We start from the raw sequence: 72,089 nt of genomic DNA, 5'->3' as shown, positions 1-72,089 counted from the left end.
GGGGGTAATTGTCCGGGGGGTAGTTGTCCAGGGGGTAGTTGTCCTAAGGGGGTTGTTGTCCTAAGGGGGTAGTTGTCTGGGGGGTATTTGTCCGGGGGGTAGTTGTCCTAAAGGGGTAGTTGTCCTAAGGGGGTAGTGGTCCAGGTGGTGGTTGTCCGGGGGTAGTTGTCCGGGGGGTAAATGTCCAGGGGGTGAATATCCGGATACGGCTTTCAACATGTGCTGTTTACTCTCCTAACGAAAGTTATGATAACTTGGCCACGTGGGAGAAATAAAACAAGTTTAAAGTTATCGCGACGACCTAAATACTGCGCCTGACGCTATCTCAAGTCTCGTCGGTATTCAGCTGTTTGAGTTGGCCTTTAGTCGTTGATAAAAATTATAAAAAGGATTTGGCCTAACTAAGATCTTGACAGTTGCCACCATTTGAGGAGAGGCATGATGAAAAGTGGGTACCAATTTTGGTCTGATGCAATCTGTTTGTCAGAAATGCTTAAATCATCATTGACTTCATCAACGTTCAGTTTCTAAGCTTCTCTTTGATATTGGTGTAAGTTCATAGGAATTTCTAATAGTCAATCAAGAGCATCATGAGATTCTAAATCTTATAAGAATTTAGAATTTAAAGAAACCAGTCATTACATTTAGACAATTCATAATTAAAAGTATTAAATAAAATGTCAACAAGAAGATGAATAAAATAGTAGGGATAGAAGGATATCACTTAAACTTCTCACTGACATTAGTCAGGTCATTAACGTAAAAATAAAATTGGGGGGAGGAGACACCCACAAGTGATATCCTCGGTCGATGATTTAAATGATTGGATAGAGACAAATTGTTTCTGCCATCCAACTAACTCAAGAAGCAAATGCTTAAAGGAGTGCCTTTAATACCATAATTTTCGCATTTTCTTATTTAAAATAGAATGGTTAATTACATCAAACAAATTTCTCAATCAAATAATTATTTGATATATACACCAATATATATGAGCTTTCACGCTAATATTGCTCTATGTTCAATAAAAGTATTATTAAGAAGACAGCATGAGCAGTTGAGTGACCTTTGCAAATCATATTGATGATATTAATTCAGAATATTTAACTTAGCTGTCAAATAATCATAAAGTTGGGAATGCATAATTTAGTAAAGGAAGGAAATTTGTCTATAATTTTTAAAGGATTTGGTATATCTTTTGCCATTTTTAAATAAGCAAACACCATTCATTCAAATTTTCCAGAAGGGACTACGTAATAGGTAAAGAGTTTCTGGGAACAACTTCACCAAGAGTGGGTCGAAAAATTATTTGAATCTTCAATCGGGCCGGCATTAATGAGAGCAAGAAATAATACCGGCCCAAGTACCACATTTAGTAAGAGAACTGGATGCCGGCAAAAATGGTTTTCATAATACTGATAAAGCTGCAGATGTAATGATATGAATAGAGACCTCACCCGAGCTCAATTAGAGTAATATTTTTAGTAATATAATAATCAACACAAATGAACGGCATCATAAAATTAATAGCACTTAGATAATAACATAATTATCTTTTTCCACATCCTAAATAACAATAGAGATCATTATACTTCATTGTATACAGTAATTGTACATTTAAATTAAAGAAAAGACAAACATTCAGACAGAACTTGAAAGAACTCTACTAAAACCAGTAAGTAATAATAATGATAATATTTGAAATTAAATTTTTTTTATATTATATAATATAAATTTTTAAAACTAGGTGGTACGCTCGCTAAGCTCGCGTACCATCTAGGTCGTGCCCACAGATGGTTCTCGAGTACACAGTAATTTCAGCGTAAAAAAATGCTTTTTTTAATGTACGTACTGCAGGACGATAATAGTTATTATTGTTTACAGAAACGAATAAATAGACACGATGATTTATGTATTAAACTGAAATTAGCACACTGTGAATTACTTCCGAAAGAGAAACTTGTCACAAAATGAGTCCAAATTTGTTATTTGGACTCATTTAAACAAACCCAATTTGTGTTTTGTGTGTAACATTAGTTTTGAGGGATGGGGAAGAGGATATGGGTACAAAGAAGAACAATGTTTTAATATATTATTTATCTACTCAGTAACGAAATATGTTTTTCACTTTGATAGGCCTATAAATAATATACCACTTGATACAGTAACACATTTGCGATTTAATACTTTATTAAAACTGTCACTCTTATAGTCCATTGAAATAGCATGTACATGTAACGATACACGTACCACTACAACGTTTATATTCTTTGTAATTATTAATTAATACAAACGTTGAGAAGCAACTGTCAGTAGTACAGTTTATTTGTATATTGTACGTTTTATATAACAGTAGGGCCTACTCACAGGCCTATAAATAATATACCACTTGATACAGTAACACATTTGCAACTTAATACTTTGTTAAAACTGTCACTGTCATAGTCGATTGAAATAGCATAGTACATGTAACGATACACGTACCACTACAACGTTTATATTCTTTGTAATTATTAATTAATACAAACGTTGAGAAGCAACTGTCAGTACTACAGTTTATTTGTATATTGTACGTTCTATATATTAACAGTAGGGCCTACACTCACAGTAATACGTTTATTTGTACATGATTGTGTTATACATCTAACAGTACCCACACTCACAGTAAATTCAATGGCGACCACAAATGTTAATACGTATTTACAGTAATGTCCAAGTATTGCAATACTTATCTATATATAGGTTTTAGGTTAATTCCCCAAGGGCCAATACATTTACCTACAGCTGGTGGTACTTGTGTTAAAGCAAAGATTTATTATTGGAATGTTCCATTCATCGGAAATCAATACATTTGTATAAATGTATATTAAATCTATCAAAATAGTATGTTTTTAAGAAAATAGGTCTGTCTTCAACATTATGATGCTGTACTCGAGCTGTTCAACCGGTTTTCATCCATTAAAAACAATTATCGTAGGAGGAGATAGGAAAATGCGAAGCATCCTCGTATTATTGTATGCGGGTATTTTTCAAGATAGACATGCATTGGACAGTGTATACCACGATCGGAAAACACCCCTATTTGGGGCAAATCGTTGAACCTAAATTCGTTTTAATCGTCAATAACTAATTATCGAACTCCATTTAATTAGTAAACAGGGTTACATCAGGTGGTTAAAATCAGTATCGAAAGTACGAACCAACTTTATATACCATCGAGTAAACATTCTAGAAGTAAGGCGCGATTTACCGAATTTTTCCCTTACGTAAATTTATATATAGATACCTCATAACATTCGTAATGATCTTCTTATTGTATGATGCTTGGAACCCTAAGTTTTACCTAAATGTAAATCGGATTAAATGCTATTCAACATTTTAATTACTTGAATACTGCCATATAGCCAATAAGGTTATGCTCGAGGTAGAAAACCACATGGTTAAAGCCAGCTAAACGCTCTAGAACGTTATTAAGTGTATTGAGACAATTGTAGCGCATATAACGCATGCGTATGCGTGCTTAAAATTTATTTTTGATGTAATTACAATAAGTTTCAGGCAATTTTAAGCGGTTAAAGAATTGCTATGAGTGCTCAGATTTTTGCACGCGCACTGCGCGTTAAGCGTTCATACGCACTCTTTTTGCCCGATTTCTGTTTTACAACCTTTCTTTAATAATTTCATCATATTTTATTTTCAACTTAAAACTACGTTATACAAGCACGTCAAAAGTGACAGGCTACGCAAGTGTAAGTTAAGAAAATGGTGAAAAGATGCTAAATTTTAAAATTAACATAGGTCGTCCGAATGTTCGAGAACTCCTATTTTGCATTTTCATAAACTGTATTTATCATATTTGTGATTTATTATGAAATTAAGAAAAAAAATGTTGATTAAATCATTAATTAATTGCATATTAAATTTTAAAACATTAATTTCGACAATCAAGACCGAAATAACAAAATTAACATTAACCTTCTTTAAAATGTTCATATATTAAAGATATATATATATATATATATATATATATATATATAAATCCAAAGGCAAATTACTGAGAAAAATGACAATGCTGTGGGTATCAGTGGCTGGATCTCAATGGAGATACAAAAATAAAAAGCGAAAAGCTAAATCAAAACGATAAAGTAAACAGCCAGAAAAGTTAGCAGAGCTTTCGGGCAACACTAGCCCTTCATCAGTGCAAGTGAAGGAATTTGGATAACGTCATAGTATAAAGCTGGCAAGTGCTGCCTGGGTGGACATGAATAAAAGAAATATAACAAAGGGAGCCAAGGTGGAGTCTGAATAAGAGTGGAAAACAAAGAAGGTAGCTTGGTAGAGATATAAACAATTTTGGAATATATATATATATATCTTTAATATATGAACATTTTAAAGAATAATATATATATATATATATATATATATATTATTTAAAGATGTCATCATAGTAAAAAAATTATGATTCATTGCGGTATGTAACATTACTATCTGCGCAGTGGTTACTGTATAGTAAATACAATGAGGAATCTTTCTTCAACTTTCATTCAGGTGTGGTTTGAGGGATCTTTGACCGGGTTCTTTCTATTTTTTTAAGTGGCTCAATGTGCAATTACACCGGCTATTGTATTTGCTCTACCAAGATCGTATCTTTCAATGGATTCCATTTGTGTTGGCTAGCTGTCTTCCACGAGAAGACTATTTAAGTCATGGATGTCCTTTTAAAAATAAGTGGACAAACTTTTGTAGAATGTTTGTTTACCGCATTTAGAAAAAAATAAATTTACATGAAAAACTGTAATTGAAAGCAAAAATAATTATTTTTCTGTCCCTGTGGAAGTGGACATTAGTAAGTAGTATTTGTATTTATTACGCTATCGCTCTCTGTAGAGTGATAGCCTATTGTTATTGTCAAAAATTTCATTTTTTCTGCTCATTTTTTGTTGGTCGCAGATCTCAAAAACGGCGATAGCAGTAATGTTGTAACTTGGACAGCAGATGCATGTACATATGTAATTGTGCAACAAACTTTGGTTTAATGAAAATGTTCACGTAGTGTAATATAGTGTTATGAGGTTTTTGACTTGTAATGAAGACTCTTACTCGCTTGACTGCAGTAACACATATATTGTTTATTCAATAATACTTGATACAATATAATATACAACTATAAGTATAAGGATAAGGAACAGAGGATTAGGTGATGCTGTTGGTGAGATGTGAGGTGTGTAGGTCTGCTTCTGAGGAAGTGGCTGTGAGGTGTGTGCTCCGTGAAGTGGCTGTAAGGTGTGTCTGGGCTCTTGGGGGTATATTGGCTTCGGTTCATTTGCATACAGTATGTCAATTACATCATTTATGGAGCTAATGATTGGTCCTAAGTTGATCCAGGGGTGTTTAGGTGGGAGTGATTGATCTTATCTGGGGGGTTACAATGATGAATTGGCCCTGTCGAATCTTTGCTTAAAACTGTCAAATCTAATGGGAACAGTTAGAGAGGTCAAATAAACTGTTTACTTTTGGGATTTAATTATGAGCTAAATGGACTTTTAAAACATCTGGACAAACTCTCCTCTTGACTTTCTGGGCCAAGTTTGTGAACTTATTTGAATTCTGATACAAAGGTTGATTTCTCAATTATAAATGTATATCATTACATTACATCCTTCTGTTTCCCTTTTTTTTTAAAAATCTATTTAAAATATAAAAATGGTTATAATAGTGGCATGCAAAATTAAAGTTATATAAAAGAAAAAAAACATTATTATACATATAAGCAAAAATTGAGTTAGCCAAAACCATTGACTCTGAAGTGTAACCTTATCACTTTCACTCTCTCTCTTCTCTCTCTTAAAAAAAATTGAAATTAAAATTGAATTTGGTATAAAAATTCACGGATTCGCGTAAATCAAACAAAAATCGGTTAAAATAATAATACAAAACTTATTGTCCCTTTGACGTCAATATAACAAGGTAAAATTGGAATATGAAACGCTTTACGAGCACGTAGTTAGAGGCATTCAAATAAGATCTCGTGAAAAGTGGTGCGAAGAAGGTGAAAGGTCATCAAAATATTTTTAATCTAGAAAAAATAAAAGGTATAAAAAAACTCAAACAAATTCAACAGAGAAATCACAAACAACTCTGACATTTTAAACATGCAGGTCAGTTTCTTTTCTGAACTATATAGATCTGAAAATGACACTCTTACAGAAAATATAGAATCATTTCTAGATGGAATTACTTTTCCGAAACTAGATATAGGTATAGCTATGAGGAATGTCTAAATGCACTAAAAATGATTGAAAATAATAAAAGCCCTGGGTATGATGGGCTCTCACCTGAATTTATAAAAGATTCTGGGTTAAAGTAGGATAACAAGTAGTGAATGCATTTAATGATCATAAAAATTTGGCGAATTAACAAAATCTCAATCTCTTAAATGCTATACACAAAGGGAAAGATTTACCCCGCCACTCACGAGATAATTGGCGTCCTATTAGCAGTCATTTAAAGATAGACTATAAAATTCTAACCAAATGCTTAGTAACGAGAAGTTATTCTATTATTAGTTATGATCAAAGCGGTTTTGTTAAAGGAAGAAATATACACTAAAATATAAGACTAATTGAAGATATCTCAAGAAACTCGAGAATGCTATGCGTTGATTTTAAAAAGGCATTTGACTCGATTAATAGGCGATATTAATAGATGTTCTCAAAAGACTAAACTTTGGAAAAATCCTTCATTTTAATCAATAACGGACATGTGTCTAAATTCTTTAATGTCGAAAGAGGAGTAAGACAAGGCTGTCCAATCTCTACTTTCTTTTTGTACTAGGTGTAGAACCACTTGCTTGCAAAATTAGACAGTCTGACTAAATTAAGTGTATTAAACTACCTCAAAATTTACACGACAGGAACGAGCTAAAAATTACTTGTTTTGCAGATGACACAACAGACACAACTCAATTTTATTATCCACGATAAACTAATAGATTCTAAATAGTTGCCAAGGTGGAACACTTTTAATCCACCTAATTCATATTCGCTCCAATCTAATTCCAAATAAATTTTTTAAATATTGTGTTTAACTTTTTCACAACCTCATCAGGTAGGATGATGTTTGAAGCAATGTAAGTTATTCCTCGGCTTTCTAGGTGTAAAGTTCCTCACACGAACTCTGTCTGGCCACGATTCAGGTGATGAGATGATCAGAGTATCAGATTCATTGTCCAACACAACACAGAATGAGGCAAGGATTTTTCAGCGAAATTATATCAGTGACGCTGCGGATACCGATGTCATGTATATGTTTTCTTAACGCTGCATTCGAAGTAGATTGATGAAGTCCTCCACTAAACGTATGAAAAAGCGATGGAGGCTTTTCGTAGGTCTATAAGCGTGGTGTTTTAACTTCCTCCTTTGGTTTATTTGGAGTTGAAAATTTGGGAAGTTCAGAGCCTGTGGCCGTATTCACCAAAATCACATTAAGTGAGATATTTCCCTTAAATCCTAAGAATTTCCCTTAAATCAAGAAAATATTAAGGGTTTCACTTAAGTGGTATTCACAAAGGGTTTAAAGTTAAGGGAAACCCTTAACTTGGTCTATTTTCCCCTTAACTTTTAAGGGACCTCAGAGGTCCCTTAAAAGTTCCCTTAACTATTCAGTACCTTGGTTGTGCTGACGATTCTGTATGTGCGAGTACTATGCCTACTTGTAGACAGCCCCAGTCATAGGTAGAGATGCTAGGCCCCCTGTTGGTGTGCCCAGTAACCAGCCTAGCCTAGGGATTCAGGGTGTCACGAAACCTAAGACCACGAAAGCTAAGACCCCCTAAGACCTAAGATCACGAAAGCTAAGACCCAAGACCTAAGATTACCAATTCTAAGATATACTACAGCTTAAAAACAATACTTGTTTATCCATACATAATTTTAAACACAGTAGGTTTTATTTATTACCATAAATATAATTTAATACCACCGCAAAACATAGATAAACTCACATTATTTTCGCCCGTTGAGTAAATGTATATTTTTTCTTTACAACAAACAAACTTGATGGGTTGTTTGTTTGTATATATTTACTCCATTGTGTTGGTTCAGAAGATGTTTTTCTTACGCACCTGCCTTTCTTGTATTTTAACTCCAAATTTGTTGACTAACTTTATCCTGAACACCACACTTTAAAATTAGGACTTATAAGTACTTTCAAAAAGAGAAACACATAATAACAAATAAATAAATCCTTTAAATTTATGATTTTACAGATGTGTTTCTTTGTATACTGTAATGTAACTCTTTGAGCTCCGCATGCTCAATGTTTTTGTTTCTATGGAGCGCCAAAAGAGCAACAATAATAGTACAAGTATAAAAACAGAAAAACTTATCATGATTTTTTAATTAAAATTTATTTGCCAGTATTTATTTCCTCGTACTTGCATGATTATACTATTATCATTACAATTTTAATTTTACATTGTTCCATCCACACTGTAGATGGACTCCACAGAGTTTTCAGCCCTCTATATAATTTTTGCTCTTTTGACGTTCCATATAAACAAAAACATTGAACATGGGGTAGGCCTACTGTACTGTAGGCTAGTCAACATTTTGTGTGCGAGAAAAACGTCTGTAAAATCATCAATTTAAAAATGTATTTGTTACTTTTTATGTGATTCTTTTTCATGAAAGTGCCAATTCTAAGGTGTGTATTCAGAATAAATGTTGGGAGTTAAAATACAAGGCAGGTGCGAAAGATAAATATTTGTAATCTTAGGTCTTGGGTCTTAGCTTTCGTGATCTTAGGTCTTAGGGGGTCTTAGCTTTCGTGGTCTTAGGTTTCGTGACACCCTAGGGATTCATGTTTGGTTTGATTTGAGTAGCATCTAGACCTTTTTTGCTGATCCTTACCATACAAACTAGTCTAGGCCTATATTCATTTATTTGTTTTTATTTTGACTGCCATTATTTTCGTGGAAGATGGCTTCTCATTTCGTTGTAATATAAATCATCCCCCAGTCTAGTAGGCTAGGTAGAGATGCTAGGCCCCCTGTTGGTCTTCCAAGTAACCAGCCTAGGATGCATATTCCTCAATACAGACAGGTTTAAGCCTGCACAGAATGTTGGTTTGTTAGTAGCATCTAGGCTAGACCTATTGCGAGTCCAATTAAATCCTCTGTGATTGGACAATGGGACAACTCATGAATATTTATGATTATTTTTACCCTTAAGTTTTACCCTTAAATTAAGTGTTTTCCTTAGGTAAGTGAATCCCTTAACTCATTTGTGAATACCCCTTAAGTGTTTCCCTTTGTTAAGGGAATTCTAAAATTTTAAGGGTAAGTATTTCCCTTAGCCTAAGTGAGATTGGTGAATACGACCACAGGTATTGCTTGGGATATCAAATCGTCTGTTGCCTGGTTGCCAAACTCACCAGACAACAATTTAGGAGAAAGTTCTGCGGGTGTAGATATAATGGAAGTTTCAATTGTTAAATCCATAATGACTGATGGACTTTTTGGGCTGATGAAGTTATTAGACGTATCAGCTTGAAAAATGGATTGAATGTTGTCGATAGCAACTAATGAGGGTAGACACTCATTGGTCTTTATTCTAAGATCGCTCTGGTTAAGAGTTAAACTTGGTTCTTTAACACAGCGCAAACCCTCGATTAAGTCCTCGGTATTGTTGTTTGCCAATTGTACATCAGTTTGCAGCCGAGTCGTTCAACATACATGCGCTGGGTTTAAAAACGTTATTAAGTCGGGAGTCGGGAATCTTGTTGATAATTGAATAACCGATGGTATGTCCTCTGCGAGAAGGGCTAACTTCCTTCTTATGTAAAGCTCCTTCCTTCATATTCAGGAAAACATAGCACAAGATCTCATTGTACTACGTCTCTCGTAGTCGAATCAGGTGGTCTGGAATTCTGCCACTACTTGGACTAGAAAAATAAACACCAGTATTTCTGTTTTGTCATACTGGTATATGTCAAGCAGGTTACTCACAAACTTCTTAATGTATTCCTGTTCGTTGTTTTTCTGCTGCGTGAGAATCTAAAAAATGCTAGACCCGGCCATTGCTGTAGCTGTATATGCAAATTCTGTAGCCTAACGTTGGCTCTATTTGTGCTTTGATGCCCGTGGGTAATGCACATTTAAACAGAGATTAGAGTTTCTTCGCAAAGCAAGTCTTAATATTCAACACATGTATAAAAGATGATTTCAAAGTAAAATACAACGAAAAAGGAGGAATTACAATACGTTTAAAAAGCTGTTTTTGCTGAGCTGTATAGATCACGTCTTACCATGATCGCGTCTTCACACTTTGTTTGTGTACAGTGATGCCAGGTGTAGGAGAGTTCAGGAATGACGGACAATATCTCAAAAGAGAATGTCACAATCTTGTATTTTATTTTAATAAATAATAATAATAAAATAAAAGCCAATTTTTCAAAGCTTCACCCAATTTTAGACCTCCCACATTTTAAAATCAAAATAGTAAGGTTGTGGGATGCAATGTTGTAACTTTCTATTGTTTTCATACTTTTTTTTTATCGTTACAATCTATATAATAAAGCAGGTCTTCTATTAACCGAATGTTTTCATACTTTATGATATTTTTTTATCATTTACAAAGGGTGCAGGTCAAATCGGCCCCAAACTGTCTCGGCCTAAGTCAAGTCGGCCCCACGTCAAGTCGGCCTCAAGGCAACTCGGCCTCACGTCAACTCGGCCAAAAACTAATCGGTCAACTCGGTCACAATAAAGTATGGAACGCAAAAAGTGCTTAATATTATTATGATTATTAATTACTATCCACGCTTTAAAAAAAATGAAGAAATAAAAAAAATACTCATATAAAAAAATGATCTCATTGCCGATATGAATAGAAGTACCCGCGTGTTACAAAAACACGAGCAGGTACCGCATTTTAGTAAATCGAAGACGTAGGTCTACGTTCCACCATTTGGCCATAGAAAAAATGATCGTACATATCGTTTTTTTTCATGATTTGCATTTTTAAAAAAGGTGAATCCCCCGGTCAGCGAAAACAGGTAGCAGTTTTAGATATTGAAATAGCTGCCAAAGGCGCAGAGGGAGGCTACGAATTGGTTTCAGATGTTGTCGCCTAATCAAATGCATACACTGAAAATATCTACGCGTGATTCAACCATGGAGTTACCATTATTTTATACCTCAATGATTCAACCAAGCAATCTTATTACACCTAATAAATGTCCTCGCATATCGGACATGTTTATTGAATTTTGACGCACGAAAATGTGAAGAAATATCAATCCCCTTCCTTTGCACTTTTTGCGTTCCATACTTTAACGGGGCCGAGTTGACCGATTATTTTTTGGCCGAGTTGATGTGAGGCCGAGTTGACCTGGGGCGAGTTGACTTGGGGCCGACTTGACTTGGGGCCGACTTGACTTTGGCCGAGACGGTTTAGGGTCGACTTGGATCGAAATCTTTACAAATTGTAATGTTAGAGTGTTTTATGAGGGACTGTGGTGACATTTTACGAAATGATCCTTCTGCTCTGAGTGGTCAATATGTGATACAGCCAGGAGATGGAGGACGAGAGATTACTGTCTACTGTGACATGAAGGATGATGGCAGTTGGACGGTAAGTATAAAAACAATAATTTAGATATTAGAGAGGGTACAGTAATGTAATACAGCTAGGCTGCAGCTTACTATTCGCAGTTAAACACTACGAGCTAGTCTGGGCTCCAGACGGAGTTTTTTTCTTAATATTAGTAAAAATATAAACATTTTTGCACATATGGCGTTTCATACGTGTATTACTTGAGTTTGGATACTCCGTCTGGGGGGAAACACGCAAAAGTCACATGGTTTGACACCAAGAATTCTTGGTGCATAGATTATCCGGTTGACTAGTTTCAGCTGCATGCGATTGGCTACTCATTCGTACACTGTTTTAATATTCATATTTCAGAATTTCAAAGACTCAACAACTAAGATGGTACGCATGCGCTATGTTACGTTTAGAAAATGTACTTGGGTATGTTATGCGCGATTTGAACGATTTGCGCAATTTGAAATTGCACAAAAAAATCCTTGCGCAATTTGAAATTGCGCAAAGAATTCTTGCGCAATTTAAAATTGCGCAAGGATTTTTTTGCGCAATTTCAAATTGCGCAATCAACTTGCGCAATTTCAAATTGCGCAAAAAAATCTTTGCGCAATTTTAAATTGCGCTGCACAATTTGTAAATTGCACAAGATAGTTCTTGCGCAATATGACACCTTTGCGCAATTTGAAAACGAACTGTAAATTTTCAAATTGCGCAACAAAATTCTACCAGACAACGGTATTATAATAATTTATTGGAAACTAAATAACTCAAAATAAAACATAATAAATGCGAAGATAACATGTGTATAATAAATACATAACATTTATTATTACAATTAAATAATATTATCACTGTAACTTGAAATAAATCAAAATAAATGTAAAAATTAAGTTTTTAATATTAGTTTAAGCTAGGCCATGTAACCTAGTCAGTATCAGTAGTCCAGACCCTAGCTAGGCTAGAGTAGTATAGCCGGCCGCCCACGCCGCGCCCGCCTGGTGGAACACCACCGCTTCGTTTTCCTTCGTCGGTTCTTCGACGGTATGCTAACTTATAACAATATTTGCACTACTAAAATAAGGAAATGCGATATTTATCTTTAATTTTGAATCATTCTTAGAAATTACTATATAAATATGGGTGTGCATGATTTCACAATCTGTCGAAAAACCTTGCGCAGTTTGCAGATTACTTGCGCAATTTAATACGTTGCTTGCGCAATTTGAAACACATGTTTCAATTCAAATTGCGCAAGGATTTTTTTTGCGCAATTTCAAATTGCGCAAATCGTTCAAATCGCGCATAACAGGTACATTGATCGGGACATTGATGAAAGTTTCTGAAGGCTAGAAATGATTTTATATGCCTAGTAGTAGTCTGGTAAACGGTAATTACGGGGGTTTCCCTCTGGTGGTGAGCTAGCACGTTAGTGCGACCGCGCGCGGAGTGATTAGTTGGGGGCTTCCTCTCATGATGATGGGGGATGATCGTGTGACCTGAGACTACATGGCGGGGCTTCCCCTTTTATGCCTACACGTTCCGTGTTATTTTGTGTATCATTGCGACATTTTACGCACTTTTAAACTATTTTTTTAACGTTTTGGGGCGACTTTGCGATGGGGCGACTTTGTGTTAGGGCAACTTTGCGATGGGGCGACTTTGCGTTGGGGCGACTTTGCGATGGGGCGACTGTGTCGGGGCGACTTTGTTTTGGGGCGACTTTGCGATGGGGCGACTGTGTAAGGGGCGACTTTGTATGGGGCGACTTTGCGATGGGGCGACTTGACTAGCATCCTGGTAAATATTTGATGGGATTTTCCCCAAGAACATGAAAACTCGTCTTGCTTCTGCGCAAATCAAACATTGAATGAATCATTTAATATTACGCGGAGATAATTTGATTTAAATTTGTGTGCCGGTGGTGGTATGTAGGCCTACCTCTTATTGGCGTTTTATTTGGCAGATCATACGTGCGAGGCCTAGGCTAAGGACTAAACAATTAATAAACAAAACAACTTGGCAACACGATTTCATTATTTCAACAGTCTTGATCGTACATTCAGCACTGTACGTACTCGATCTTTTTCATTTTGAAACAAAATGATCATTGGTTGATTTGAAATCCATATTTACATACCGCCTGCCCCATATAGCCAAATACGGTATGATAACCTACATCATTCTTATCAGTTGTTTGCGGTCTGCAAATCGATTTCTATACGTGTTTCACAAGTCTGTATTCAGACAAAAATCGCGGTCGAAATAAAAACAAATAAATTATTTAAAAAAACAATACAGACTTGGAGCAAGTCTAACTACGAGCTAACACCTAACTACTGTATAATAATAATAATAATAATAATAATAAATAATAATAAATAATATATTTATACAGGATAAAACAATCAGATAACAGTGTATCTGTTTTACATTGTGGTCCTGTCTTAATCAAAATATACAAAAGAGAAACTTAATTAAATATAATACATGTCAGTTTTTTTATGAAAAGAAATGAGATTTGTATCTAGCCTTAAAGGACGTAATTGTTGGTGCCGATTTAATATTAATTGGTAAATTGTTCCATACTTTTGCGCCTGCAACTTTAAAGGACGAATTCATTTTACTAAGGGTGTATTTAGGTATTGTTACATTCAAATTTTCTACTCCACGTGTTAAGTGGGTGTGAATATCGCGAATCAATTCAATTTCATTTACTAATCTAATTGGTGCAAGGCCGTAAACACATTTATACATTAGACATGCTAGGGAGAAATCTCGTTTCTCTTCAAGAGTTTGCCACGATAGGTTCTGGATGATGTTGTCACCCCTTACATTAATATAATCGAAGTTGTTAGTTACAATTCGAGCAGCTCTTTTTTGATGTCGCTTTAAAATATTTTTGTTTAACTCTGTCGTATTTCCCCAGACTGTTATAGCATAATCACTACAAGGCTGAATTGTACTTATATATAGAGTTTCAAGTAACGGTTTACTTAAACTACTAGCCATTTTACCTAGCATTGTTATTTTATATCCAATATTTTTACTAATACATTGAGTATTTTGTTTCCAAGTTAACATTTCATCGATTACGACTCCCAGATACCTTATACTATCAACTTGTTCTAATTTACTGGTTCCAATTTGTATATTTAAATCATTACTGTCAGCTGTATGATTGTTTCTTAGTAACATAACCTTTGTTTTTTCAGTATTTATAGAGAGGTGGTTGTCATCATACCATTTACCAATGTTATCAATAATTATTTGTAATGAATCATTTACTATCTTAGCAGTATCACCTGAGGTGTAAACCACAACATCATCAGCAAAAACGCTGCAAGTTCCATTTACTATAGACTGCGAAATATCATTTATGAAAATGAGAAACAAGATGGGTCCCAGGACACTTCCTTGTGGAACACCAATATTGATTTCTTTAAGTGTAGATTTGTTATTGTTACAGTATACAAACTGTTTTCTGTTTTTTAAGTAATTACTAAACCAGTAAACAACATTTTCATGGAAACCATATTTGTAAAGCTTAAATAACAAAATTGAGTGATCTATCGTGTCAAAGCACTTGGATATATCTAAGAAACAAGCGCCGACGACCTCTGATTCATTAAAACTTTCTAACCAATCATCAACTACTCTGTGCAAGCATGTTACAGTAGAATGGTTTTTCAAAAAGGCAAATTGATCAATGTTAATCAAATCAAACAAACTAAGAAAAGAAATGATTTGTTCCTGAACCACTCTCTCTATAATCTTTGCGATATGAGCAACGACAGATATTGGTCTGTAGTTGCTCATACTGTCTTTACTACCCTTTCCTTTATATATAGGAGTTGTCCTTGCTACTTTCCAATCAGCTGGGACAAGACCAGACATGAGAGAGAGATTCACAATATGACACAATGGATAAGCAATGTACGGAGCTGCTAACCTTAACAATTTACTATCAAAATCAAGAACATCTAAATTTTTTTCTGGCAAATTATAAAGCTTCCTTTTAATGGTATTTACATCAACATTTATAAAATTAAATTAAAGGAATATTCACTAGGTGGATTATTCCAACTTGGCAGCGTATCGTCAAATGACTGCGCCATCTTAACTCCTATGTTGATAAAGTATTCATTAAAACGTTCGCAATCAATAGTTTTACTAATGTTAGATTTCGTTTTACCAGTTAGTTTATTTAGCTCGTTCCACATTTTTTTGGGATCATTTTTATATTTTATATTTACATTATTAAAATAGTTATACTTTGCTTTCTTAATGTTAGTGTTAACCAGATTTCTAAGTCTTCTATACTCAGTTTTTAATCCTGGATTATTAACATTTACTTTGCTTTTAGTATAATCTCTTTTGTACATTAACTTTATAATTTCAGGAGTTATCCAGGGAGAGAATCTATTTTTTATTCTTGAATTTTTTATAGGCCCATGTTTATTACTTAAATTTAGAAAGCAATTTTTAAACGTACCCCATGCATTGTCAACGTTATTAATATTGTGAATATTTTGTAATTTCTGAGAATGGGAAATATCATGCAAGAATGCCCCTTCATCAAAGTTCTTATAATCTCTATAATATATTGTTTTATGTTTAGCTTCTTTTTCCTTAAATTTTAAACAGCTGTAAACCATAAAATGGTGGCTTAAAGCTATTTTAGCAACACCACTTAAATAGTGCTGATCTGGAATTGTTGTTAGTATCAAATCAATACAACTTGATGAGTGTGACGTAACTCTTGTTTTATCATGAATCAACTGGGTCATAACAAACATGTTTTCGATCATATTGATAGGATTTTTCGAGAGGTTCTCATTTAAGACATAATCAATATTAAAATCGCCGAGTAGTACAATTTCAGTGTTTTCCATACTAACTTTTTCAAGTAAATCAATAATTAAGTTAAAATATTCATAATTTGCATTTGGAGGGCGGTATAAACAGCATATTAAAATATTTTGACTTTTTTGTCCTAATAGCTCCAGCCATACAGCCTCCAGATCATTTACATATAAATCAGATCTTTCTTTATAAGATATGGTATTCTTAATATAGATGCTAACACCACCACCTTTTTTTCCAGAACGATCTTTACGGAAAAAAAAATAAGTATATCAAATTTTAAATTACAATACACTAAATTAATCTTCTTATTATTGGTCAAGTTCTTACAATAAGATACTTTTTTCGTATTTTCATCATTTCACGTTTTGTCATTATTGTTTTATCTTTATTCATTTATTCCATCGTAAACAACCTTCTCGCATTGTGCGCGATGGTCCTGCATTTCAAAGTGATCTTAGAAACATGCATTGTGCACAAACACATGCATAATTACAAATTTGTCATGCATCATGATCATATCTTTTATTTTTTAATTTAAAAATTGTTTGTAACTACTGTGGAGCCTTGCGTCAGGGTGTTAAGTAATTGGTCATATGTTTTGCCCTACTATGACATAATTTGTACTTTACTTTTACATTGAGAATACTTTGACAAGTAATTCTTGGGTTGGACTCGAACCTACAACCGACCAGATCACTAACCTGCCGTTTATACCTCTACATCTTATTAAGTGAAGTACAATACTATCTTATTCATTAAGTACTATCTATGGTCATTACCAGGTATTACAAAGAAGAGAAGATGGATTGGTCGATTTCTACCGTAGTTGGGCAGAATACAAGGATGGTTTTGGAAATTTGAACTCAGAGTTCTGGCTTGGTAATGAACAGATCAACCGTATAACATTTCTAATAGAGATGACTGACCACTTGGATGACATGAAGATCGCAAAATATTCTCACTTTCGTGTTGATACTGAGGACTCTAACTATACTTTAAAAATCAGTGGATGCAATGGAACTGCAGGTTAGTATATTCAATCTATATTTACATTTAAAAACACATTAAGTATACAAAGAATTAACCTTTTTTAAGGCCTTATACACACTTAGTACTTTGAGGTGAAAATAATCTATGGACACATATAGGGTTTCTTTTGCATTTATCACATTTAAAGGATAATAAAAATAATGTTAGAATTATTATTATTAAAACACAGCTAAATGATAAGGAAATTGACTGCTGGGAAAGAACTTGAGACATGTACTGTACCTAAGCAGCGGTGGCGTCAGGGTCTAAAGTCAGGGCTAAAGTCACAAGACACAGCAGCGTTCTAGCATAATTTGAGGCTGTCTTTCCATCAAATTTAGCTTAAAGAAATTAGACAAACATTAAAAGAAAAGCTTCTAAACATCTGAAAAGTAGAACAAAACAATTCTAATAATGATATTGACGTGAACCTCATGAAAATATAATTCTACGCCTTTGTGAAATAGCCCCATAATTTCACTAGTTATGTCATAATTAGGCCTAGACCACAACATTTAAAAGTTTAAACAACAAATAATAATCATTCGATAATTTTTGATTATCAATTGATGTCGCGTCTAAAATATAATGTAAAGCCCAAAGGTGATCACCTTGAATGCAAAGTACTCTGTAAACTGTCTATGAAGTACATTTTTTGTATGGCCCTCCCACTTCGCAATTCCTTCTTACAGGCCTGAAACGAATCTAACTATATTTAAATGTGCAAATGCACTCACAGTACAACAACTTATCTTATCAATAGATCATGTTAAAATTATTAAACTGCATTTACTGCAGTTACTACATTTACTGATTTTTTTTTCACTATTATCTCTTCAATAACGGCTAACTAGTCAAAAATATATCACTGTGTGGTACATTATATTATATTTTTTGTTATTTAAAAAAAACCTATGGATAAAAATAACGATTAAATTCCTTACTAAATGTTGCAACGTTGAACGCATTCATTACCTGTTCTAATTCAATAGGATTAGTCAGTGGTCCCTAAACAAGGAGCCAGTGATATTCAAAATCCGGCTCTATGGCTTTGTATATTCATGCCAAATCCCAGCTCAATACTACAACGAATAAGGGAAGAGTAGTACTTTATTAATCGCACTTTTTAGTCGCGTGGAAGCGACTCTATAGTTCACTATGTCGGTCGGTTGGTCGGTCTGTCTGTCTGTCCGTCTGTCTGTCGGTCTGTCTGTCGGTCCGGTATCACTATGCGTTTTATCGCTTTCTGACCTTATCTTGATATCAGTTTAATCTAGCTAAGTCAATTTTTCACAGAATATTCCTTATAGTGGGGAACCTAATGTTCCAAAAATCAGTTCCGTGAGATTTTAATGCTCAAGTTGAGTTCTTGGCAGTTTTGGAATCCTTGGGACCAGCAGAATTCATTGCAACTAGGGGCCAATTTTTCCCGACCCTATTTTGGCCGCCATCTTGGATTTCAAAATGGCCCCCATTTTTTACTCAAAACTGATAATAGCTCCTATTTTAAACCTTGTACGAACGTAATTTGTGTGATAAATCTTACAATATTATGATAAATCAGTCCAATGGTACAATTTATAATAATAGCATATGGCAGCCATATTGAATTCCAAGATGGCCGCCATTAAAAACGTATATAATGTATGCATTTTATAGTCAGGGTCATCGTGTATTTCCGTAGGATTTTAACGCCCAAAGTGAGATTTCACTACTTTAATATGGTGGTAGGATACAAAAAATGCTAGGTAACCAATTTTCACGATCCCGTAACCATGGTAACAGCCCCAAGATCAAAATGGCGCCCAAATGGCCCTATCTCCGTATCCCTTTGGTCTATCAACAAGATATTGGTATCAAAATACTCGGAGCGAATATATTTATATTCATTGTAATGGAACATTTTGACGAAATGTAATAGGAAATGGTATTTTTCTGAACTATTGACCTTTGACCTTGACTTGCATTGTATCTAAAAAACGGCTGGTCATTGAAATTTTAAAATGGTCTCAAATTGCTGAGACCATACATATTCATATTTATTGTAATGCAACATTTTGTTAGAAAATGACCGGAAGTAAAGTTATTGACCTTTGACCTTATAAACATGAACTTGATGTATACAATAAGCATTTATCTATTTCAGAATGTATCGGTAATTATTTGTGGTAGGTATTAAACAATGGGTTTATACATATTATTATCATTTGAATATCTAATTTCTAATTCACTTACTTAGTTTTTATATATTTTATAAATATTAATCAATACCATGCATTTATTGTGTCAGCATCCTCGTCCCATTCTTTCCATTAAGACAGTCAAAGGAGTGAGTGTGGTTGATTCTTAAACTTTGTAACGACGTTCCATTTTATTTCCTAATGCTTGTTTTTTTTTTTCAATTTCATATATATAGGTTTCTCATACATTGAACTGCTATACAATTATTACGTGGTCGTTATAGATCATAATTTGATTGCTTGGTTCAGTTGCTTGATTAGACGTTCCTTGGGGTTGCTTCTTTGATGTTTCGATATAAGAAGTAATCTTCCAATGCTAACATTGACTGTCATTTTGTAGTTATATCGCCAAGCCAAGGAATCATTTTAGATTAGATAGAGTGAGATTGTTAGAAGTGACCAAGAGGTTTTGGATGTTTACAGCATTTTATGTTCCCTTCAAGCTACTAAATGTGTTTAGTTTTATTTTTTTCAATGAGTCCACAACCAGACTTTGCTCACAAACTTCAAAAACCTTTAACTCTTTTTTTATCATCTGTTTAAGATTATTTCTTGACTTCATTTGAAATTATTACTAAGACAATGTTTAAAAAAAGTGTTGATTTTGTTATGAATGTATTTTGATAAAATCTTGAAGGATTTGTGTGTTTTGTGTTAAAGAGTGAGTTCGATGGGAAATCCAGTTCGATTTCCTCATCTTGAGTAATGCCGCCAACAAGACCACCAACCCATTTTAACTATGTTCCTTCTGTTCTTCTAGAGCCTGATCCGGGAAAAGAGAACTATTTAAATACAGATTTTTTTAGTCGTGTGGAAGCGACTCTATAGTTCACTATGTCGGTCGGTCGGTCTGTCTGTCGGTCTGTCTGTCGGTCTGTCTGTCTGTCTGTCGGTCCGGTATCACTATGCATTTTATCGCTTTCTGACCTTATCTTGATATCAGTTTAATCTAGCTAGGTCAATTTTTCACAGTATATTCCTTATGGCCAGGAATCAATGTGGTTATGTTTTCACGGTGCGCAATAAAAAATTACGCGGTCTACGCACGATTTAACGAAATCACGTTTGTAATCATATCTTCACAACCATGAATCACAATTAAATAAAATTTGGTACTCATAAATTTCAGGGCATAAATCATCATATGGCAATACAATTACGTGCGTAGCGCATGTAACGCATGCGTACGCGCGCTTAAAATTTTCAAAATTTATTTTCGATGAAATAAGAGTACATTTCAGGCAATTTTAAGCGTTTACAAAATTGCCATGAGTGCGCATATTTTTGCGCGCGCACTGCGCGTTAAATGTTGTTACGCACTCTTTTTGCCCGATTTCTGTTTTCTTGACTTACTTTTCAACTCGAAATTACGTTATACGAGCACGTCGAAAGTGACAGGCTACGCACGTGTAAATTAAAAAAATATAAATGTTTTTAAACATTTCAACATTTTTAAACATGTTCAGTAATTTCGGTCAGTATAGTTCACTATGTCGGTCGGTCTGTCTGTCTGTCGGTCTGTCTGTCGGTCTGTCTGTCGGTCTATCGGTCTGTATGTCGGTCCGGTATCACTATGCATTGTAGCACGCGACTTAATGGCTGTTGGCCTTGTTTCTTTACATTCAAATTAATTACATTCTTTTATTCTCTGTTACTTAGTCATCTACATCAAGCCAAGCTGGTTCATTATGTGAATTAGAAATTAGCTATTCAAATGATAATAATATGTATAAATCCATTGTTTAATACCTACCACAAATAATTGCCGATTATTGTATACATCAAGTTCATGTTGATTAGGTCAAAGGTCAATAACTTTACTTCCGGTCATTTTCTAACAAAATGTTGCATTACAATAAATATAAATATGTATGGTCTCAGCAATTTGAGACCATTTTTAAATTTCAATGACCAGCCGTTTTTTAGATACAATGCAAGTCAAGGTCAAAGGTCAATAGTGCAGAAAAATACCATTTCGTATTACATTTCGTCAAAATATTCCATTACAATGAATATAAATATATTCGCTCCGAGTATTTTGATACCAATATCTTGTTGATAGACCAAAGGGATACGGAGATAGGGCCAATTGGCCGCCATTTTGATCTTGGGGCTGTTACCATGGTTACGGGATCGTGAAAATTGGTTACCTAGCATTTTTTGTATCCTACCACCATATTAAAGAAGTGAAATCTCACTTTGGGCGTTAAAATGCTACGGAAATACACGATGACCCTGACTATAAAATGCATACATTATATACGTTTTTAATGGCGGCCATCTTGGAATTCAATATGGCTGCCATATGCTATTATTATAAATTGTACCATTGGACTGATTTATCATAATATTGTAAGATTTATCACACAAATTACGTTCGTACGTGGTTTAAAATAGGAGCTACTATCAGTTTTGAGTAAAAAATGGGGGCCATTTTTAAATCCAAGATGGCGGCCAAAATAGCGTCGGGAAAAATTTTCCCCCTGTTGCAATGAATTCTGCTGGTCCCAAGGATTCCAAAACTGCCAAGAACTCAACTTGAGCATTAAAATCTCACGGAATTACATTAGGTTCCCCACTATTATGGCCAGGAATCGATGTGGTTATGTTTTCACGGTGCGCAATAAAAAATTACGCGGTCTACGCACGATTTAACGAAATCACGTTTGTAATCATATCTTAACAACCATGAATCACAATTAAATAAAATTTGGTACTAATAAATTTCAGGGCATAAATCATCATATGGCATTACAATTACGTGCGTAGCGCATGTAACGCATGCGTACGCGCGCTTAAAATTTTCAAAATTTATTTTCGATGAAATAAGAGTACATTTCAGGCAATTTTAAGCGTTTACAAAATTGCCATGAGTGCGCATATTTTTGCGCGCGCACTGCGCGTTAAATGTTGTTGCGCATTCTTTTTGCCCGATTTCTGTTTTCTTGACTTACTTTTCAACTCGAAATTACGTTATACGAGCACGTCGAAAGTGACAGGCTACGCACGTGTAAATTTAAAAAATATAAATGTTCAGTAATTTCGGTCAGTATAGTTCACTATGTCGGTCGGTCGGTCTGTCTGTGTCGGTCTGTCTGTCGGTCTGTCTGTCCGGTATCACTATGCATTGTAGCACGCGACTTAATGGCTGTTGGCCTTGTTACTTATCATATAACTTTGGCTTTCTTCATTATTAAAATGCATTGCTTTTGAAGTATAATAACTCTGACAAAACAAAAATAAAATAAAGAATATATGATATATAAGAATAGTTAATAACAAAAAATTAAAAACAAATTAATACTATTTATAAATTTGTGTTTTATTTTCCCTTTTATATCAAATATCTTTTATTTTATTTGTAACAGAAAGAAAAACAAATATTTAAAAATGAATTTAAAATTTTGTTTGTTTAGGTGATTCTTTGACATCACGCCACAATGGTCAACAATTTTCAACGTATGATAGAGACAATGATAAGAGAAGCGGTAGCGGGATCGGTACTAACTGTGCTGAGTATAACAAAGGTGCTTGGTGGTACAATAACTGTCATCATTCAAACCTGAATGGGCTTTACCTTACACCAGGTACAGAGGGTTTGACAGGCACCAGCTGGTGGAATTTCCATAGAAGGTACCACAGTCTCAAGAAGACAGTGATGATGGTTAAAAGAGCCCCATAAGAGAATGTTCATGATTCAGACCTGAATGGGCTTTGTCTCACACCAGGTACAGCTGATTACAATGACATCAACTGGGATCGCTATTTTGATCTTTTAAGACAACAGTGATGATGGTTAAAAGAGCCCCATAAGAGAATGTTCATGATTCATACCTGAATGGGCTTGTCTGACACCAGGTACAGCTCATTACAATGGCATCAACTGAGATCACTATTTTGATCTTTTAAGACAACAGTGATGATGGTTGAAAGAGCCCCATAAGAGAATGTTCATGATTCATACCTGAATGGGCTTGTCTGACACCAGGTACAGCTCATTACAATGGCATCAACTGAGATCACTATTTTGATCTTTTAAGACAACAGTGATGATGGTTGAAAGAGCACCATAACAAATCAGAATCTGTAATTATTTAATAATTTAGATTCTTCTTTGTTTCTTTTAAATTATCATTTTGCTTTATCATTGAATAATTATGTTATTATAATAATCCAAATGTTATAACATATTAATCAAATATATTGGCATATCAACTGTGATTTGTTTAAAATTTATTAAACGGAATTTTTCATTTTGTATTTTAAATTATATAATAGTAACAATTAATGTTTTATTATTAATCATTTTTAAATATTATACCAAATAATCATAATAAATCATTCTGTAAAAACAATATTAATTGTATTATTTAAAACTATGCTAATACAATAGTAACATTATTATTATTGTTTTTAATTAATAAAATCAAATTGATATCTAATCATAAATCAGTATTTCCTATATTTTAATTAATAATAATTAGTAATTTTTAATCTAATTTTAGGAGTATTTTTAATGGATATTTGCTGAAGTTTTTAAATTGAATCTTATTTTGAAATGATTAAAAATTAAATAAAAACTTACAATGAATGTATATTATATATCTTATTATATTGGTTATGATCAAGGAAATTAGTGACATAAAGAAACACAAGATGAATGCTAATGTATTTTCCAAGGTAAAGTGAAAGTATTAAACATTAAAAAGCAAATAAACTACTAGAAAATTCAACTTTGAATTTATTAACGTCAAAAAATCACTTTCAGCAAAAAAACAAAACTTTGATCAATTCTTTTTGTATGAATTTAACTTATGAATCTGCTTGTACTTTGTTTTGTTACTGTACACATATGGGGTATCAAAATGACCATAATGGTACAGGAAAGGTTCTAAACTATATTTGAACATCATCCGCCATCTTGAATACAAGTTATGGGTCAAAATTCCCAACCTTTTTTCCACTTTTTGTGTTTTTCTGTTCGTTATACAAATTTCTGTTTTATGCACGTAACCATACATATGGGTATCAAAATGACTGCAATTATACTGTGAAGGTTTTAAACTACATTTAAAAAATTCCCAAAGTCAGAAGGGGGAGGGGGGAGTTGCGGTAAAAGGAATGGTGGCGATTTTTGCTTGGGCTAAGGGTAGTAGGATTGAATTGAATTTTAAGTATTTCTGGAAAGGAGTTGGGAGTTTGGGGTGGGTCGTAGGCCTATCAACATGGCTGAAACTCTACTGGAAATGTTTTAAACTATATTTTTTAAAAACTGCCACTGAGGGGTTATGGGTTGGGAGTGATATACTGTATGGCTCAATATAATTTATACTAGAAACGTCTCAAACCTAGTGGGGCGGAGATACTGGCGTTTTGGGGCTAATGAAGGACAACATGATTGGGATTGAACTGTTCTAGGAGTTAGGGTTTGTTGATTGTGGCTGGGATAGGGAGAGGAGAAAGAAGCCTTGGGCAGAGGTATTTCAGCTGTATCATATGTAGCTGTATTGATATTTTAATCATTAGCCAATACGACACCTACAGTATTCATTTACACAGTTTGCAAAGTATCTAAACCATAGGCCTATCATAGTTGTGCATCATCCTCTTGGCCTCTCATTATGAAGCTTAAGTTGTTTTTTTCCCAAATTAAAAATTGTACTGGGAAGGATTTATTTTTTTTTTTAACCCTAAGTGAGGGATGTGATTGAAGAGGGTTGGAGGTTGGTGAATACAGGGAGATACTGGCCTCCGGGTTATGAGACATATCAAATTAGTTGGAATTGTACTGAGACAGGTATAATTGCTAGGATAATAAAAGTGCATACCAATTGAAAAGTAGTATATAAGTTAATAATTTACCATTCACGGCAATTATGCATCTTGAAAATTGTGATACACCATTATGATTCTTGACTTGAAAGCAGTGTTAGATATTGTTGCTTGAGAGATGTCCAGCTACATTTTGTAGTGATTTCATTCAGTGTACTTCTGTCATAGTTACGTACAATATTTGGTGTTCTGCAGAATCGTCGTAGATGTTTAAATAACTGTTGTTCTGTATTGTATAAACAGTCCTCTAGAAGAGATTGTAAGAGTAATTCGGTATAGGACAATACTCCTTTATAATGTAACGGAAATTGGTACAGCCCAAATCATTTATTTTCTACCTATTGTTATAATGTAACAAGCCAAATAAAGCCAGAAACCTCTACCACTCTTCGTTTTGATTTTGAGTGAGCGAGACCATCCATCCCGTTGTTCTTGTATCTTTGTTAATCAATACTGTAGTTGGCAAGTTTATGAATAAAAGAGTCATAAAGGCTCATGAGAATATAATCTACTAACTTTCCTCATTTATCTATCTATTTACATTGTATGTGAAGCCGACGGAATATCACTGTCGTCGAACCTAACGCTACCTGTCATAATCACATAGTCCTTATTTATCTAGCAATAATTACTTAGTGAGTGTTAGAACTAGACGGAATGAGAGAACCTGGGAACCTGATAGGCTAGCCAAGCGAGATAAAACTTCCTATCTGTCCATAAAATAAACTAGGGTGTGGGACTCCTCCGGTGGTCCATTTATTAGAAGGAGCATACGCCTTCCAATAAGCCGAGTATATAACCTTTTAATTCTATAATGAATAACTAGGCTAGCCAGGCTCTAGACCTAACGAATGAGATTGCTACCAGGCTAGAAAGGGACCCGAGAAATGTACGTAGTACACAGTAGAGACAGGCGGAGGAAAAACGTTAAAATATGTTTAAATTCATGTTATTTAATAGCGTCACCATATAATACTATATAATGTAATAAAGATTGAAAGAGGTAATTCGATAAAGAACAATACTCCTTTAATGTTTACATTTGATGTCATATAATAGCATCACCATAAAATATAATAAAATAGATTCCAAGAGTCAAGGTAATTCAATATTGGAATATTTAATTACTTATTTCAGTGCTGCCATGTAATTTTTGTATGAAAATGGAGATAAATACTATGGCAATACATACTAGCCAAAATTATGATTTGGCTTAAAATTATGAGAAACCCAAAATAAAACACAAAATTATGATGGACTAATCATCGACCCACAATCCACGAAAAGCCCTGGTTCTGGATTTCCATTTTATTTCTTGATTACAATTTGTCAAAACACAATCACAGTGTGATGGTCATTCTGAATATCATTCTGTACATGCTCTGAAACAAACATGACAACTATTTTGTAATTACTACAGAATTTTTTTATCCAAACTACTGAAATCAATTATAGCAAGTTGAGAACTCTAAACTTACTAGGAAATATTTCAGGATAAACCAGCTGGTTAGGACACAAAGGAAGACACCCACAATGAACAGCTTCAAGCCTAAAAGAACAATAAAGAACAAAATTAAATTTAATTTCTTTATTTAATAATTGCACCAGTAAACTCACTAGATAGGGTACATTAAATGTTCCCTTACCAAAGCTGAATGCCTTCGCTTACCATTCACAAAGCATTCGAATGCTACTCCTGGAATGCTATTATTGGCATTCGAAGGGCTAATACTTAGCATTCGAATACTAGTGGTATATAAGCATTCAATGACTGAATTTAGCATTCGAATGCTTCTTAGCATTCACTAAGCCTTCGCTAAGCCTTCACTAAGCCTTCGCTAAGCCTTCCTTCGAATGCTTCTTAGCATTCACTAAGCCTTCGCTAAGCCTTCCAGGGAGCCGAATTATGTAAATGAGCTAAGCATGTGAATGGTAGCACTAGCATTCGAATGCTAAAAGTAGCATTCGAATGCTACTAGTTGAATGCTATACTAGCATTCGAATGCTAAATCTGGAAGGCTTAGCCTAGCATTCGAATGCTAGTAGATGAATGTGCTAGTGAGCTTTTTTAGTGGGCGTGGTCTAGCATTCAAATTCTACAGTTGGAAATGTTGTGATCCAGATTTCTCACTTTTTTTATGAAGAATCTAAAATGAAAAGCGAAAAAATTCTTCAAATATACAATAAGAGACATTAAAATAAAAGATGTCTTTACTTTAATTTTTTTTAAATCAAATTTAATTAATATATTTTTGTCGATACTCAATATTTAACATTCCCAAACAGAAATAAAGTATCAAAAAGCTATCAAACGTATAAACAGCAAGAGAGTGTAATACTTATACTGTATGACAAAAAGGCCATATACAAATGAACAATTATCAAAATTAACTACTTTAAAATATTTAATTTAAAACTTCAATTGACACCATGAATTTCCTTATGGAGGCATCTTCAAAGAAATATATATACAGTATACACTATATATATAAAAGGCAAATTACTGAAAAAAATTACAATGCTGTGGATCTCAATGGAGATACAAACTAAAGTAAGCAAAAAGCTAAAAAATTATCAATTAGCAGAGCTATTGGCAACACTAGCACTTTATCTGTGCAAGTGAGAATACTTGGACAAAATTGAGAATATAAAGATATGATAAATGAAAATAAAAATTATATATAAAATATTTATCTATTTATGTAGACTCCTGCGCGTGCATTGGTGCATTTAGACACAAACTTCTTGTTAAATTCTACCGGGCAAACAGGAGTCCAATCATTTTTTACTGCCACGACCTTGATATACTCTGCAAAAAAAAATATTGAAATATGTTAATGAAATAAAAAACCGACACCCTGTGAAAAGAAATTAAAGATAAAAAGAATGATTAAGTAATTAAAACAAAGAGAAATGGTGGGATTCAATTTTCCCTCATATTTAATTGATCATTGAAGGCATGTTTATAAGACATGAACATGTTAAAATAGATTTAAAATTTATAGTTAAATACCTCTAATGGCATCAACAGATGATTTGTCCAATGCACTCCTGTTGGACTCTTTATTTTGTTTTCTATGTTCCTTTATGTACAGTCAGTATATAGCAGATAAAACTGAATTATGCACTATATTCTCTAGTCTGTAGAAGGACTATTATATTAGTATCATTCAGGTTTAATAAAAAGGATTTTATTTAATATTTACCCTTTTTAAAATAAATACATGTTGTGTTACTGTTTTTATTCATTTCAAATGTTGGAATTAAGGAAATAATCTGCCATGGCATAAAAATGCCTTCACCATCCCATTTTCTTATAATAAAATAAACGATGGAGTGAAAACTGCTTTTATTTAAAATTGCTTTTATAGTTTATTTAGCCCTTCTTTTTGATCAGTGATACAATGTGGTTCTAGAGGGATAGTATACTATAACTAGCCTAGGCCAGCTACACAATATAACCAGGGAGTGACTTAGGGGATTCGACTTTTGATAGGACTTTTTGATAGTACCACCACCACTGAATCCCAAACCACTCACTATCTACTGTAGCCTAGCCCTGGTCCCTCTCTGCTGAACTCAACTTAGTAGGCTGTGTGTGGCTATACTGATCCTCCTATTATTATTAGGCCTAGCTAGTTAGTAGCCAAATACAGAATGATAAAAGAACAAGTATAGCTACTAGCTACAATACCTTTTATATCAGCAAAATCTGTGTCAGGGTTGCCAGCAGGTAAGCTGTAAAAAGAAGGAAGGCTGCAGTCTACTGTAGGCATCCTCACTCACTCAACTCAGCCTTTCTCTAGCCATTTGGTCTCTTGAATTTGAATTGGTGGTTGTTTTTTTGGCAGTTGGTGAGGATTGATCTGATTGGTTGAGCATTCAATTATTTCACTGTTTACCATTCAAAATCTCTTCCTGAATGCTACCAATGATCTTAGCATTCACACTACCATTCAACATATCTCCCTGAATGCTACCAATGTTCTTAGCATTCACACTACCATTCAAAATATCTCCCTGAATGCTACCAATGTTCTTAGCATTCACAATACCATTCAGAATATCTCCCTGAATGCTACCAATGATCTTGGCATTCACACTACCATTCAAAATCTCTTCCTGAATGTTACCAATGATCTTAGCATTCACACTACCATTCAAAATATCTCCCTGAATGCTACCAATGAACTTAGCATTCACACTACCATTCGGGATAGCTTCTGAATGCTTATTGACTCTTGTAAGCATTCCTAAAGAATGCTTGGAAACTTTTCTTAGCATTCCGATTAAGTGGTTTTAACCATGAATGCCTAAATTCTAAAAATTACCTGTAAATTAGCATTCGAATGCCTAGTGAATGGTTAGCGAAGGCTATTTAAGCATTCTCCTTTGGTAAGGGAATTGTCTTATAATAGACAAATTTAACGCTAGTTTTATTATTACATCAGATTTCTTTATTGGTCACTTTTTTTTAAAGCTATTCAAATATATACTATAGTTCAACACAGGGGTACGGAAATGATTTTTGGTGGGTGTTGAAAGTGATATGAAGGTAAGGGATGGTTCCAAGTTCTGGAAAGGTTGGATATGTAATCTTGAGCAAAGGGGCTGTTTAAGATGTTTTGTTCATTGATCATCATATTATAATAGCACTAAGCCAAAGTTTGTTCCTGTATCTCCTCCTAAACTGCAAGTCCGATAATCTGTTTGAGCTTGGGCACCTTTTCTTTCTCCTTTATTCATTTAAGCCATGTTAGAATGGCACATTTTTATGAAAAATTTGTGTTTAAACCAATTTCTTTGCAAATACTGAATGCTGCGTTTAGTAATTCACGAACCATTTTACTACGTCACAATCAGGTCATTTAGATGTGAAGACAGCAAGTGGTCAGCAGCATGTGCACTCACATGCACCATTTCAAAAATGATTATCAAACGGGTGGCAAGTATTCTTGCTCATGTTTCTACCTCATGCACGCCGCAAAACATAAGCTTATATAATATAAAAATTTAATCTGTAACTAGTGTTCTAGATGGCATATATAATATATAAATGCCGATTCAAAATAAGCATATAACATTAAGAGCATTGCTACTGACCCTGTCAGAATTACTAAGTCTGGCAGGCAGATTCATCTCCCTAAAGCCCCTTTCTCACAGAGTTGTGTGTCAGGAATATTGCGGGAATATACCATTACCATGCTGGTATGGTTTTCTGTGAGAACGGGTCGTCTTGGCATCATGCCGGCATCGACATGACCTGCTTTAGACCTAGTAATATTCTAGGGATATTCCCCGCAATGCCAGACGGGCATTCTGTGAGAACGTATCGCCGTTATATTCCGGGGTTCCCCGTCGAGGCTTTGACACCTTGCGCGGTCAAGTGTATCACTTTGGCGCCTATTCAATTCAATTAACAATAATAATGTCGAACTGGAGGGATAATGAGATAAGAGAGCTGCTTAAAATAAGGGGACAAGAAGAAATTTGTAGCATAATCTATAGGCCTGACCTTTCGTCGCCTTGTAAATTGTAGGCCTACAGCCTTCTAAGGTGTTTTACAGATTGCCGATGACGGAAAATTAATTGCTGTACCTGTATAATATATGCACAATATACTGTACATAGCATGTATTGCATAAATATGCTATAAAGGAAGATAATAATCTGTAACTTAACACTCCCCGCCATATCATCGCTAGACAAAAATAATAACAATAAAGGACGCCCTCAATAATTATTTTGTCAGAGACTTTTTATTGGCCGAATATGCCCGACTCCTTTCTCACAGAAAGCCGGTATATACCGGTTATATTTCCGGCACGATAGTCCGATGAGAATGGGTATATGCCGGTAACGATACCGGCACAACGCCAGCACTGTACCGGTATATTGCAGGCACATCTGTGAGAAAGGGGCTTAAGAGATATGTACAGTTTGTTCCTTAACTTAATTTGTTGTTCTTTTTCATTAGATAGTTACCAACTTTTCTTAGTAAAGCAATAAATATTAATTAACCACAGTCCACTAGTCTACATGAAAGAATGTGGTCACTCCTTATGCATAAGGCAAGCACACCAATGACATTCTTAATTCTTATTGGTCATAATAGAATGTGACTAGTGAAACTATTAAATCACATGCTTCTAAATCTTAAACACATTCATCCTAATATCTGCTACGCATCATTACTAGCTTGTTGCAATCTTATCTATTGTTCATCGATTTGAATCTTAATATATTATTCACTTGGAAATAAATTATACAGCTATTTTACATTATATTAGTAGTTGTTTATTATATATCGTTGCATCAACAACAATTACTAAAAAGTAATGTCCTAGTAGCAATGTGAAAATTAATTTATGTCAACTGTCAACAAACACGATACTAAATTTACGATAATGCAGCTTCTATTATTCTACATGTAGAGAAGGTGTTTTAGAGAAGGTGTTTTAAATAATGAAAATAAATTCAATTAGACTTCGAGGCATAATAAGATTTAAAAATAGAGATACTTGAACCAAAACACTGAATTTGGTAAAAAAAACAACAGAACATTGATCATAGACTGTTATAATCCAGCTACATAGTAATTTCAATTTATATTAATATATAATTAAAAAACTCCATGAATTTGATGGTTCGATTTTATAGGCTATTAGAAATTTGTTCATACATAGTTACAGTATTATTACTAACACGTTTTTGATTGGTGCAGACAAAGTTCTATTGTATTATACTTGGATGGAACATCTATAATACGCACATCAGAAGATGAAAACGTACAGTAGTTCCTTGTTACCACAAATAAGGTGTACGACAAGTTGCATTTGAAGGCACATCATACAGTTTATTTTGTCAATACGTATTTCCAAAACGTCGCAATGCATACGTTTGCAACTTTGGTTGTCGTTCTTAATCTTCTGCCTATTGTCGTTCTTTCGACCAATTCATTCTATACAGTTATCCAGGGACAGGCTCTTGAGGGTTGGAGTTACGAGTTGAAGAATATAAGCCGTGTAAATTGTTTGCTGGAATGTTCCCACAAATCCGATTGCTTGTCGGTCAACTATAACCAGAAAGATCGTGTTTGTCAAATCAGTAAGCAAATACTGGAAGAAGCATCAGTTGAAAACAACGTAATTCAAAAGCCAGAGTTTTGTTACATCGAAAGGGTGAGTTAAATTTTCTGATTTAGTGTACTGATGGAATGAACAACTTATGTAGTGTATTCAACAAAACTTGGTTTCGGGGAAACGCCTATTAGTAGGAATTGTTTTGGCTCCTGAAGGTGTTTTCTTACTTTGGTGATCTATTGTATCTCGGATTCTGTTTTAAATTGATAGCTAGAATTTAAAACAAATTGTATACAGATTAAGCAACGCCATAGCAATTAAATTTACAGAGTGAAGTAATGTAAACATGGTTGGACCTCCCCAAAATTTATTTAGTATATAAAAGTAATAAACAAAAATATTATGAAGAATCACTTAAATCCAAATATAAATTAAATCCATATATAAAATAAAAAAATATCTCTATCAATATAAAAAAGAGAGTCAAGTATAAATTTATTTTACCATTTAAATATCATGAGGGATAAAAAACAAATGCTAGTATGGATGACCATAAGAGCAAAGCTTGTTTACCTGTAACCCATATTGTAGTTCATTAAAAACAACAAGGACAGGAAAAAGGTGCAGGTGGGGATTTTTTAAATGTTATAGTTTAAAAAAAGGTTCAATTGCAGTCACTTTGATACCTCATATGTATGGTTACGTGTATAGATATGATATTTCTTTTTAATTGTATATAAATCATTTGAAGTAAATTTAACATAAAGATTACATTTATTACTGGTACTGTATACATAGTAAATACAATCTATGTGTCTTCTTTTAGTTAAGAAAAAATTTAAATGTTATTAATATATTTCTATTTTTAATATTTTAACATACTAATATTTATAAACTAGACAAATTTTCCTAGGACTTTGTAGTAAGAAAAGTACAATTTGCCTGCTGGCTATACAGAATAGCCAAGAAATTGTCATATCGGCTATGCCTAGTCTAGTTTGAAAGGGCACTTCAAGAAAAGGGGGGTTTGTTCATAATCAAATATTTTATTACAATTGTTTGTTTATTAATTTCATATTCATACATAATTTTCATTTAAAAAATTATAATTGTCACTTCTGAGAAATTTTGGTTGGGTTTTTTCCTCATTTAGTGTTTATTGAAGTAATGATTGCAAAATCTGTATTTTCAAAACATAATTTTCAACTGTTCTTAATGATATTAAATTGCAATAGATTTAAACTTGTATTTTTTTTCACTTTGTAGATTTCATTCTTTGTGAATTTGCAACCATAAACCTTTATAAATCAGATACTAAATAGAAATAATATTAAATTCAAGCAAGGATAGAAGAAAATTTCAGGTGCAACTTGGATCCACTAAGAAATTCAGACGTCAAATGCCAACGTCAATTTTTAAAGAATCGCCTTAAATGTGTTAATAGCTTGAAGATTTGTTTATACGAAACCTAACTTTTAAATTAATGATGTTTTTTAAAATAAATGAATTAAACAAATGAATTTAACAATTATTGCTTCTCTTTATAACTCTTTGAATAATTAATTTTATAAATAATATTTTATATTATTTTATGAATTTTAATATTTTCACTTGACCTAAACTTTCAACAGTGTTTCAAAGGTTGAATAATATTTTGATTTGTAATAAAAGAATAAACTGATGTAATTTTATTTTTGTTAATATCAAAATTATACAATTTTTTTAACCTGGACAAAAGTGTTCTGTCCACGACGTTGGAAAAATCCCGTCTGTAACAACATATAAATCATATTTATTAATAAATTTGGAGTTGATTAACATTCAGTTATCTAAAACAACTATCTGGCAACATCATAATACAAAACAAATTTTAAGATTTCTTTTAAATGAGGAGAAATATTACAATACCTAAACCTTCTTAAAAGTCATGTACATTGCCTGTCTGTGACACATACAATTTTAATAATTTTTTTGTACAGTCTTATAAATTTGTTTGACTTTCATAATTAAATTTCCTGACAGAGTTTATTATCGTCGGGTCTAAATGTAACATCTCCAAAATCAACATCACACATATCAGAATCGGAAACTCTAACATCGCTCCCTCATCGGTGGTCCGGAATCTGGGAATCATGCTGGATAGTAATCTCACTATGGAAGCACAAATAACAACTGTATCCAAAGCAGCATGCATATCGATTAGGAACCTTGGTCGTATTCGCGGTAATCTTAACAAGAAAACAGCTGAATTGATTGTACACTCATTTGTCACTTCTAAAATTGACATTGGTAATGCCTTGTTGTTTGGCATACCAAAATCTCAAATACAACGTTTGCAGCGCTTGCAAAATATGGCAGCTAGAATGGGTGTGTAGAAAGCGACGACCTCGAATTGGACGACCCCAACGACCCAGGCGACCTCGAATTGAACGACCTCGAATTGAACGACCCATAACACGAAACCGACGACCCCTATAGCCTAGCCTAGCCTAGGCCTAAGTGTGGTATAACATCCCGAAGCCGAACATAGCCAAAGATCTTTAAACTATACCTTATTATATAATACTCGCAAGCAAGCAATTGATTGAAAAAATACAGAAATATCGCCATTTGATACTGATTGTGTCGACACGAACAAACGAAAAGATATGGAACGCCAAGAGTGCATCATTAAAACTGCATTCGACATATTAAAAATAAATTAAAAAGAAATAAATATTATACAATACATGGTTAAACCATGGACGTATAATTACATCTCGTCTTCTTATAACGAACACTATAGGCCTACCAAGCAGCGTAACATCCGCATGGGGATATGACCGGTTGGGCCGACGACAAGTTGAGCCGCCGGTAATTTCTATGAAACGGCCTGTGCGTCTTTTACGACATTTCGCGTAGTGATAGAGTGGTGTCCTAGTAGGCCCTACATAAGTTCATGGTCTTTAGGTTTATTGTGTCATGAAAATAAATAATAATTACATACTACAATTTTGTTGGTTTGAAACAGCAAAGGAAAGTAGTCATATTTAATAATTTATTTGTTTTTAATCTTTCAAGGTAAAAATGCAGTGCACTCCATAATATTTTTCTCGCGTGTATGCCTACCACGTAAAATCACGTTGTCTCTCAGGACTAATAGAGTATTGATATTCTTCGAATGAGGTTAAATAATTATTATTTTTTATTTACTATCTTTTAATATCATATTTTATTGAATTTTACAATGTTAATACACAAAATATTTTACTAAAAAACGGTGATTTTATGCAATTATTTTACTTCAACTGCCGCCTGAGGGGGCAACATGTTTACGTCATTTTTGGCTAAAAACGATCATTTTCGGTCATGTTTTAGGCCTTATATTTTGGAATCTACAAGTCAGATATTCATAATTATTTCTCTTTAATTATAATATTTAATAATATATACTAAAAACCGTGATATATAAACTTTGGAATATACATCGTTATATCTAATAATTAATATAAATAGAACTTCTATTAAATAGAAACGAGCACCGGCGAAAGTAAGCATTTGGCGTTTCATAGAAAATAACGTTTTTCTGGCGGCGCCTCAACTTGTCGGCGGCTCAACTTGGCCTAATCCTGCATGGGGAGGGCCATAAGAAAGCTTTACATTTCACACATGCATTGTATACGGTCAAACCATGGAGGTATAAAAATATTTTTACCAAACCATGGAGCTGGTCAAACCATGGAGTACCTCCATGGTCAAACCTTACCTGCCGCTGAAAAAAGGGGCCTGGTTTGCCATGTTTATGATATTTCGTGTGCTAATCGAGTCGAATGCAGTTTTAATGATGCACTCTTGGCGTTCCATATCTGTTCGTTTGTTCGTGTCGACACATTCAGTATCAAATGGCGATATTTCTGTATTTTTTCAATCCATTGATTGCTTGCGAGTATTATATAAGGTATGGTTTAAAGATCTTTGGTTATGTTCGGCTTCGGGATGTTATACCATACTTAGGCCTAGCCTAGGCTATTATAGGGGTCGTCGGTTTCGTGTTATGGGTCGTCCAATTCTAGGTCGCCCGGGTCGTTGGGGTCGTCCAATTCGAGGTCGTCGCTTTCTACACACCCCAGCTAGAATTGTAACTTATACAAAATCAAACGCTCACATAACTCCTGTCCTGATGGATTTGCATTGGTTGCCTGTTCAACAACGTATTAAGTACAAACTTGCGTTGTTTGTATTCAAGATCCTAAATGACAGTGCTCCTGCTTATTTATCTGACCTTGTGGATCGTTACGAATCATCCCGCAGAGGCCTACGATCATTGTCACAAAACCTTCTTCAAGAGCGTAGAGCGAAAAATCAGTGGGGTCAGAGATCTTTTTACGTTGCGGCCGCAAGTGTATGGAACAGCTTACCAGCAACAGTTAAATGCTCAACTTATAGTCTAAACAGTTTCAAGACCAACCTAAAGACGTCGCTATTCGCTGATGTTCTCACACGTTGTTAATGCACAAAGCGCCATGAGCGCCACATGGGTGGAGGATACCGGCGCTATATAAGTTTTCGTTTATTATTATTATTAATTAACATTCATGGCCATATATGTTATGTATTCTTTTTTATTTCTAAAATATGGCTAGTTATATTCTCAAAAATGTCACGTCCATTTTACAAAAATACTTTGGAATGCCCCCATGTTAGTGTTTCATCTATAATTACGCCCAAATAATTTTGAATGGGAAACCTGTGAAAAAGCAATATTGTCAATCATAATTTGAATATTATGTGTTGTCTACTACACATGGTATAAGTATATTGAGTGATAAGTAATATTAGATTTGAGCAAAGAAGAAACTTTAGTAAAAAGGTTCATCTGGATCTCTGGATACTGTAGTATTCAAATATTTTATTCTTTTGGATCATCCAAAAGAAAAAATTATTTGAAAGAAGAAACTTTATTTAGTTCTTGATTTACTGTCATGGTGAGATGTTTAATATCTTTTTATTTTTTTTATATTTTTTTTATTTTATTTCCAAACCCAACCAACCAACAATTCTCGATCAGAATACATTTCTACGCATGCATGATGCGTGACTGTGTAGTGGACGTATGATCAAAAATAATGTTTTTGGTTGTGACTTCAAACTAGCATATCTACACTAATTGGCCAATGTGATGCACCTACATTATCATGTGGTCACTCTCCATGGGAAGTTCACTATTTCAACTACTGTAAAATGCTGTTCCTCTCTCTCTCTCTCTCTCTCTCTCTCTCTCTCTCTCTCTCACCAAGAAAACTAGTTTGTAATGATTAAATTACAGTAATAGCGGCATTCTATATCTATATACTGTCATTATGTTAATTATTTTATATTTCCTTTTTCTTCAGGTCCTGGCCACTGATTCCAAAATGAGTAAGTATACAATTTATTATTAAATAAATTTATTTCTTATATGGAGGTTCACATATATTATTAGTGATTGGCTGCTGGTCGTGACTGTTGCTGTTGAATTTGCCTATAGGAAATGTTCTCTTTAATATTCTTAAAGTATTTTCACTTGTATTTACCTACTATAAAATTAATCTTATAACCAAATGGACGTTTCACTCAATGTATAGGCTTATTTCAATGTTATATCTAATATGTGATCTTCAAACTTTGTAATTTTAGAGTGTTTTATGAGGGAGTGTAGTACGATTTTACAAAATAATCCTTCTGCTGTGAGTGGTCAATATGTGATACAGCTATGTGATGGAGGACCACAAATCACTGTGTACTGTGACATGAGGCATGATGCAGGATGGACAGTAAGTATAGGCAACAATTTATGTAAAGATATCAGAAGGAGCAAATCCAACATTATAACACACTAGCTTATTACTTGAAAAAATTGAATTTTGCTTGTATCCTTGAAAGACACTTACAATTTATTTAAAGATATCAGAGGTAAATCTAACATCATTGCCACAGCTTACTAATTCATTACTAAAACACACATCACAATACGTTACTGTAAGAACTGCCAGCCATAGAGACACCAGCAAAACAATTAATAGAGAACAATGGTATGATTTCAGATAGAATCCGTTCCAGAAGTACAAGGACTTTCAAATTTACGATATTCAAGCCATTGTACAAGCATCTCTCATAATTAATAAACGGAAAGGGGATTCCATTCACATATGACGTCGCACTCTGCACTCCTTACATCTTGAAAATAGATAGAGGGCGATGTTGACTTACAGATGATGGCATGAATGAAATAAGGAGCTTTCGCACGAGCATGTAGACTTTAACGAATGACATCAACATTCTACTGATTTACACAACATAGTTAAGCGAACAGTTGTTTAGGAATGTTTAAAACTTGCATATGGATAAATAGCTTATTGCAATGAACAATTCCTAATAATACAGTATTTGGCTTTATTAAAAACATAAGTTTAGATTTATCATTTTGTTCAACAGAAATTAATGATTCTTCCACATTTTTTACTAACGTTACTTTTCAGAAATAGGGTTCTCGACCCACACATAACTATACCTGCGCACACGCAGAGCGATTTGTTGAAGTGTTGTCTGGAGGTCACAACAAAACTATGTTCTAAACATAATTCAAGAACAATCACACTAAATGTTCAAAACTTGCATAATTATTGTAAAATGAGTGTAATCAAATTGTAGAAAATGAGGAACATCAAAATTAAATTGTAAAATATTGACGTACCTTAATCGTAATATTACTGGTCAGATTCTTAATTCATTTACTTCTATTTACTCAAGTTGATGGGCTTGACATCACTGTTTTAGTAAGACTGTAGAGTATAGATTACTATCCTTTCATTATCAGGTGATACAGAGAAGACAAGATGGATCAGTTGATTTCTACCATAATTGGGCAGAATACAAAGAGGGTTTTGGAAATGTGAACACAGAGTTCTGGCTTGGTAATGAACAAATCAACCGTTTAACAGCTGATGGCAGTTTTGAGCTTCTAATAGAGATGACTGACCACTTGGATGACATGAAGTTTGCAAGATATTCTCATTTTCGTATTGATACTGAGGACTCTAACTATGCTTTGAAAATCAGTGGATACACAGGAACGGCAGGTTAGTACATTCAATCAATTTTTACACTAAAAAACACATTTCAAGTAAACAAAGAATTAAAAGTATTATTTTTCTTTATAGGCCTCACCTTTGTACCTTGCATTAAAAATACACACTGTGCACTTTTGTTGTTGTTGCATTTATCACTTTAAGAGTATTAAAAACTGAATTTTCAAACCAATTATGACTACCTATAATTGAGTTTAAACTAGATGGTACGCTCGTTCGAAAACCACCTCTATTCGGGGCAAATCATAAATTTGATTTAATCGTCAATAATAGTAAATTATCTAACTCAACTTAATTAGTAGGCCTAATGGTTTTCAATTGTTTCTTAGAGCCAAATTCATACTTTAAGTCGGTTCCTACCCTACCCACCAAAGTTGTTCTGCGTTTAGGGCATGTGATGCACCGTAGGCCTATCCTCTACTGGCTTTACGACGCTCATGCCAGTGAGGAAAGGGTGATGATGTGGGTGGTTTTTTAACTGCAATAATAAAGATTTGTACATAAAATACAGCGACTGAAAACGCTAGCTCATTCCATTTAAAAACAATCTATATCCAACCTCTGCAGCACATATTGAAAAAAAAATGGATCAAGTTTCTGTTATGAGTATACAGTACTTGCCTTTACGACGCCTGAGGGAATAGACACTTGTGGAACAGAGATTGGAATGTTCCATTCATCACAAATCAATACACATGTATAAACATATTAAATCTATCAAAATAGTAGGTCTATTTTTTCTTCAACATTATGATGCTGTACTCGAACTGTTCAACCGGTTTTCAGTCATCTATATATAAATTTACGTAAGGGCAAAATTCGGTAAATCGCAGTTTATTTCTAGAATTTTTACTCGATGGTATATAAAGTTGGTTCGTACTTTCGGTACTGATTTTAACCATTTGATGTAACCATGTTTACTAATTAAATTGAGTTAGATAATTAGTTATTGACAATTAAAACGAATTTAGGTTCAACGATTTGCCCTAAATAGGGGTGTTTCGTGGTCGTGGTATACACTGTCTAATGGATGTCCAACTTGAAAAATACCCGCAGACAATAATGCGAGGATGCTTCGCATTTTCCTATCTCCTCCTACGATAATTGTTTTTAATAGCTGAAAACCGGTTGAACAGCTCGAGTACAGCATCATAATGTTGAAGACAGGCCGATTTTCTTTAAAAAATACTATTTTTATAGATTTAATATACGTTTATACAAATCTTTTGATCTGCGATAAATGGAACATTCCAATCTCTGTTCCACAAGTGTCTATTCCCTCAGGCGTCATAAAGACAAGTACTGTACAGCCATAACAGAAATTCGATACACTTTTTTCCAATCTGTGGAATCTTTTTTTTAACGCATAATGAGCTAGCCTTTCCAGTCGCCGTCTATTATGTACAATCAAATTTATTATTGCAGCTAAACCACCACCAACACCACCACCCTCCCCTCACTGGCATGAGTAGCGTTGTAAAGCCAGTAGAGGGCAGGCCTACAGTACGAATGATCAGTACATGCCCTAAACGCAGAACAACTTTTCAATACAAGTTGGGTAGTGGGTAGCATAATTGGCTCTATGAAACAATTAACCATTAGGCCTACTAATTAAGTTGAGTTAGATAATTATTTATTGACGATTAAAGCGAATTTACGATTTGCCCCGAATAGAGGTGTTTAATATATTACTGACAGTTCCTTCTGAACGTTTGTAATCATGTAACTTCAAAAAAATATAAACGTCGTATTAGTGATGTATCGTTACATGTACTGTACTATTTCAATCGACTATGACGGTGACAGTTTCAACAAAGTATTAAATCGCAATGTTTTACTGTGTTTACTGGTATATTATTTGTAAAACATGAAAACAATTCATATTTCGTTACTAAATCGATAAAGAATATATTTAAAAATTGTTCGTCTTTGCATCCATCCTCTTCCCCATCCCTCAACCCAAATGTTACATACAAAACACAAATTCAGTTTGTTTCTTATTTTGTGACAAGTTTCTTTTTCGGAAGTAATTCCCGGGGTGCTAATTTTAGTTGAGTACATAAATCACTGTGTCTATTTATTCGTTCCTGTAAACAACATGTATTATTGTCCTGCATGTGCATTTGAAGTCGCCAGTTTTTTAAACGCTGAAATTAGTATGTATTCGAGAACCATCTGTGGGCACGACCTAGATGGTACGCGAGCGAAGCGAGCGTACCATCTAGTTAAAAACAATTATCGTAGGAGGAGATAGGAAAATGCCAAGCATTCTCGTAATATTGTCTGCGGGTATTTTTCAAGATGGACATCCATTAGACAGTGTATACCACGATCGAAAAACACCCCTATTTGGGGCAAATCGTTGAACCTAAATTTGTTTTAATTGTCAATAACTAATTATCGAACTCAATTTAATTAGTAAACAGGGTTACATCAGGTGGTTAAAATCAGTACCGAAAGTACGAACCAACTTTATATACCATCGAGAAAACATTCTAGAAATAACGCGTGATTTACCGAATTTTGCCCTTACATAAATTTATATATAGATGATAAGAAAATTGATTGGGATTAAACGGTTTAAACAAGCTTACAGAACAGTAAATTTAGCATACCTTAATGTTCACACATTTATATGTCTTCATCACAAGAATCCCATGTTGTATCTAGTTATGTACCAGCATTTATAAATAGTCACTGGAATATTGACTGGGACATAATGACTCATACATGGCCAATGTTCCAATTTAATTTTAAAGTACTACACCATATTTTAGATAGATTTGAGATACAAAAGATGTTAGCTTGCCAACGAAATGATTAAAAATGGAACACTTACCACAAATGAAATAGAAAATGAGGAAAAAATGTTCTAATAGTATTAAATCAAGTTCGGAAATGTTCACTGCACTGACTACGGTAGGTCAGGTATAATGAAGTTTTCCTTTTTGGTACTGTTTAATATAAGCTATAAAAACAGTTGTGTTTAATAATTAATTAATTTTTAGTCATGTGCAAACGCGACTCTACAGCTCACTCGGTTGGTCGGTAAACACTAACTCAAATTTGAGCACGTGACCGCAGCCATGTATGGCCTTGTTTTATTTACAAATCATGTATTATGTGAAAAATATAGAAAAAGAAAAACAGAAATTTGAAATTGATTTAGGTTAAACTTAACAATATGCTACCCAAAGATAAAAAGGCAACATGATATCAAATCTGAAAGAAATTGGACCAATATTAAAGAAAAGCTACTAGGCCTATATACACAACCAACTAAAATTAATTAATCAAACTAACAATTCTAAAAATGATATCAAAATGTTCAATGGATTAGCTCCAACATTTAACAACAACATTTCAATTTAACATTTAAAAATGTTATTATTTTAAATGTTGTAGTTACTAAACACTTTGGAAATTAGTTTTCGCTTCCATTGTTTTTTTTAAATCAGTACATTTGTATTGAAAGTATATTTCAGTTAAAATATAAAAATAATATTAATGTTTTATTAATGTCAATTTTATCATATTTTCATAATTTCATGTTGTATGTAATATAGTATAGTTTATTTGTATTTTTCTTGTATATGGTTTTATCTTAACTGTTTATGTTGTATGGAGTGAGTGCAGAATCTGTTTGGGCTTTAGCCTATTCTCATTCCTGGTTATTTTTACATTGATGATCGAATAAATATTATTATATGAATTAATATGGTTCATATACATTAAAAGGAAAACAAGTAAAATAATAAGCAAACATTGAATGAGCAACAAATTATAATTATAATATAGTAAAATAAATCAACCATATTGTATAATTTATAGAATAAAAAAAGACAAGAACACTATTTTTGAAAAAAAAAAAAGTTTTTTGATTTTAAACAAATAAAAAATCCCCTAAAACAGGATGTGAATCTCAAAAAAACATAAATTAATCAAAACACTCATTAGGTATGCATCATTTTACATAGCATATATTAATTTTTTACATGTTTAAATAAAACAATTGTATTAAAAAAACTGCATGTATGCAGTAAACTAAAGATGATATGTTTTTGTTTGTTTAGGTGATTCTTTGGCATTCCGCCACAATGGTGACCAATTTTCAACGTACGATAGAGACAATGATAAGCACAGTTTAAACTGTGCTGAGTATAACAAAGGTGCTTGGTGGTACGATACCTGTGGTGCTTCAAACCTGAATGGGCTTTACCTTACACCAGGTACAGATCATGGTAAAGGCATCAACTGGGTTCATTTCCATAATAATTACAACAGTCTCAAGAAGGCAGTGATGATGGTTAAAAGAGCACCATAAGAATTTAATTATAACTTTAGTAATTTGACTTTAATTTGGCTCATAAATATAAAAAATGGAAAAATATTGATTTTATTAAAGATGCAGTGAGATCAAAATCATGTTTGGTTATCATACTTTTTGTGTTATATTAATTATTTTAAATGAATAATAAAACCTTGGTTTAATAACATAATGACGAAATAAAATTAATTTGAATATACAGTGTCTTAATTTAATCACATACAGTACATAAGTTTATGATTACGATAATTTATTAAATAATAATTATAGTATTGTCAGAATTGTTAAAAATATATGCCACTATATAATACTACATAGTAATATCAAATTCCATTATTATTAAAAGATACTACTGTACTTGGATGTGTTATAATGTTTAGTAAATCATAATATTGGTATTTATTTTAGTTTTACTAATTTAATTAAAAGGTTATCTGGTGTTAAATGGAATATATTCTTTATAATTCATTCATTCAATCTTTTATTTTGGAATTTTGCAAAGTAATATTGGATATAAATTAATTAAAAAATAAACTACTAATTATTAAGTAAAATTTTGCCTTATCATTAAATGATTATTTATTATAATAATCCACATTTTATAACATCAATAATAAAATATATTGTCATATCAACTGTAATTTATTTTTTTGGGAATTTTTTATTAGTTAGTAACAATGGATGTTTTATTATTAATCATTTTTAAATATTATAGTAATACCAAATAATTTAATCAATTCATTCTGTAAAAAAATCTTATTTTATTATTTAAAACTATGCTAATACATACATAATAGTAACATTATTATTGTTTTAATATAATAATAACAAATTGATATCTAATCATAAATCAGTATTTCCTATATTTTCATTAATAATTAGTAGTGTTTTAATCTAATATTTGCTGAAGTTCTTAAATTGAATCTCGTTTTGAAATGATTAAAAATGAAATAAAAACTTACAATAAATGTAGGCCTACATATTATATATCTTATTATATTGGTTTTTATAGAAATTAGTGACATAAGCAACACAAGATGAATGTTTATCTATTTTCCAAGGTAAAGTGAAAGTAATTGAATTTGAATTGAATTATTATTATTGCTTTTTAATTAATAAAATCAAATTGATATCTAATCATAAATCAGTATTTCCTATATTTTAATTAATGATATTCTAATTAAATGTATTCTAGTAGTTTTAGGAGTATTTGTAATGGTGTTTGCTGAAGTTTTTAAATTGAATCTTGTTTTGAATTGATTAAAAATGAAATAAAAATGTACATGTAGCTACATATATCTTATTATATTGGTTTTGATCTAAGAAATTAGTGACATAAGCAAACACAAGATGAATGTTGATGTATTTTCCAAGGTAAAGTGAAAGTATCAAACAAAATTTAAGATCTAAATCTAAAGCTTTGAATGTATTAGTGTAAAAAATCACTTTCAGCTAAAACAAAAAAAAAACATAAAGGGGTTTGACCTATTAAAGATGTATTGTCCCACAAAAACATGAAAAAAAAAGGTTAATTAAATCAGACTTTAAATATGTTATTTTGTGGTTTTAAAAAAGTTAATCAGTTCCATATAGAAAAAAAAAATGTTTTCACCTACAAATTGATTAAATAAATGGTTAAATTCAACCAAAAACCCACTGGCTGGCAGCCAATTTGGCCATTTTTTGCTTTAAATTACAGTTTTTTTCAGATAAATACATTTTTTTTCAATCCAATTTTTTGTCAAAGTCGATAACTATTATGTTACATTAAAATGGCATATTCAATAAAAATGTTGTTAAGAATTATTTTTTCAGGGGGACAATACATCTTTAACCCCTAAATGTTCTAATAAAAGCATCAGTTGCTATAGCAACAAAAGAAAGTACGGTTACAGGAGGGCAGTGATAAAGAGAACACCAATCTTTAGGAGTTCAGGACCTTGCAGCACCTTAAATATCAACATATGCCATGTTGTATATTTATTGAATGTTACTACGTTTCAATGACAAAAGTAACTGAGCAAAAATAAAACAAACTGAAATAATTCTAAGGGCCTGTTTCTGCTGCAACTGCTCAAAATACGGTATAAAAATACGGTATAAAATACGGTATTTTTTATACCGTATTTTTTAGTACCCCGTTTCTGCTAACAATACTTCTTGGGTGGTCGTGTTAAATTTCATCTTTTTTACCCAAATTGCCATTCATTTATTTGATCGATAATTAAAAGTCGCAATAAAGGAAGTTTTACGTCTCACTTTCAACAGCCTAGCCCTAGTGATAGAGATGTTGTGAGAGCACAGAAAACATCGTAATGGGGACAATTAATTCGTTCCCTCCCCGAGTTATTGTATTTTGCAATGTTGTACTGCTTTCGCAGGCTCTTCAGCTTTGAGTTTACTTGCTTTGGAGACAAGTCTATTCCATACTCCTGCTTTATTTTTTTAGAAATGTCTTTATAAATGTGGTTGTCCCTTTTATTACCTTTTAGTTGGCCAGACATTTTAGCTTCCCCACACAAATTTATTTAGTAAAACTGTGACGTCTTCGCTCCACATTTTCGCCGAATATATATATACACGTGTGTAAAACAGCTGACAGCGACAGAAAATAAAAATACGAATGTTGACCTTTTGTCATGTAAAAAAAAAATACGGTATTTTTTATTGGCAGCAGAAACGGGTACAAAAAATACGGTATAAATTTGTAAATACCATATTTTATCCACAAATTTTGTGGGGAAAATACGGTATACAAAATACGGTATATTTTCTATGAGCGTAGTTTCTGCTGCCAAAAATATACCGTATATATACGGTATTCAAAAAATACAGTATAATATACGGTATTTAGTTGGCAGCAGAAACAGGGCCTAATTAAATACTTGCATGAGGTATATTCTCAATTAATTGTAAAACCAAAACAATACTGGGTATGAAACTAATCAATCTGTGATAACTGTAGAATGGACATGAGAAAGCAAAGAGATTATTAAACGGTTATTTCAGAGTAAACAACACAAGTGTGGCAACTGAGAATGGACTAGAGACGTGATTTACTTCAACTTTTAGTTGATAGAATTTTTGAAAATTTTGTTTATACATTCTGACGTAATAAATATACATCAGGCTTCCAGTAACTATTTCAAAATTTATAATCGGAGTAAAGCTATAATGGTGAACGCAAAGAAATTAGAGAGTGCCCAGGTAAAAATTCCAGTTGAGAACAGTTGGAAATTTCAACTGGTCCAACTGGTCTTCAACTGGTCTAACTGGTTTCCAACTGGTTCAACTGGTTTTAACAACTGGTCAACTGGTTTTTCAACTGGTCTAACTGGTTTTTCCAACTGGTCAACTGGTTTTTCCAACTGGTCAACTGGTTTTTCAACTGGTCAACTGGTTTTTCAACTGGTCAACTGGTTTTTCAAACTGGTCAACTGGTTTTTCAACTGGTCAACTGGTTTTTCAAACTGGTCAACTGGTTTTTCAAACTGGTCAACTGGTTTTTCAACAGGTCAACTGGTTTTTCCAACTGGCCAACTGGTATTCCCAAAGCTCAACTGAGTTCAACTAGTCAACTGGTCCAATCGGTTTTTCAACCGGGCAAGGTTGTTTCAATTGGTTTTGCAACTAGTTTTTTTCCTAACAACCAAGGGAATTCGGAGAAGAGCGAAAGCGGATGGCTGGGTGTACGTCGGGGAGTACGGGAGAGGACCCAGGGGGACCCAGGGGAGAGGTGGGGGGGGGGTGTTCTGGGTTGAGGTGACGGGAATAGAAGCATGGTCCGTAATTACCATTCAAAATACAATTAATATTATTATTTGTAATCCTATATTATTGCAACAAACAGTTATTTAAATTAAATCAAATAAAATCGATTAAAGAATAAGAAATACTGCACAACTTTTTGAAAATAATGGAGCATGCGTCGTATAGGCCGGCAGACCGTAAACAACCAATCAGAAAACTGCAAGCCAACAGTCAAAAACGGCTCCCTTTGTTTGTGCCAGTGTGGCTCGGCGGCAAAATCGGTGATCACGCAGCACAGAGATGCCAGGTCTAGAATGGGTATTATTGGCTAATCGCATCAAATTAAGGATGAGGCACAAATCTTGCTGTTTTATAAAAGGTAGGCCTGACATATATGTCTATTATTATCTCTTATTACTATAGGCATAGGCCTACAAACTATGATCAAAGATCGACAACAAAATGGAGGCCTCGCCGCTCGCTGCATGCTGGCTAGTATAGTAAGCTAGGCGCTTTAGTCCAGATCCCTATGTATTTTCGTGTGCAGATAATGGGGAAAGTGTAAACATTGTGTTTTATGAATATTTTAATCCTGCTGGTTATAAAAACCCATGTTGTCAAATTTCTAAAATTCATCTTTGACCTCTGACCTCAATTTGAATGTTTTGACCCATTGAAAACAAAATGATCATATCTTTGCAACGCTTAGATTAAATGAAATAATTTTAGTGTCAAATTATTTGGGAGATGCATATTAATATTCGTCATATTGAAAAATTTGTCCAAAAATGCCTGGAAGTATGATTTTTGGCATATTTGACCTTTGACCTACATATCATATAACTCCGTAACTAATAGTTGGACAAACTTTAAATAGGGCTCAAATTAATCTGAAGGTATATGTTTCTATTCAGTCCTATAAGAACTTTTACAAGAAAATGACCCGAAATATTTTTATTGACCTTTGACCTGTACTGGTAGTACATATTTCTATAATCTCAAAAACTATTGGCCGTAAAATGGTTGTTTTTGTGAAATGGTTCGAAAAATTTACATTTATATGTTGTATAATAACAACATTTTATAGAAATGTAAAAGAATTCTAATTATGATCACTAACTTTATAATTTATTAACATCACTAGCATTTGTTATAATATTAAAATGTGTTATATTTGCTGATTTTAAGCACTTCATATGAATTTATCAGAATTATGTGTATTTAATATAAAGTTTTTTTTTTTTATATAAAGAAAATTTAATTGTCTATCAAATAAGACTATTTTCAAATTATTATGGCTAAAACTTAATTAGATACAGGCAAAAAAGTGTATTTTTACTTGTGTGAACAGCGCCCTCAATCTTCATTTTTTCCCAAAAAATACCACATTTTTATGTGTTTTCCTGAACTTAACAGGTTATAACTTTGTTTTAAAGACTTTTTACAGTAACCTGTAATTTACATACCTCTTTTATAACGTACTAGGTCAGTTTCTGAAAAAATTGAGAAAAATATTCCAATAGCTTGATATTTTTGTTGAGGTTATACATGATACACACAAAAAAAAAATATTTTAATTTTGAGCTAAAAGTCCATCTTTTTGGTTTAATAAAAGCTATCTAGCAGATATTAATACACAAAATTCATATTTTATTGGATAGATATTATGATTATCTTTCCAATAAAATATGCTGTTTGTGTAAGAATGGCTGTACAAGATTGTTTGTACTGGACCAAAAAGATGGATTTTTAGCACAAAATCAAAATCTTTTTTAGCATGCACCATGTAATAACCTCAGGAAAAATATCAAGCTATAAAAATATTGTTTTCATTTTATCTCAGAAACTTACTTAGTATATGGTAGAAGGTGTATGTAAGTTACACGTCACTGACAACAAATCTTTTAAAAAGTTACAACCAGCTAAGTTCATGAAACCACATAAAAATGTGGTATTTTTTGGGAAAAAATGAAGATTGAGGGCGCTGTTTACATAAGTAAAAATACACTTTTTTGCCTGTATCTTATTAAGTTTTAGCCATAATAATTTGAAAATAGTCTTATTTGATAGATAATTAAATTTTCTTTATATAAAAAAAAATAAACTTTATATTAAATACACATATTTTCTGATAAATTCATGTGAAGTGCTTAAAATCAGCAAATATGACACATTTTAATATTATAACAAATGCTAGTGATGTTAATAAATTACAAAGTTAGTGATCATAAATAAAATTCTTTTACATTTCTATAAAATGTTGTTATTATACAACATATAAATGTAAATTTTTCGAACCATTTCACAAAACAACCATTTTACGGCCAATAGTTTTTGAGATTATAGAAATGTGTACTAGCAGTACAGGTCAAAGGTCAATAAAAATATTTCGGGTCATTTTCTTGAAAAAGTTCTTATTAGACTGAATAGAAACATATACCTTCAGATTAATTTGAGCCCTATTTAAAGTTTGTCCAACTATTAGTTACGGAGTTATATGATATGTAGGTCAAAGGTCAAATATGCCAAAAATCATACTTCCAGGCATTTTTGGACAAACTTTTTCATTAGAACGAATATTAATATGCACCTCCCAAATAATTTGACACTAAAATTATTTCATTTAATGTAAGCGTTGCAAAGATATGATCATTTTGTTTTCAATGGGTCAAAACAATCAAATTGAGGTCAGAGGTCAAAGATGAATTTTAGAAATTTGACAACATGGGTTTTTATAACCAGCATGATTAAAATATTCATAAAACACAATGTTTAGACTTTCCCCATGATCTGCACACGAAGGCACTTTTTTTGACATAGGGATCTGGACTACTTTAGCCTTGGCTTGCCCCACCTTGCTAGCTGATTGATTACATGGCTGTGTACGACCGCAAATTGTCTTATTGGCCTCTACATAGTACTAGCCTATAGTAGGCTAGAAACAAAGCCCAACAATACTATATTATTAACCTATTATTAGCCTACATGTCATTACCACACAAACGAGATTTATTTCCATTCATTCATGATCACTTTTGTTATTTTGGCCTACTAGGCTAGGCCTCTAAAGTCTAGCCCTAGGCCTCTAAAGTCTAGCCCTAGGCCTCTAGTAGTTGTAGGCCCAAACTAGCTACAGTAGTACTACTACTGTTCTGCATGTTGTATTATCACTACTCTAGCTAGTGTCGTGATGACATGCATGGCTGCTATTTTAACATATCCTAAGCCTAGGCTAGCCTACTAATCTAATAATAAAGCAAACTAATCCATGCTGTTTTAGTCTGTCTCCGTTTCCTTAAACTAAATATTCTATATTTCTTAATTTTCCTTCAATTTTTTTCATACACAATTGCAGGTGATTTCCAGTTTACTTGAATACAACCAACAAGGCTATAAACCAACCAAAAAAGTACAGCAGTACAATTTGAAGGGTAAATATATTTATGTATACTTTCTTTCTTGGAATGATCCAAAAAAATAGTTATTTATATGGCTTTTGGCCCAAATAATATACAATGTAACAATTCAATCAATAACATTAGAGTGCGTTTAAGAATTCTGTTCTACGTTAAAATGAAAAAAATATATATATTTTCCAAGCTTAGTAATGAGATATTTGTAGTAGACATAAGATAAATATATTTTAATTTAGAGGGGTTATTTGTATAAAATGAAAATATATTTAGTTCTAATATCTGAATAAAAGGGACAAACTAAAGTGAAATGATACTCATCTTCAATAGAGAGAAATGGCGAACCGACGCACGTCTAAAATCCGAGTGGGTATAAAATCATAACAAACCGTTGAGGGCGACACATTTCCTATGTTTATACACGTGAATCATGGCGTTGTCTAACCAATGTTGTTGCTGTAACGCTCATAATTCTTGTTGTATTTGTGTATTTACACAATAAATCAATGAAATATGTATAAAAGTCATCCATCATTCACAATCATATTCCTAAAAATATCTCATATCTGTAGGTCTACATTAGACTTGGCCTATAGTATTATAGTAGAATGGTGTTGTCAAGCATCATTACTGGCGGTAGCCCCCCTGCAGGAAGCATCACTAGCCACATAAACAAAATGGCAGTTGTCAAGCTGAAACTAATGCTAGTCCTACATCTACTATAGAGAGGCTCTATTTAGTCTTACTACCTAGCTAGGAGACGCCTAGCAGCACCCTAGCTAAAGTAGTAGTAGTGAGTACAGTACGCAATAACGAATTTCCAATATTATTATTTTTATAATAACCGATAATCCGTGCTAGGCTCGAGGTACTACAGCATACATGCCAACTATCTAGGGCCTAGAGCTGGGTACAGTATATAACAAAAACGCGTCTTAATTCAATCCAAATTAAAATAAAATATGTTAAGATTTGCCCATATAACATTAAAATTGATAAGGGTGTTGCAAAAAAAAAAGATACTGCTATTATGTGTGTTTTAAACGTTCTTTTCTACCTCCCTTTTTAACTCAACCCATCGGAATTTCCCATACAAAAACATGTGGCGAAATGGTTTGTTTACAATCTATACCCACTCGGTGAAATTTGAGTGACGTCATCGCGGTTCGCCATTTCTCTCTATTGCTTGTAGAGAACATAATTTGGATAATCATTAATTAATAAATTGATTAATATATGATTCCATCTTCCTTTTTCAGTAAAACAGTATATAAATTGATACTTGAGATTTGAATTTGATTTATTCCTTGTACTACCAGTATATTGTTTATTTAATCAATTTGTTTTGGTTTTTCTCTTTCAGGACTAATTTTGTCAACATGACTAAATAAAGAAGGTGGCCATAACTTCATAAATATATTACTGAATAAATGCTAGATCTCCATTTTCATGGACCTGTAAAAAGGAAACGGCAGGGATATGCTGACATTTGTGTAGATGTAGGGGTTATGCAGGTCGTTAAGACCTTTGTGGGGTAATTAACTACAGTACTGCAGAATTGAAAGTAACTACTGTAATTGTAAATATTAAAGTTAATAAAATAAACAGTTAAACAATAAGTTCTGTAGTTTGTGTAATTTGTTTTTATACTGAAATTTACCAGTTGGGAAAATTCTCAACTGGGAAAAATGTACAACTGGGAAAATTTACAACTGGGATTGATCAGACCAGTTGGAAAATTCACAACTGGGATTATCAGACCAGTTGAGAAATTTACAACTGGTAAAATTTACAACTGGGATTATCAGACCAGTTGGAAAATTCACAACTGGGAAATTCACAACTGGTAATTGTCTCAATTCACAACAGGGAAAATTCCCAACTGGGAAATTTCCCAACTGGTCTTCAACTGGAATTTTTACCTGGGTGGCTATTCCATATTATACAACACCAAGTATTGTAAACTTTAAATACTTAAATTTTAGGTGATCTTGTCTTTTGGTTTAGGGGCGCCAAAAAATAAAGCCATAACATCAGTACAGGTTCCAGGCTCTCCTTGAATATTATTCTGGTGCTACAACAAGACATCTTGGAAAAAACTTAAAACTGGAGTCCATGGGCCTTGTGTACATTAAAAAAAACATCTTACGGTAGAGTTTAGGGGGTTACCCCAATGTACTGGTCCATTTCAGCTCCTGTCGTTTATGATAGGCACTGGACCATGGCTTCTGTGTCTGTAGAGGGCCTAATCGAACTGTTAAACAATAATTAAAACTACTCACATTGCAACACCGTAAAACTCGTGCTTGGCCGTTGATACAGCAACATCGCCCTCTATCAATACTTGATAGTAGTCCTCTTTTGACTGCTGATAACCCCAATGAACTATATTATCTTTCAGACTCTCATAAGCCTCAGTGAAAATATCTATATAAAAACAGGTAGATCCCACTTTGTGAATTAAAATACTGAAAGATGAGGGCGTATCAATCTGATCTCTAGTGCACATGTGTAATTCAGAGACTAGTGAACAATACTATGATTTATTCTAGCTTCTTTGGGAATGTTAAACAGTGGCAGTACAAATAAATGATATATTTTATAATATTTTTAAATCGCAGACAATATTTTTTAACACTGCCCTCTACTGATTTTATCGAATTTGAACAATAGTACCATAATTTATTCTAGCTTCTTTAGGAATGTTAAACAGTGGCAGCACAAATAAATGATATTTAATGTTTTTAAAGGGGGGTTCCGGGTTTAAAATGAATAGTAAAAAATGTAAAATATATTTGTTTGTCTCTTGAACGGTAAAAGTTTCAATTTATATAAGCGCCCAGTGAAGCAGAACGAAGGCTGTGAAATGAGGCCAGATTACAAGTGCAGCTACGGCAAAATCACAATGTGGTTACAGAATAGGAAATTCGTGAAATGGTCAATCTTCCGACGACTCGTTATCATTAACCATATCAATTACTTTTGTAAAATTATACTTATCTGATGTAATTTTAGTCGGTCTTCCCATTTATAAAGTCAATTTTCTATGAAAATCCATCAAAACAGTGAAAAATTAGATAAGTTTGCACTTTACGTTTGCCGATTTTCGCACTGACTTAGGGAAAGCCTTCAAAATCAATGAAGCGTAACGTATACATTCCTGCTGAGCGAGGAGAGCGAGACGACGATACACGTGCTCTCTCTGCCCATGCCTGGCATCGTCACGTGATAAGCAGATACAGTATACAATACCAAACTGTTCGGGTCGAGTATACCCCGTCTAAATTACAGTATTTGATTGAAGGTCGACTCGACCTACCGGAATGGTATAGATAATATAGCTCGAATGAGAGAGTTGGAAAATTTGTAAACATGAGTACAGTATTGCTAATTTTAACAAGTGTAGCCTATAGTAAAAGGCCTGGTAGTATCAATTCGCATAGGGTCTACTACACTAGTTAGCTCAATTTTTAACTGGGCCGGATAGGCTAGGTCTCCTTCCTACTACCGGTCTACTTGCTTGATGCAGTATCCGCTTTTTTGGAGAGTAAACTAGGCCTATTTCAGGCCTACTTATTAGACGATCGGGACACCATACGTGCGGACGGCGATCGGACCTTGTTTTGCCTCAATATTTACAGCCGATTTTTGTAGAACGTTTTAGGTTTAGATTGTTTAGGAGTTTGGTTGATAGGATGGGTTTGGATTCCACTGACTTTTGTTATTTATGGGCCAATCGTTTAGTAATAGGCTAGCTAGGCCCATGAATGATGGCCCCAATGTTTTAACGTAGCCATCGTGGCATGGAATCCCTAGTCAGAAATGGCTCTCACCCATGAATAAAATGATTTAGGCTAGGCCTTCATTCATTCATTCATTCTTTATTTAGCCTTTAAAATCGAAATACATTTAAAACAAGGTAACAAAAACAAGACAGGTGAAAATCTAAGGAGGCAAGGATAAGCAAAAACAATTAAAATCGCTGTAGCTCGCAGGCTTGCTTATCCAGGCCTAGCCTAGTACGTGAAGCCGATATACGATCTGTACTATTCGAGGTATAAAAATAGTATAATTTATGACTCCGTAATCTGTCCTAAATTTTGTATTTCATTAAATGTCAAATAAATATATGCTACTACTGTTATTATTACACTTTAGGCCTAGCTTAGAAAATCTACAAAAAATGTATTTCACAATGATCGAGTGGTCGTCGTTTGACAGGGGAGAGAGAACACAACGTACAAGCTTGACGTCGCGAGTTTGGAATCCACTGATGACGTGATTTTGTGAATATCTCATGAATATTAATGAACTTCCCTAAGCTGCTGAAAAACAGACTTTCCATGAATTTGCCCTAAAATGTATATGAAATTTAATTTTTTTAATTTCTCGTTATTACTTCTTCATTCTGACATGTCTATATTGTTATAATATTTTTTATTTAATAAATAAACGATATTTAAAAGCAATTTTAAACCCAGAATCCCCCTTTAAATCGCAGACAATATTTTTTAACACTGCCCTCTACTGACTTTATAATTACCTGGAATTTCTGAGTAATGTTCCCCAAGAACAGAAATCCTGAAGTCTTCCCCACTATCTAGAAGTTTATAAAGTGTTCTAAAAAAAAGGTCAGGATTCTTGTCGTGTTCCCTACAAAAGGAAAAAAATGTGAATAAGTACCACTACTAAACAAGAAATATTTCTTACAAAAAACGCTGCTCGCTTATTGAAAAATATTTTTTATTTTAAATGTTTTTGAATGTGTCATTTTATTGTCACATAATAGTTATTTTACCTGAAAAAAATGTAATTTAAAGCAACAAATACTTAAATTGTCTGTCAGACAATGGTTTTTGGGTTTCTTTTCTTTTTTTATATGTGAATAAATATTATTTTTTTTGTTACAGAAGTGAATACTCAATTTCTGTCACTTTAGTTAATTTTATTGCTAAGGTCAAATCTGGGGGTCACTTCATCACCCTAGATATTTCAATTGTGAAGTATCCTATTACAAACACAAACTTTAATGGACTGTTTCGATAATAATTCAATGATCTGACAGTGAATATACCAGAAATGCTTATTAGAGATTTGTAATTTTAGCATGACATGTCCTAATAGACTCTTTCCCAGACGTTTTTTGGGTCTACTGTAGCAGCTGGAATCAATAAATTATAGTGGAGTTTCCATTTTCACAAAACTGTCTGTCCTTAGAACTATAACTGCTGCTTGCTTTAGCTTCTGATTGAGTAGTCCTAATGGGACGTAGCGGGCTAGAGCAGCAGCGTGAAAATCCAGGTAAACTAAGCACAAAATAGTAAAAATTCAGACAGTGTAAATAAGTACAGCAGTGTAAATAAGTACAGCAGTGTAAATAAGTACAGCAGTGTAAATAAGTACAGCAGTGTAAATAAGTATAGCAGTGTAAATAAGTACAGCAGTGTAAATAAGTATAGCAGTGTCAATAAGTATAGCAGTGTAAATAAGTACAGCAGTGTCAATAAGTATAGCAGTGTAAATAAGTATAGCAGTGTAAATAAGTACAGCAGAGTAAATAAGTATAGCAGTCAAATAAGTATAGCAGTCAAATAAGTACAGCAGTGTAAATAAGTATAGCAGTGTAAATAAGTACAGCAGTGTCAATAAGTATAGCAGTGTAAATATGTATAGCAGTGTAAATAAGTACAGCAGTGTAAATAAGTATAGCAGTCAAATAAGTATAGCAGTCAAATAAGTACAGCAGTCAAATAAGTACAGCACTGTAAATAAGTATAGCAGTGTCAATAAGTATAGCAGACTAAATAAGCATAGCACTCAAATGATTATAGCAGTCTAAATAAGTGATGCAGTCAAAAAATGCACTAGGACTGTACCATCTATGAGCCCATACTATTTTTAATGGGGATGACAATTGTGATAAAACTGAACTGCAGCTATAAACTGTCTGTTCTCCGGTGACACCTGATTTAATAGCCCTGTCTTTGGATTTTTCAAACACCTCCTGACTTCCATGTAATGAACTGGCCTGTTCCGCTAACGTCAGTCCTTCCATAACATCTGCTATTGGATCATTCATTATTGGAAATTCTATTGGAAAATACAACACTTTTGATTTTGGTCGTATCTTTTCAGCGAGGCCTTTAGGACGGAAGTCAGGCATAAGTTTTAAAAATGTCCCAATTGATGACAAGAAAGATTCCATGTTGTATTTTGAGTTGAATAAAACAATGTCAGCAGTTAAACTAAAAGAAAAATGTAAATTAACATTAAATAAATTTTATACAGTATAAAGTTTTCCTTTGCATATAAATATTGACCTCATCTGGGCATAGATAGAAGAATAAATTATGGACTGAGCAAAATACTTTTCAAAATAAAGAGAGATAAAGATAACTGCAGAAATAAGCATTTGCGACGTCAACAATATATTGATTTTCTGAAAATCAAGGGGAATAGTCTGTAAGTATTCAGGATGACAACTTTAAAATTACCATTAAAACACAACACTGTGTAAAGTACGATCAAACAATCAGCAGTTACCTACACACAGAACATGCGCAACATATGCAAAAAATGTTACGTCACTGTGTTTACCAGCCAGAAAAAGTATGATCGTTTTGCTGTTTTCTGCGCATGATACAAACGTCCTTCCCGCGGCGGGCCAACTAGATTAGTGGGAGGTGCCATTTTATCATAAATTTTGTGTGCGAGTACCATTTCTGACTATCTAGGGGTCGTATTTACCGAACGCTCAAATGCTTGTGTCTGAGCCTCCCTCTCCCCACCCCTATATTTCAAAATCGTGGATCCACCCCTGCTGTCCTTCTCAATTCCCTACTATAAATTTAAAAACTAACAATAAATATACAGTACCAGGTTATTATTTGATTATATCCATATTGAAAATCTCTGTCTTTTTGTTTTCGGACAGGGTAAACCAGCTGGTTTTCATGGAAGTAAACAATCTTGGTCAGCCGAGACAAATCAGGTCGCAGTGCTACCAACTCTGCTAAATTTAATACTGAACTGGTAAACAAAATTCTAAGGGAAGAAAAGTGAACAGTTAATAATTTTATTTTATTAATTTTAGCAACATTAAAACAATACATAAACTTTGAGTGTGCCAAGGAGTGGCAAAAGAGGTCAAAGGACCACTGTCGCCATAAGGTGTGCCACACCAGCACTCAAAGCATACATTAAAACATAAAACAATGTAAATATGTAATATTAATACCATAATTATATACATTAAAGAGGCATAGTATTTTTAAAGTGGTCCATTAACATGTTTTTAAATTGTACCCAACTTCCGCATACAAAGGCGTCTTTAATATTGACCGGTAGTGAATTCCACAAACGAATAAATCTGGTTGGGATACAATGCTTTCCTATCAGTTTTGGATGCAAGATGTTTAAAAGTTAGAACATCCAAATGCCTACAATTGATAGTCAACATATTTAAAATAAAACTATTCTGTAATTTATACAATATATTTGTAACAAAAATAACGGTAAAATAATCTCAATTTGATTCAGCTGTCATCAAATTCAGTCTAGTTAATCGGTCAGAATATGGCTGATCTAAGATTCGTTGATGAAGGATAAATCGACTTGCCCTTCTTTGAATTTTATTAATATGACATTGACGATAAGGATACCAAACAGGGGAGCAATATTGAATATGGGGAAGAACAAGACCTTTATAAAGTTTAAGTAAAACAGATGTAGAACAACCTGTGGCAATTGATCGTATAAAACCTAACATCCTATTGCATTTCAAAGTTACATAATCTACCTGATGTGCCCATGACAAATTATGGGATATTACCACACCAAGTAACGTAATGTCATTAACATTCATGAGTTCATGTCCATTTAGAATGCAAGATGGAACAACGGGATCTCGTTTTCTGGACAATGACAGCACTTGACATTTATTAGGGTTAATGGAAAGTGAATTAAGTGCTGACCACCAGGAGATCGTGTCAATGTCCTGTTGCAGAGATAAACTATCTTCCTCCGTCATTATACATTTAGCAATGCAAGTGTCGTCTCTGTATATTGATATGGTTTTGCACGTAGGTGCATATGTAGATCATTAACATATATGTTAAATAACAGGGGTCAAAGCACAGACCCCTGAGGAACCCCTGATATTACGCAACTCTTGCCGGACATCTTTCCGTTAAAAAACGTTCAGTTAAAAATGATTCCAACCAAGGCAACATGGAACCACCAATTCCATAGGTTCTTTTCAGTTTGGAAATCATTGTAGAGTGCGAAATGGAATCAAATGCACGACTATAGTCCAGTGCAACAATATCAATGCGTGGGGCACCTTTAATAATCTGTATAATAATATTGTTTATTACAATTCCCCGATATTTTGAGTCATCTCTTACTTCCTGCTAATAAGGAAAATTTCTCCAGATTATTATTATTACATGGAAAAAACATCTAAATGAATGATTTAATATTTAGGTTACTACTACTCTACTAGTAGCTTGTTTGTTAAATATAGGCAAAACTGGATTTTAGTAACAAATTTTCCCAGTTTGCAGAGTCCGGTAACCTCTGGCATATCCATTGTTTAATATTGTAGTATCGACCCCAGGGGGCTGGCCAATGAATGAATGACCTGAACATACCAACCATCTACGGGCGCCTTGATTTAGTATGCATGACATATGGACGTCTGGGGCATGCGCAGATGGTTGGGAGAAACCTGAAATCAGGGCAGTTTTGCCATGGTGACAATATAGACGGCTATTATAAGCAAGTACTATATTATTGATACGGGATATATATATATACATTGGATTTGCCCCAAGTGGGAAAGAATTTCCCAGGTAGGCGAATATCTGGTGTACTTTTACATATAGCATATAGGGTAAATACAATACTATTTTAATAAATATTTTAATTATGCAAATGCTGATGATTGTTTTAATAGCGCCCTCTATTATATTCCGATGAATATTTTCCAACTTTTATGGTAACCTTTATTGTTTGGGTATCTTCAAAATTGTTTCCTCGATTTTTACTTTTTGAAGTTGGCACCTCTGTTATTACAACAGAAAGGGTATTGATAAAAAAATAAAGATTATGACCTTTGCTGTCAAAATATAATGCACAACTCTTAACCTGTATTCTTGGCTAGGTGAAATTACTTCGGAAAAATATAGAGCTGATGTCCGTGCTCTCCAATGCCACTTCTTCCCTGGCAAAGTGTATTTGACAGCGCATCCTTCTAGGCCTTTCTCAAGAGTGTCGATCAACTGAGAGTGGGAGCCAGCATAGAACGCCTCAATCAACAATACCCTTGACATCTTTACAACTTTCGTGTCATAATACGTCAACTAACAAAAGATCCTCAATTAATTATTATAAAGATGTATTTTGATGTCATGTATAGCATGGTGTAACCATTGACCTTTACTCCATGCATTGACTATGCTGTAAAAAAATGAGAGAAATAAAAAAATAATCTGATTAAAAACATATAACAAATATTAATAAACTTGTGATAGCCTATACCACTCTAGTATAGACAGGGAGTTACAACTCCCTGGTATAAAGTAGGCCTTTACTAAATACGAACTGTCTGCCTCTCTACACCTAGTCGTACTGTAGATCCTATATAGCGCCCTCTATGGCTATTGTACTAATGTGTTATATCAATGCATTGTAATCCGGTTAGATGGCTGAATGGTCAATAATGGGTAGTGCCCGAGTCTCACAATGTAATGCTGTTTTAATTTAGGTTACGAGGGACGGAGGCCCGAAAAAGAGTGCCTTTTGAAATCGGTCGCGTTTGAAATCGGTCGCGCTATTTTGTATGGATCGAGCCGGATGATTATTATAAATGAAGAAATAAAAGATATTCAAATTAAAATCTATAGTAGGCCTATCGCCGACGTATATACGTAAATTATATATAAATCATACTGTCAAATTATAGAAACAGTGTATTATTCAGAATTATTATGGATAAGCAAGCCTGTGAGCTACAGCGATTTTAATTGCTTTTGCTTATCCTTGCCTCCGTAGATTTCCACGTGTCTTGATTTTGTTACCTACGTTTTAATATTTCGATTTTAGAGGCTAAATAAAGAATGAATGAATGAATGAACATGATCTCATAATCGCGTCGAGCATCTGTAGCTCATTGGATCGTTTCACAAAAACACATGCAGGAGGCCTATAGACGTTTCAAACGTATGGTTATTCGTAATAGACGTCATCTTTACCTCGCCATGGACAACGATCGTACGTGTTTTGTCCATGATTTAACACTAACAAGTGCATGTTTTTTTAAAATGAGGAAACCCCGTCAGCAAAATAAAATGTATTGTTAGGGGAAACAGCTGCACGATCATAGAAGGCGCATCTCCACAATATGGCTTATTCGGGGGTTTATTTCAGTAACTCGCCTTTTAACCATCCGCATATAATGATCATTTTACTAAAAACTATTTGAAACATTAGAAATAAAAATATACACGTGATTTGCCTCAACAATAATCAATATAAATACATAATAGAAAAATAACGCTTAAAAAAAGAACGATGTTTCGACTACATCATGGAGTCATTATCAAGTCCAATGAATAAAATTTTTAAAAAACAACTAATTAAATAACACAAGCCAAGGGTCAAAGTTTAAATAACAAAAGACCTATAATCATTATACACTTAATATTATCCTACATAACGGATAGAAATAAAATAGAAATAAAATAAGGTGATCGAATAGTATGTTGTTAACGACATGGATATGATATAATCTGCCACAGTATGCATAAGTATAAAAACGGATACGCTGGCTTTACGGGCTATATTGTAAAAATTATTGTTTTTAAATAAATTGTTCTCTTTTACGTAATTGTTTGCATAATAAAAGACACGACAGACGTATATTCTCTATATAATAATATATTAATTACAGTACATATAAATAGAGGTAAATTATTATATGCCTAATATAACATTATGCCTAATGTTTTAGAAATGGCCATTTTGAAAAGACGCAGTCCTTCTCCGAGACCTGTGAAATATTTAAAAAAAATAATTTAATGATTGACAGGCCCGTAGCCAGGGGGGGTTTTTATGGTTCGGGCGAACCCCCCCTTTACAGCGAACCCCCCTTAACCGACTGCGAACCCCCATCCCCGACATGCCCAATACCTCACCCTCATCTCCAAAAATTCTCCAAATACGTGCCCCAAAGTTGTTTGTGAATTGAAAAATTCGTAAACTTGTTCGTGAACCTTCTTCTCTGTATGAGCGTCAACTAGCGATACGTGTCTGTAAATTTCTAAAAGCTGCAAATGAATTGCCGATTTTAACCTGAAAAATAAATGTTTGGTCCCTGCATGTAACATGATATTGACGCGTCTCATAGCGAACTGGGGCACGAACGATTCGTACAAAGGACACCGCCAGACAACTGCGTACCTATAATTGTTTAGATCACTGGCAGTCAGGCAGCATGCATAAAGTATATATAGCCTTCCGACGTACATCAGTATTTATGTGTGATTATGAAGTATAATGTATCATAGAGGATTTTATATAACACCTATATAAATTCCTGTCATTTGATTGGACGAATGTGGGTCACATGGCGTGCAATAGTACGCACTATTCAACGATCATTAAATAGTACTTTTTGAAACATTTTTGTGTACGAAAAAAAAACGCCTAGATGTTATATAAAACAAATAATGAATGTTTTGTATTCGTGTAATGGTACAAATAATGGCACTTGGTGAATGATGAAAGGTTATATCAACTCGGCTTTGCCTCGTTGATATAACCTTTCGTCATTCACCTCGTGCCATTATTTGTACCATTGCACTCATAAACATTCATTATTTGTATATTAGTGAATATTAATATTTTACACTATAATATCTATGGTATCAAGTACTGTAGTTCACATTATGGCATCCGATTATTTTTTTCTAGACCACCAGCCGATACGTACTAAAATGTATCAATATCACCTATTTACATATTTATATTCCTCAACAAATTGCTGTAAATAAATATTATAGATAGAGCTAGCAAATAGCATTTGCCTTCAACCAGTGTGCTTTTTTCGGGACTGCTCCTAGATGTACGTTCGCATTGAACTTGAACGCAAAACAAAATACGGAGTAAATGATCAAACAATCGGCGGTTCAGCACACAGAGCACGCGCATCTAACATACGGCAACAAATAGTTATCGTCCTTTAAATTATCGACGTGTTTGAGAAGGAGGAAAAAAGTACGATCTTTTTGCTCATCGGTAGCATGCTGCACGAGAGTGTCTTTTCCGGCCATCTAGGGGTGTCATTTAACAAAATTCGCTTCGCATCAGGCCCCACCCGCAGGGGGGGGGGGGGTTGACCCAAATATTTAGTGTCCGAACCCCCCTTGACAGATCCTGGCTACGGCCCTGATTGATAATAAATATTTATTAACCAAGTAAAAAATATCCACATAAATAATCTAGTTCCTAAAAAATATCAATTAAATATAGCTCTAGCGGCGCGCCATACAAAATACCGGAAGTTGATTTTATCGCGACCGATTTCAAACGCGACCGATTTCAGACGCGACCGTAGGGCCTACTTCCCCTCTTAGAATAGTGTAGGCCTATATACAACTTACTTAAGTAAAGTAGGCCTATGCTAGCCTAGAGTTATTGCAAGGCCACCTAACTAAAAGAATAAGGTAATTTTGCTTTTATTATAATTATCCTCTATAAGTAGGCCCAGACAGACCGGGACCAACAGCCCTACCTGACTTGACCTGATACCTTCTGTATCCTCCTCAGAGAGGGCGCGCGTACAGCCTGTAGGGCCTACATATTTTTCGCGGAGTAATATTGTCCGACACAAACAGTGTAATGCGATCGCTTAGAGCACGCACATGTTGAAGTTAAAGATACTGTATTGTAGTCTTTAACACCACTCAAGTGCGCTCATTCAAAAGTAGAGCCTACTGCAAACAGCTAGTCATCAGAATGTTATAAAAGGTGCACTTTGTTCATTTTAATAGTTGTCAGGAAAAATATATTATAGAAACGTAATCACGGGATTTTGTGGTTGACATGTCACCCGTAGACAGAGACGTTACACACAATTTTATAAAGTGATATTGTGATAATAATTTTATTAAACACTAGGAAAATATCTCAATTGTGTGAATATAATACGGCCACTATTGGATCGCAATGGTAATGCAAAATAAAATAAGCGAAAATGAAGAATCAGCAAGAATTAGGCCTATGAGCCTGCAAACACTATTCCTTCGTCAGAAAGAAATTGATGATAGTTTAAGATATTATTATTAGTTGCCATTTTTTTAAATATATACATATATATATATATATAATAAAAAGTATTAAAATCGACTTGTCGTTATTCAGTATGGTACCGTACTCAGGTTACGGAAGGACATAATAAATCTCTGCATTCAACGCTTATTCTATTTGGAACGGAAACGTCGCTGTTTTGGTATTCAACCTGCTTCTAAAACGATGTATTTCATTCCGTGAAATGGAAAGGTATTAAGATCTTATAGCTTAAACCGTGTCCTTTTGTACCTGTGTTTCTCTTGTCCGATTGTTGTTTAATAACATACTACTATTCCTCACTCGGTTCACTTTTGTACACATCGGGAATGCTCTTCTAAAACACGCGCGAAAATTCTCGCCCATGAACGCGTATACAAATGGGTTTACGCACGAGTTACTGTACGCCAGTGTTAGAGCAAAAATCCTGAGCTTTGAAATGGCCAAGTTATTGTTGATACTATTACCGAGTCTTTGCCACAGATTTATCACGTGTATCGGTAACCAACAAATAAAGAAAAAGACAACAACCAGCAGTATCATCTTGGTAACTTTCTTTCGTTGTTGTATCGAGTGCAGGCTTAATGTTGTGTCTCGGAGCTGTTCCCGCGTCTTCCACAGTTGACGCAACATGTTGACGTTGCAGACAACGAGGACGGAGAGCGGGATTATGTAGGTACTGAACACAACGTAAATGTAGTGCGCTAACAACCCTTGTTCGTTGAACTCTTCAACACAGTAATGTCTTCCGTTGAAATCCATAACCGTTGAAAATATGGAAATTGGAATCGATAAAAGCGATGAAACTAAATGGAAGAAAATTCATGTAAAAAGTATTAAATAAATAGCAATTTTTATTCCAGAAATATAGAATAACCATCTATGCTTCCTTTTATGAAAATGATATTTTCACACGTCTAATCAAATGACGTCATGATCAGTAAGAGCAATAACATCGTGATAATACAACGATTTTATATTTATCATGACGTAAATTTATTGGAATTTTATAAATATTATTTTTATCAAAGACAGCATAAAAGGTTATTTAACGAAAACTTTCTTTCGAGTTAGGTGTCCAGCCGATTCTCGGTACTGTATCTATATTTCCAAAGTATCATAGGAATATTTGGGAATAGATCACATGTGTATCTAGTGTAGTAACCTAACCCTAACCCTCCACATGTGATAAATTAGATGCTGTATATTATGTGAATGTATAATTTCATCGTCACCATGCTTATTACACCTACCTAGGACTTTTGTATCTAGATGACTGTCGATAGTCAGTCACACTTTACCTAATGACATCTTGATATAACCATCTTATTACGATCATCGCTTGTAGTCAGTGTCATTCCTCTCATACACTAATTCAATATTTTTTTCATTATCAAATTAATCTTGAAACTAATACTGTCTATATCTATCAATAACCTAAATTATTACAAAGTATTAAAAAAACTAGACCGTACGCCACGGTTGAACTATTAACAAACTATGCCGCATTCACAAGTGTCACGAATACTTATTATAGTACTAGTGCACACAAGCAATTAACACTAGCAATTGTGGACAGTGAACATACGGTTCCTATAGTCTTTACCCTCAGACTTGTCCTCCCATTAAGACGAGTGTATAGGTTCCAGGACAAAATGGCTAAGAATAAACGGTATTCAAAATTAGCCATGTCTTCGTCCGATATAATTCCATATAAAATATGTACTTACTGATCCAGATTGATATGTTGATAGTGAGTGCCAGGGTAGGCGTCCGATATCGGATGGATTTCAGTGGATACACGATGGCAAAATATCGGTCGATGTTCATTGCCATTAACGTCAGTGACGTCGCGTGGACAGACACCTTAAAAAATAACTACATTTTGATAATAAAGATACCCAGCAATATAATAATGAAATAAAGAGTATTACCATCTGCTGCCATGCCTGAAATATTCGTGCGACACGAATCAGCCGGCCAGCTACATAATTGAAAACAGAGCGAGTGGATATTTCACTCGTTATAAGAGTAAATTGTTTTAAAAGTGGAATACAAAAGAGTGATCATTTTCACTTTTTTACATCAAGAGAAAGTGACAGGTATGGAAGGCACAAACTAAAATTAAATATAACATGGCATTCCAAAATTGAACACAATCATGTGTGACGTATTCCATCATTCAATTTTGTGTTAGACGGTTCTATCAATTCGATTGACTGACGTTTCGTCGGTGAGCCTCGCCTAGACGACCTCCTATAAACCACTAAATCATGTCGAGGAAACACGTCCCGGCCGCGATTTTTCTTTTCGTACATAATTTGGGGAACCCCTTATGTGAAAGATAGCCAAACTACTTCCTAATAACTGAACCTAGCCCTCTAAATAATTTCTCTCACTATAAAGTAAAAATAAGTTGCTCGTGGGATTCGAACCCGATACATTGACATGTAAAGTTCATATTCTAATCCATTTGACGCCTCGACAGAAAGCGTTTTCATTTGTATTGTTGTTATTGAATTGTAGTTGGATCAATTTTTACGTCACACCTTAATGATGACTAAACTAGTCATGTTTATTTTGTGACGTTTCATGAGTGGCCCCCAACTTATGTAGGAAAAGAAATATCGCTCCCCGGCCGCATATAACCCACTAGGACGCGACGAAACGACGTAAGAGCAAAGATGTCAATTTGACCAATCATAATTATACGAAACTGTCGCTTATCATTGGTCGATTCGCTTGCGTTGCATTCACGTCCTTTCGTTACGTCCTAGTACGAACTAAAGCTTGGTTCTCACTAGAACGTAATGCAAGGACGTAAACGCAACGCAAGCGTTTTAACCAATGACAAGCGAAGTTATAGACAGTTAGCAATCACAAACGAATAAGCCATCGCTTGTGATTGGTCAATTCACTTTCGTTGCGTTACGTCCTTGTGTTGCGGCGCTAGTGGGAACCACGCTTCAGCTTGGACGCAACAACGCAAGTGAGTTTACCGATACAAGTAATTAAATTCAGAAGATCCATCGCCTAGTGATTGGTCAAATTACCATGTTGGTCCAAGTAGGAAAAAAGTTATATGCACAATGAATTAACACACCTGCATGAGATACATAACGATACGACACAGCGCGTTTCCAAAGACCCACACATGTTTTGTATACGTGAAGATAGTGAAGGGAGCACACAACACCAGAAACATAATATCCGTAACTGAGATATTGACAATGTAGCAGTTAGTAACAGTTCTCATTGTACCGAACCTACACACCACGTAAATGATAAGACTGTTACAGCCTAAACCAACCACAATGAACAACGTCCACGTAAACGGTATGGCGATCTGTTCGACGTCTAACATGTTTACTATGTCGTAATAATCGTTCCCGTACGAAAGTCATAGTCGTTGATTCCAGCGGCTGGAAAGGTAGCATTATCGTCCATTCTATAATAACAAAATTATAATGAAATTAAAACGCACCTACTGACTTTAAAGACAGATTTACAGTACGTAACGCATATTAAGTTTGGAAAATCAAAATAAACGTGTATCGTCTAAATCTGATTGCTTTGCTTGTCTGTGGTTTGTTTTAAAAAAAGAACGATTCATGTAGATTCACTGAGTTTACTTTGATTTTGCCAAATGTAGTCCTTATGTTATTTTAAATATGTGCAGATTTTTTTAAGTAGACGCCGAGTGTGAACAGGAGAAAATAGTACCTTCAGAACAAGAAACGTAAAAATAATTTGATGGAAAATTAAGCTTTTATAAAAGCAGATACAACGATATTGTTGTCTCGGATAAATCCCAGTATCATTTTCAATATACATCAAAAGTACGTCTGTGTATAAAACTAAATACTGAAATGTATACACATTAGATACGAAGTGATAACGAGCATTTCATTAGGCTACTAATACCGTTCTTGCTGAAAAACATTGTTTATGAAGGAAGTAGATACACGTATTGAAAGCACGTCTATTGTTTTTTTCTTGCATATTAAATATGCCTATTTATGAAACTGCTCATCAACTAAAATGTAAATGTAATCGTCCTCAAGCTTACTTGAGGTCCCTACGTGAACCCACGGCAGTCACAGTGCAGAGGATGACGATCCACTACTCTTTCCGTGCACATAATATTTACACGGGACCAACTACTTTACGTCCGATCTGAATGACAAGGCAACGAGAGTAAAGTATCTTAAGGATGCAATCAATATGGCACAAGCAGGCTCGAACACATGCCTCATCATATCACTCTCTAAACTTTGTAAAATATAACCAGTACTGTAATTCGTTGTTTACAATCTAAATTACTGTTAACTACACAAATACATACGGTAAACTTCTAGCTGTCTAGTGTCACTTTTCATCTACTTTAGTTTAGTTAATTAATATTCGTAATTTTGTAGTGGGCGGCTTTCTAAAGAGCAAAACGGTCAGGGCAAATTACACCTAAGTTTAAATAGTAATGCTTTATTTAACTATCCTAGAGCAAAGCAAGAACGTAAGCGCAGCATAAGTGTTTGGCCAATCACAAGCGATGACACACTTGCGTTGCGCGCGTCTCAGTGGAAACAAAGCTCAAAGCAGAGTAGTTTGCTACGTAGACTACTGCACGCACGTTCATTTACGTACGCACTGAACCAGAGACGTAAGGCAGAGGCCTGAGGCCCCTGGTTTAGAAACTCTTTCTTCTTCTGGGCACTGCTCATGGTCCCCCGGCCCCATAAGCTCCGGAGCCCCTGGGTTTAGCCAGTGAGCGCTAGTCGTTACGCCCCTGCACTGAAAACACTTTATTTTGCATATCGATGAGATTATCTTTTCGTGGACTTGAGCTCAATTATGTTTGTTTAAACTACGAAATAAAACCATCCGCGTAGTTCAACGTTGATTATCGGATCACTATCGAAAGCTTCAAAATCCGTCATAAATCTTGCACTGATCATGTAATCTACGGAACACGATTAATCGTCTCATAAACGAGCAACCGAGTTTTCTATTGGTTGCAGTAGTCGCCGTTGTCATCATTCTTATCATCCGTATCACCATCAGTCCCAATCATTGTAAAACCAGCGCTGTGTGTGTGTATGTCCCTTAATGCCAATTTACACTTACACATTTAAACGAGCGGTAACGGTAATAAAAATATAGAATCTATCATTTACACACAACGCGGAGCGGACGAGCGATTTCCGCTCAGGATAGATACATATTCTACGTGGGACAAGCTACGCGGTTTTGTCCGCTTACCGTTACCGCTCGTCTGTTTAAATCAGCCTTTATGCCAGAGATTTGATTTTGGTATCATTCACAATTCTCACATAATCTGTTTGTTTTCCCGAAGTCTATTCTACAACATGTAAAAACTCTACCAAAACTTGCAATGACGAAGTTTGCTGGATTCTAGTATCTGGAAAATTCCGTGAAATGTCGATCTTGCAAGAAGAGAAACGTTTGCATACAACCCTAATCATAAATAAATACATTATCGTACTGTTATCCCTAAGGTCCCAAAAAACCAATATTAGGCCTATTAAGCTTGGTTCCCACTAGGACGCAACGCTAAGACGTAACGCAACGCAAGTGATTTGACCAATCTCAAGCGATGAATTATTCGAATAGTCGCGTGTGATTGGTCATCAACTCGCTTGCGTTGGGTCTACGTGCTTGTGTTGCATCCTAGTGGGAACCAAGCTTTAATGATTGGAAGTTAGAAATAATAATATTATAAGAATAATTTTAATCTATAGTGCTTGAAATTGATGTACTGTCCATAGAGAATGATATGCAATCAACTGAGGTACCTAATAAGATGAGAGAGTCGACATCATTATTCAGTACACCAATATGTTGTGGAATAAATCAGAAAATTATTTAAAGAGACTCGTAGTGACCGGATTCCCTGTAGGCCTCTGTATATCCTAATATTACGATATTTTCACAGTAGGCATATAGGTCTAAATACCGTATATACAGCATCACTTTTAACTATAACCTTAAATGATGCAGAGTTTAATGTGTATCACATTTTAGTGAATGTATCATGGGTAGGTTTGATACCATGTGAAACATGTACCACTGTATTACGGAATTGTTATGACACTGTGGAGAAATCTAGACACAGTACCGAGAATTAGAAAATACTTAGTATGTAGAATCCTTGATAGTGATAATTATCGACACAGTAGATGTGATGCAAGGAACCAGATGGGTATGATTAATCCAATGCCTTAAGTACAAATTCATTTCGATTAAACTTTACAAAGTAGGCTTAAGGCCGGTTTAAATCACACCCAATTTTTCTTCATGTAGGCCTACGGGGTCCTGTGTTAACGTGTTTCATGATGAAAATCAGCCAAATCTGCTTTCTTTTTAGCATAGGAGCACGTCAGACTTGGGTTAATGGGACTTACGACGTTTTACATTTTGTTAATGGGAAAAGGGGGGTGTCTTGGGGTGCATCTATCTGATAAGTGGTTAGGATATCTTGAATAATAATATGGACAAACAAGTAGTATTACGCGTCAATTCAAATATTTTCAAATGCTCAGTGTATAAATACATAAACCCGAATAAAGTGATTTTGTAAACAAAAAAGGGCAAAACAAGTTTTAAATGAGTTTCAATTTGAAGATTTTGAAACAAAAATATATAGGCCTATACATTAAAAATATATTATATAAAACTAAACTTTTAATATACACAAATTGTTTCCCACAGAACGCAACGCCAAAGTGAGAATTACTTGTTTTGCGCTTACGTCCTTACGTTGCGTCATAGTGAGAAACCAAGACTATATTCCTAATCCCGGCTTGGAACTCTTTAAACCGTGAAGAAATTACACATAAAAAATATATATATCATTGTTTTCATGGTGTATGCACAAATAAAAATAGTATGCTTGCGATACATCCATCACATCATTCGATGTTTCTGTGAATTGAAATTTATCATTTTAGGTCTATTTTACGTCTGTATCCAACGAAGAGCTGTTGGCAACCATGATGTGACGCCCGCGCTCAAAAACTGACAAAAATAATTAAGGTCACTTTAGTACACGCGCGTCTACTTTATGTCTCCCGTTAAGTCACTGAATGTTATGAAATAGCAAATAAGGAGAATCCCTATTATGATGAGAACACCTTTGGGGACCAACGAAGTGTTCCCTTCAATTCATACAATATGGGTGTCCTCTAAAAAGGGTTAACTGTTATGGACTTGCTGTTGAGTGCCCACTTCAAAGGGAACTAGGAGGCCTACAGTAGTATGCACCTGTATACATTATAACAGTAACAATAAATGAATCGCTTACCTGCTGCCCGAGGTGTGTTATTTTAACTTCAGTCTATCGCAAACTAAATCATCTAAGAAATCATCTATTATTTTCTTCAATATTATCACATGTAATTAATAATAGCGCCACCAAGGATTTTGTAAGTAAAGCAATTTCCTCAAAAGTAGTTCATAAGGAGTCATTAA

At 34.0% G+C, this 72,089-nt stretch overlaps 2 protein-coding genes and 1 long non-coding RNA gene across 3 annotated transcripts; 2 read left to right on the top strand and 1 right to left on the bottom strand.

Annotated features, from left to right (window-relative positions):
• Nucleotides 1–17,392: 17,392 nt before the first annotated feature.
• On the top strand, nt 17,393–23,426 carry LOC140041189 (techylectin-like protein). The gene is made up of 2 exons (XM_072087615.1): nt 17,393–17,501; nt 23,161–23,426. Exons 1-2 carry the CDS (start codon nt 17,393–17,395, stop codon nt 23,424–23,426), a joined length of 375 nt encoding a protein of 124 aa, XP_071943716.1.
• A 3,479-nt stretch (nt 23,427–26,905) lies between these two features.
• Nucleotides 26,906–59,283, bottom strand: LOC140041181 (tRNA-queuosine alpha-mannosyltransferase-like). The gene is made up of 8 exons (XM_072087608.1): nt 59,086–59,283; nt 58,560–58,645; nt 58,131–58,298; nt 57,131–57,499; nt 55,798–55,907; nt 53,537–53,681; nt 27,055–27,125; nt 26,906–26,958 (listed from the first exon to the last, which is right to left on the bottom strand). The coding sequence occupies exons 1-8, from the start codon at nt 59,281–59,283 to the stop codon at nt 26,906–26,908; spliced, it is 1,200 nt and encodes a 399-aa protein (XP_071943709.1).
• LOC140046383 (uncharacterized) lies at nt 48,106–52,873 on the top strand. The gene is made up of 3 exons (XR_011844774.1): nt 48,106–48,220; nt 51,197–51,272; nt 52,618–52,873. It is a non-coding gene; the product is annotated as an uncharacterized lncRNA (long non-coding RNA).
• Nucleotides 59,284–72,089: the final 12,806 nt, after the last annotated feature.

The sequence above is a fragment of the Antedon mediterranea genome, chromosome 1 (genome assembly GCF_964355755.1).
Source record: "Antedon mediterranea chromosome 1, ecAntMedi1.1, whole genome shotgun sequence".
NCBI classification, from domain to species: domain Eukaryota; kingdom Metazoa; phylum Echinodermata; class Crinoidea; order Comatulida; family Antedonidae; genus Antedon; species Antedon mediterranea.
This window is presented reverse-complemented; position numbering and strand designations above follow the sequence as displayed.

Bases quoted from the DNA above. Each gene is read 5' to 3' on its own strand.
- LOC140041189 (XM_072087615.1), top strand. From the start codon at position 17,393: ATGACTGACCACTTGGATGACATGAAGATCGCAAAATATTCTCACTTT. The intron at 17,502-23,160 runs GTTAGTATATTC...TTGTTTGTTTAG, and splicing joins TGGATGCAATGGAACTGCAG to GTGATTCTTTGACATCACGC.
- LOC140041181 (XM_072087608.1), bottom strand. From the start codon at position 59,283: ATGACGGAGGAAGATAGTTTATCTCTGCAACAGGACATTGACACGATC. The intron at 53,682-55,797 runs GTAATTATAAAG...GTTTTTATATAG, and splicing joins ACATTACTCAGAAATTCCAG to ATATTTTCACTGAGGCTTAT. The intron at 27,126-53,536 runs GTGAGTAGTTTT...TTGTTCTTTTAG, and splicing joins GAGTTTTACGGTGTTGCAAT to GCTTGAAGCTGTTCATTGTG.